Source organism: Sciurus carolinensis, chromosome 7 (genome assembly GCF_902686445.1).
Source record: "Sciurus carolinensis chromosome 7, mSciCar1.2, whole genome shotgun sequence".
Lineage (NCBI taxonomy): Eukaryota > Metazoa > Chordata > Mammalia > Rodentia > Sciuridae > Sciurus > Sciurus carolinensis.
The window spans coordinates 121,875,617-121,947,705 of NC_062219.1; the positions used below are offsets into that span (position 1 = coordinate 121,875,617).

Here is a 72,089-nt window from a genome sequence, read left to right on the forward strand (position 1 = left end):
TATTGAGATAATCATATGATTATTGTCTTTAAATCTATAGGTGTGATGAATTGTTTTGATTTCTTTATGTTGAACCAACCTTGCATCCCTGGGATGAACCCCACTTGGACATGGTGTGATATCTTTTTAACAGGTTTTTGTATGCAATTTGCCAGATTTCTATGAGAATTTTTGCATCTATGTTCATCAGGAATATTAGTCTGAAGTTTTCTTTCCTTAATGTGTCTTTGTCTGGTTTTGGTATCAGGGAGATACCACCTTCATAAACTGAGTTTTGAAGAGTTCCTTCCTTTCCTATTTCGGAGTAATTTGAGGACAAATGGTGTTAATTCTTCCTTGAAGGTCTTGTAGAAATCAGTTGAGAATCGATCTGGTCCTGGGCTTTTCTTGTTTGGTGGGCTTTTGATGCTGTCTTGTATTTCATTGCTTGAAATTGATCTGTTTAAATTATGCATGTCTTCCTGATTCAGTTTGGGTAGGTCATCTCTAGAAATTTGTTGATGCCTTTGAGATTTTCCATTTTATTGGAGTATAAATGTTCAGAATAGTTTCTGATTATCTTCTGTATTTGGGTAATGTCCATCATGATATTTCCTTTTCATCACATATTTTAGTGGTGGATCCCAGACTGGGGAGGGAGTCAGGGACCAGGCTGGTGCAGGACCAGTGAATTGCCAGTCCATGTGGGCCCGGAAACTGGTGGGTGCTGGATGGTGGACTGGGCAAGCTAGGAGCTCTGGGGCCCTTGTCTTTGGAGAAGTCTTAACTCTTTGTCTTAAATAAAACTTGCTTTCTAAACTTGCCTCAGCTTTTCTTGGGTGTTTAATCTTCAACACCAGAGAACCAGGACCTTTTCCTAATCTCCAAGAACAGTATCAGCAATAAAGTGAAAGTGAGGTAAAAACAAAGTAAGAGCAAAGTTAAGGGTCAAGCAGAGAGCACTCTGAAAAGAGAGGGAGTGAGCTCTCCATGCAGAGAACCACAAAGGAGATAATGCTGTCTCCACATATATTATGGTCTGATGTTTGCAGGAGAACTGGGGTCCTCCTTCAGCAATCTTCACAATCAGGTGTTCAATTCCTCCTTCGCAGGGGGCAATGGAGATTCTGACCTTAGTTTGTCCTCTTTGAAACTATCATGGTGGCCATCCTTTTTAAGGGGGCTTAATTTACAAGTCAATAGCTTGTTAATGTGGACATTGGTATTGGGGTCAGTAGCCAGTCAGAAATTATTTTAGTTCACCTGAGCTACTAAAGATATCTTCCTTCCCAGACCAATGAGAATATCTGTAGCCATAATTCCTAGCTTTGCACCAACCTCAATGTTCCAGTCAAGAGTTAGTTGCATTAATCCTTTTCTTCTGATATTTGAAGTATTTCTTATTAGCTTCTTTGCTTCTGTTTATTTTCTACATTACCTACCACTCTGCTTTCTTAGCTACTTCCAAAGGAGTTTAAAGAAGACTCTAAAGTAATTTAAAGAACACTGTGACCTTGCCATGCATTTCACTGTTCATTGCTAGCAACTACCTCACAGCAATTTGGAAAAATCTCATCCCTTAAAAAAAACCTGATATAATTTCTCCCAAATTTGGAAGGGGGTCACATAATACTCATTCAAAAAAAAAAAAAAAAAAAACCCACAAAATTCTTAGCTCAGGGGCCGGAGGTTCAGCCTTTTGGAGTATGTGCTGTGTGTCTGTGGAGGGCTGTGGGGACATTTTTCTTTTTGCAGTAGGGACTACCACAGCAGATACTGAATCAAGAGAGAATATTGGTGTGACAGTAGACCTCTGACCAGAGGATGAAGGGATGAACATGATTGACACAGACAAAAGGCTTCTTCTGGGTTTGAAAAATCCAGCATTTGGGAAGGTGCCCTTGGGGACAAGCACCCATTTGAGATGCTTAGAGTATCCACAGGAGGCATTCTTTTCTTTAGTAAATAAACTAGATAAGTAAGGCAGCAGAAAAAGTTAGACTACCTTCTAAACACGAAGGTGAATCTCCTTTGTTTTGTTTACTGGAACTGGAGTGATTTAACCTCGCTGGGGTGATGCCGGGAGATGGAATTCCAGGAAGCCTGCAGTTGCAAAAGCATGATGTTCTTAGAGGATTCCAAAGTGAAGAGAGCAGTTAGTGTACAAAAAAAGGAAGTTTTTTTTCTGTCCCTTAACTGTCAAAAACCAGGATAGGTCAAGTTCTCAGTTTCTGTAATTGGTTTTGAATAGAAGAATAGGAAGACAATCTAAAAATATCTTGGGTTATAGATAACAGAAATATCCATTCAAAGTGAAAAGGAAATCCTGTTAATGATTGTTAGATAAGGTAAAGTTGTTGCCTAAATTGTTCAATATTGTAGCAGATAAATATCTATTACTCTTTTTCAATGTAATTGACTTGCACTGTGCAGGTATTCTATGTTATAAAAAGGTGCATAAATATAGATATATATTGCATATGACAAACTTAGAAGTTTTGTTTAGAGCAGTTAACATCTGAAAAGTCTAACACATTAATGGTTTTGTAAGGTACTAAGTACTTAATTTATGGGAATCACTTTTGCGTGACCCTTAGGCTTACCATATGCACTAAATAGTTCTTTCGTCTATGAATCCAAAGTGAAAACCACTAACTGGCCCTTGAAATATGCACGTACTTGACATTTTCTATGGTTGTAACTTTGCATGTAATTGTTTTCTTGTATAAAACATTTACAAATGTTTATTATCTGAAGAAACAACTTCTTGGATGTTTTCTTCATGCCAATGGTGCATGGATGCTTCTCTTTTGAGTTTCAGTATATCTTTCTTTTTCTGTATCCCAAAATTTTATCTCAGTATCTCGAGACATACCTGTACCTTTTCCTTATCAGTCACATTTGACAAATGAATTTGCCATTAACACTTTTTTTTTAAAGATGTGATTTCCTGAGCTTTCTGGATTTTTGGAAAGATAAGGATTTGTAGACCTGTCATGATCATGATTTTATTCTCCTCAAACCCTTTACATAGTACACATCCAAAATCCTGACATCCACCACAGGTGTTCTAGTGTCCAGCTCCCCACAATTTCTCCAGTCTCTCTGTTACCCTCCCTGCCTCCCATTTGTGCTTTGGTACCCTGTTTTCTTCTGTTCCTGAAGAAATTCATCAATTCTTTCAGCCTTTATCACAGGATAGTACTTTTACCTGAAAGGTGCTTCTCTTTCCCCAAAATATTCCTACCCCAGACTTCCTCTAGCTCACATCAGTTTAAACTTTCATGGCATAATTTAAATAAATAGGCGGTACCCTGTTGCCATTTTGCTATTCCTGCCATTCTGTCAATAACTCCACACTTGTGACATTTCTCATTCCTGCATGATTTCTGGTGTGTTGTTTTTGTCCCTCATTTTCATTAATTGATGATCCAGTAATATATGATGGTAGCAGTGGTGGGTGGATGTCAGTTATCCCACTTTGGATTTCCAAGAGCATCAGAGTCCTGGCCTAAGGTCAGCACTAAGGGGGAATTGACAGAATGTTCTAGATGGGTCTTGTTTAAGGAAAAGGTGAGAGCTGTGGAGATGAGAGTTGGGAGCAGAGAGTGCCTTTGGGTGGAAGTTCCCAACAGGAGGTGGCACAGGCTGCCACGAGGGCAAATCCTGCCTTTCGGTCACCAGTTCTCCACCTGAGGGTAACCAGGTCCTGAATGTTGTGGAACAGATGGGTTTCCCTGTTCCCTGCCTTACTGGGCTCCCTGCGCTTCAGGCAGATGAAAGTAGAAGGCCCAGTGTCTGGGGTGGGGGAAGTAGTCAGGAATGTCTTAATGTTATCCTCAGGGAGTCCATTTGGAGTCCAGGTCCTTGGTGTCCTGAACAAAGAATTGAGGAAGACACAAGTCACAGGCAAAGTACAGATTTATTAAAGGTGGAAGCAGTACTCCATAAGGTAGAGTGGAGTGGGCCAGGGAAGAGAGAGGCTCAAGACCCTGCAGTCTGGAAATTAGTGTCTTACATGCTGAACTGTGAGGTGTTCACTTCCTCAGATGAACCTGACTGAAGACCTACCCCATTTGCCCCCATTGGTTACCTTATGATAAACGTAGTTTTCTCCATTGGCTACGAAAGAACACCTAATTAGACTACTGCCCGCTGTACCCACTTTGGACATTTTAAAATACCAAACCTGTGGTGGGATGTCTTCAGTGGCAGGAGTTGTCATGGCAACGTGAAACAAGGGCATGACTTAGTCCTGTCCCTCTCTTGTCCTCCAGGGGCATCCTTCACATACCCTGCCAACACCATCTTGGTGTCCCCCAACATCTCCACCCTACCCAGATGCTCCCTGTGTGGACGTCAGTCTCCTCCCAGGGGCTGCCTGTGTGAGAGGATTGTTCCTGTCCCCAGAACACGTTTCTTGAGTCTATCTTCACAAGCATGTCATTTCTCCAAGGGTACGGAGCAGAGCGGGTATGGTGTGTGGATGGAAAATTGTACAACTGGGTGGAGTATGTGCACTTAAACAGCTACGTGGGGGATTACCGAGTGAGAGAGCTGGGGAGGCAGACAGCCCAGTACTGGAGCAGCCAGGAGGACCTCCTGGAGCAGAAGCGGGCTGCGGGGGAGACATTCTGCAGACACAGCTAAGGGGTTGGCAAGAGCTTCACTGTGGGGTAGAGAGGTGAGTGGGGGCTGGGCGGCCAGGGAAAGAGGGAGGTGTGTGTGTGTGTGTGTGTGTGTGTGTGTGTGTGTGAGAGAGAGAGAGAAAGAGAGGAGAGAGAGAGAGAGAGAGGTGAGAAGTTAAGGGTGCTTTGGGGAGCGGCCTTGAGGTCCACCATGTTGTGTCAGTGCTGGGCTGGAGCTGGGAGCCAGTGCTGTGGTGGGGGCTGTGGAACTGAGGGAATCCTGACCCCAGAGTGAGGGCGGGGCTGGAAGAGGAGCAGTGAGGTTCCAGGTAGGGGGTGTCACGTAGTCCTGGTGGCCCCCATGGAGAGTGGAGGTGGGAGATGGCAGTGGGCTGTGCAGGGCTGGTCATGAAGGGAGCTTGCTTGGAGGTAATGGCAGGCACTAGGAGAAGAGCCAGAGGTTGGGTGAAGGTTTAGGGAGGAGACAGAGAAATGACTGTGGATGATGTGGGGAGGCTGGTCACACACTGTCCTGGGCATAAACTTTCTTAAATTCAGGAGGCCCTGAAATCAAAGAGTGCTTGGCTCTGTTTCCATGTTTGTGTGAGGTGACCTCTGACCTCACTGAAGCTTAGTTTACTTCTGAATTTCCTAATGTCTTTTGACTTGTTCCTTTGCTTTCCTAGGATGTGGACATTTACCTAGTTGAAATGATGGTAAAATTGCCTTTTGAGTTATAGTTTTGTTACTTAACATAATGATGTTACTATGTTTATATTTCAAGTGGTTGAATATTAAGTCTTTGTGTGGTCGTAATTAAATGACCTCACATTTCTCTTTATTAGACTTTTTTCAAAACTGCCAAACACAGTCTTCCCTTGGTGTGTTAGTTTTCTGTTACAAACACCTGCCATAAACAACTTAGAAGGAGGAAAATTTATTTTGTCCTGTAGTCTCAGAGTTTTCAGTCCTTGTTCCCTTGTCTACCTTGCTTTGGGACTGTGGCTACACAGTTCATCCAGGCAGAAGGACATGGGGGAGGAGGCTACCTACTTCATGGTACCTACAAACCAAAAGGGGACTAGGGACCAGTGTCCCAATATCACCTTCAAGGACCCCCCCCCCCAATGATGTAACTTCCTTCCACTAGGCCCTACCTCCTAAAGACTCCACTATCTCCTAGTGGTGCCCCAGACTAGTGACAAGGCCTTAGCACATGGACATTTGGGGGCATTTAGTACAAATCATAACATCAGACATGGTGGAGAGGTAATTTGGTTTTAGGATCCCAGTGGATACAGAAATATGTGAATGTCCAAGTCCTTTACAAAATGTACTAGTAACTGCTTATAAACTATGCACATCTTCCTGTGTACTGAAATAATCTCTGGATTACTCATAATACCTAATGTTATATAAATGCTTGGTAAAGAGTTGTAATACTGTATTGCATAGGGAATAAAGATGAGGAAAAAATCTTGTCTATAGTTATACAGCAAACACAGTGTTTTCCTGTTCTGTTTAGTGACCTGCATTTTGACCCCCTGGATGCAGAAGCTGCTGATACCAAGGGCCTACTGTACTCCAAAAGTTTATATTTTAAAACTTTTTTTTTCTCTTCCTTGGATTTCACAGGTTCTCAAACATTTTTCACATTTATTTGCCAAATGTTATCACCATGTGAAGAATTATCTTTTATCTCTGGATTTCTCAGTGTTTTTGAAGGGATTTTATGGGTTCTCTGGATACTAGGATTCTGAAACCTCGTCGATATAGTTTGTTTTATTTTGCTTCCATTCATTACTTTCCATGTTAAGAATTTGAGCATTTTATGTAACAAAATATGCTGCAATATTTTTAGTAACAATTTAGCATCAATATTAAACTGTGCTTTGGTGGTATCGTAAAAATGTTTTCCCTCAGGCACTCTTGCTTCTTTTTTTAAAGCGCTTGTTCAAGTGGTTTTTTTTCCTCCCAATTCTAGCAAGAAATTTGTTTCATATACACCTCATACACATAGCCTGATGGTCATTTTGTATAATGTTTTAGATGTACCTGTTTTTATAAATTTTTATTTATTCTTTTTGTGTTTGTTCTATTTAGTTATACATGACAGCAGAATGCATTTTGATTCGTGGTACACAAATGGAGTACAACTTTTCATTTTTCTGGTTGTACACAATGTAGAGTCACATCATTCGTGTAATATACATGGACATAGGGTAATGATGTTTGTCTTGCTCCATTCTCTTTGCTTCCCCCCACCCTTTCCCTCCCCTCATTTCCCTCTACACAATCCAGTGTTCCTCCATTCTTCCCTTACCCCTCTCCTATTATGTATCAGCATCCACTTATCAGAGAAAACATTCAGCCTTTGATTTTTTGGGGATTGGCTTATTTCACTTAGCTTGATATTCTCCAACTTCATCCATTTACCTACAAATGCCATAATTTTATTCTTTATGGCTGAGTAATATTTCATTGTGTATATACCACATTTTCTTTATCCATTCATCTGTTGAAGGGCTTCTAGTTTGGTTCCATACTTTAGCTACTGTGAATTGAGCTGCTATAAATATTGTTGTGTCTGCATTACTGTAGTATGCTGATTTCAAGTTCTTTGGGTATAGGCCAAGGAGTGGGATAGCTGGGTCAAATGGTGGATCCATTCCAAGTTTTCTAAGGACTCTCAATACTGCTTTCCACACTGGCTGCACCAATTTGTAAACCTACCAGCAATGTATAAGTATATCTTTTTCCCCACATCCTCGTCATCACCTATTGTTGCTTGTATTCTTGATAATAGCCATTCTAATTGAGGTGAGATGAAATGTTAGGGTAGTTTTGATTTGCATAGACCAGAGACCCTGCACCAAATAGAAGAAAAAGTAGGCCCAAATCTTCATTGTGTCGGCTTAGAAGAAGACTTCCTTAACAAGATTACCAAAGCACAAGAAATAAAAACAAGAATCAATACATGGGATGAACTCAAACTAAAAAGCTTTTTCTCAGTAAAGGAAATAATCAACAATGTGAAGAGCAAGCCTACAGAGTGGGAGAAAATCCTTACCACATGCACTTCAGATAGAGCACTAACTCCAAAATTTATAAAGAACTCAAAAAATTGACACCCAAAATACAAAGAACCCAATCAATAAATGGCTAAGGGATTGGGCATACACTTCACAGAAGAGGATATACAAGTGATCAACAGATATATGAAAAAAATGTTCAACATCTCTTTTGTTTCTTTTCTTTCTTTGAATTGGGAATGGAACCCAGGGCCTTGTGCATACCGGGAAAGCACTTGACCAATGAACTACATGCTGAACTTCTTTCTTGTTTTTTGATAATAGTCACTCTAACAGGTATGAGTGATATTTCATAGTGGGTTTAATTTGCATTTCCCTAATAATTAGTGAAATTGAGTATTTTTTCATATACCTTTTGACCATTTGTATGTCTTCTTTTGAAAAATGTCTATTCAGGTCCTTTGCCCATTTTTAAGTTAGGTTATTTGTTGGTTTGCTGTTGACTTTGAGTTCTTTATATATTTGGAATACTCCCTTCTCTACTATTTGCAAATATTTCTTCCTATTCCATAGGTTGACTTTGTATTTGGTTAATTGTTTCCTTTACTGTATAGAAGCTTTGTACTTTGATGTAATCTATTTGATTAATTTTGCTTTTGTTACCTGAGGTTTCTGGGTATGACACCAAAAGATCATTGTCTGGATTAGTATCATGTACTCTGATATTTCCTTTTGGTATTTCTTTAATATCAGGTCTTATGTTTAAGTCTTTAATCCATTTTGCATTGATTCTTATTTATGTGTGATAAAAAGGGTTTAGTTTTATTCTTCTGCATGAAAATATTCTACTTTCCTAAGATTCTTTATTGAAAAAACTCTTCCTTTGGTCACTTTGTTGAAAATGAACTGGACATGAATGGATGAGTTCATATCTGGGATCTCTATTCTGTTTCCTTGCTGGATGTTTGTTTTAATACTAATTCCATGCTGCTCCAATTATAATAACTTTGTAATATAGTTTGAAATCAGTGTAATGCCTCTAACTTTGTTCTTTTGCTTAAGATTGCTTTGGTTAGACAGGGTTTTTTGTGGTTCCATAAGAATTTTAAGATTTTTTTCCTATTTCTATGAAAAATAACATTGGAGTTTGACACAGATAGCTCTGTATCTCTAGGTTGCTTTGAGTAGTATGTACCTTTTAAATATTGATTCTTGCAACCCATGAACATGGTATATCTTTCCATTTATTTGTGTATTTTTTCAACATCTCTCATCAATATTTTGTGGTTTTCAATGTAGAGATCTCTCACTTCTTTGGTCAAAAGTATTTCATTTTTTTTTTTCATAGCAGTTGTGAGTGGGATTGCTTTCATGATTTCTTTTACAAATGGTTTTGTTAGTATATAGAAATGTTATTGATTTTTGTATTTTGATTTGTATCCTGAAACTAATGTATTCACTTATTAGTTCTAAATTAATTTTTGTGAAGTCTTTAATGTTTTCTATATGTAATAAACATTTTCTTAAGCACATTCGAAACTTTCCAGGATAGGTTATATATTAAGTCACAAACAAGTCTGAACAAATTTTAATGTGTACAATATCATTTTATTATCATCAAGAATTATGTGATATAGCAGACCTCCAGAACTTATTCACTTAGCATAGTTTACATGTTACAGATTTTGAATGACATATCTCATTTTTTCTACACCCTTGAGTTCCTGATAGCCATTATTATACCCTCTGCTTCTATGAGTTTGACTATTTTGGACATTTCATATGTGGAATCATATGAAATATTTTTACTTTTCCATCTGGCTTATCTCACTTAACATGTATCAAACTAAAAATCTTCTGCACAGCAAAGGAGACAATAAAATAAAAAGGAAACATTCAGAATGGGAGAAAACATTTGCAAAACATATATCTGATAAGATGTTAATTGTCAAACTATATAAGGAATTCTTTGAACTCAAGAGCAGGAAAAAACAAACATAACAAAAGAAAAACTTCCCAAAAAAGCAGAACAACCACTACAAACCAAACAAAACCCTGATTTAAAATAGGCAAGACCAGCTGCCTGCTGCTGCCTGGAAGTTCACTGTTACCGTACCTGCAGGTTTGATTACACGTGGCTGCCACCATTTTGAGACAACAGCCAGGCCCGTAGGACCCCTGGCCGGACTGACTGAGCCCCGTCTCCAGGATCCCTCAGCCCGACTGATCACTCCCTGCCTCTGTGGCCCTCACATCAACTGACTGCTCCCTGCCTTCAGGACCCCCAGACCGACTGACTGCACCCTATCACCGGAACCCCAGACTGACTGATTGCACCCGGCCTCCAGGATCCCACAACTACACAACTACACCAAACACACCAGACTTCCAGGACCCCTGCCGGACCAACTGCATTCCATCTTCAGGACGACCAGCTGACCACGTCCACACCCCTGAGTTGCAGTGTCCCATTTACCAACACATTTTGAAGCCAGAGCAGCCATCATGGATAATCCTGGCAGCTGTAGCTCTGATCTTTGGTGGGGCAAATCCCATCCTGAGACGCCTGCTGGAGACTGGAAGCTCATTGTCAGGTACCTCTCATGCATCAGGCTACTGAACACTGGGAGGTTTCATTAGTATATGATTGTTATACAGTAGATTTCTTTTTTTCTCCTTTTTAAAAAAATTTAAGTTTTTATTTCTTTACCTTTCTTGCTTTCTTTTCCTTTCGTTTACCTGTTCTCTTAGTCTCTTTCTCCCTGTTTTGCATGTTAACATCCGATTTCTTTTGATTACAATCTCACTCTTTCTATTTTCTAGAACTTCTGTATAATCTTTTCTTATCCCATTAACAGCCACATTCTACATCCCTCTGCATCCTCTTTGTCCTCCATTAGAAACGGCAGACCTTATAGCAAACCTGTTTGTTATACCGAAGATAATATTTCAACTCATTTTGTTTATTATGACAATTTTGTTATTGTCCCCATAGGGACTATTTGGTCTAGGACTGCATAGTGTCTGATTTGGGCACTGCTAATATTGATCTCCCCTTAAAGAAAGGGTTTTGGAAACCTATAGGGCCACTATAAGCCTATAGGGGAAATCTGCAATACCCCAGATCTGTACCACTAGAGGGGAAGATACATGAACAACATGAAAAAACAAGGGAAGAAAATGATCCAATAAAACTAGATTCTATAGTAATAGAATCCAGTGACAGTATGTTAGAAGAAATGTCAAAAAAACTTCAGATTATACATGATTAAGATGATTCGCAAAGCAAAGAATGAGATAAGAGAGCAATTCAGGCAATGATGAATACCAATAAGCTTAAAGAGCACCTGCAGAAAGCAAAAGATCATTTCAACAAAGAGATAGAGATTCTCAAAACAAACAAAACAAAACAAAACAAAACGGAAATCCTTGAAATGAAGGAGACAATAAACCAAATAAAAAACTCAATGGAAAGCATCACCAACAGACTAGAACACTTGGAAGACAGAACCTCAGACAATGAAGACAAAATATTTAATCCTGAAAATGAAGTTGTCCAAACAGAGAAGATGGTAAGAAATAATGAACAGAATCTCCAATAACTATGGGACACCATGAAAAGACCAAATTTAAGAATTATTGGGATTGAGGAAGGCACAGAGTTACAAACCAAAGGAATGAAAACCCTATTCAATGAAATAATATCAGAAAATTTTCCAAACCTGAAGAATGAAATGGAAAATCAAATACAAGAGGCTTACAGAACACCAAAAGCACAGAATCACAACAGATCCATACCAAGGCAATTTATAATGAAAATGCCTAACATTCAAAATAAAGATAGGATTTTGAAGGCCGTGAGAGAAAAGCATCAGATTACATATAGGGGAGACCAATATGGATAGCAGCCGACTTCTCAACTCAGACTCTAAAAGCTAGAAGGGCCTGGACCATCATATTTCAAGCTCAGAAAGAACATGGTTGCTAACCAAGAATCCTATACCCAGCAAAACTAACCTTCAGATTAGAAGATGAAATAAAATCCTTCCATGACAAACAAAAGTTAAAAGAATTTACAAATAGAAAGCCTGCACTACAGAATGTTCTCAAGAAAATATTCCATGAGGAGGAAATGAAAAACAACAATGGAGGTCAGCAAATGGAGGAACTACCTTAGAGAAAAACCTCTCAAAGGAGAAACCAAGCCAACTTAAAAAACAAAAATAAGCCAAATGACTGGGAATACAAATCATTTCACAATAATAACCCTGAACATTAATGGCCTAAACTCATCAATCAAAGACATAGACTGGCAGAATGGATTAAAAAAAAAAGACCCAACAATATACTGCCTGCAAGAGACTCATCTCATAGAAAAAGACATCCACAGACTAAAGGTGAAAGGATGGGAAAAAACTTACCATGCACATGGACTCAGTAAAAAAGCGGGGGTTTCCATCCTATATCAGATAAAGTGGACTTCAAGTCAAAGTTAGTCAGAAGGGATAAAGAAGGACATTTCATACTGCTTAAGGGAACCATAAATCAGGAAGATAGTAAATATTTATGCCCAAAACACGGTGCATCCCTGTACAGCAAACAAATCCTTCTCAATTTCAAGAATCACATAGGACCACAACACAATAATTCTGGGCAACTTTAACGCACCGCTGTCACCACTAGATAGATCTTCCAAACAAAATCCAGACAAAGAAACCATAGAACTCAATAACACAATCAATAACCTAGACTTAATAGACATATGTAGAATATTTCATCCATCAACGAGAGGACACACTTTCTTCTCAGCAGCACATGGAACCTTCTCGAAAATAGACCATGTGTTATTCCACAAAGCAGCCCTTAGGAAATGCAAAACAATAGAGATACTGCCTTGTGTTCTATCAGATCATAATGGAAGGAGAGTAGAAGTCATGACAAAGTAAAAAACAGAAATTACTCCAACACTTAGAGACTAAATAATATGCTATTGAATGAAACATGGATAACAAAAAACATCAGGGAGGAGATTAAAAAATCTTAGAGGTCAATGAGAATGATAATACAACATATCAAAATCTCTGGGACACTATGAAAGCGGTACTACGAGGGAAAATTCATTGCAAGGAGCGCATTCCAGAAAAGAATGAAAAGTCCACAACTAAATGACCTAACATTACAGCACAAAGCCCTAGAAAAAAGAAGCAGAATAACAGCAAAATTAGTAGAAGACAGGAAATAATTAAAATCAGAGCTGAAATCAATGAAATTGAACAAAAGAAACTATTCAAAAATTGACAAAACAAAAAGTTGGTTCTTTGAAAAAGTAAACAAAATAGGCAAACCCTTAGCCACACTAACAAGAGAAGGAGAGAGAAGAATCAAATACTAAAATACATGATGCAAAGGAAATATCACAACAGACACCACTGAGATAGAGAACAAAATGAGAAGCTACTTTGAAAATCTGTATTCCAACAAAATAGAAACTATCAAAGACATTGACAAATTTCTAGAGACATATGCTCCTCCAAACTGAACCAGGAGGACATACACAATTTAAACAGATCAATATCAAGCAATGAAATAGAAGAAGCCATTAAAATCTACCATCCAAGAAAAGCCCAGGACCCACACGGATTCCCAGCGGAGTTCTACAAGACCTTCAGAGAGAACTCATTCCAATACTTCTCAAAGTATTCCAGGAAATAAAAAAGGAGGGTACCCTAGCGAACTCATTCTATGAAGCTAATATCACCCTCATACCCAAAGCAGGAAAGACACATCAAGGAAGAAATTTTAGACCATGTCCTTGATAAATATAGATGCAAAAATCCTTAACAAAATATTGGCAAACCGTATCAAAAAACATATTAAGAAAATTGTGCACCACAATCAAGTGGGGTTCATTCCTGGAATGCAAGGATGGTTCAACATTCGTAAATCATAAACGTAATCCATCATGTCAATAGACTTAAGGATAAAAATCATATCGTCTTTTGAATTGACGCAGAAAAAGCGTTTGACAAAATACAACACCCCTTCATGCTCAAAACACTAGAAAAAATAGGGATAGTAGGAACATACCTGAACATTGTAAAGGCTATTTATGCTAAGCCCATGGCCAACATCATTCTTAATGGAGAAAAACTGAAAGCATACCGTTTAAAAATGGGAACAAGACAGGGATGTCCTCTTTCACCACTTCTATTCAACATTGTCCTCGAACTCTAGCCAGAGCAATTAGGCAGACTAAAGAAATTAAAGGGATATGAATAGGGAAAAGAGGAACTTAGCTGTCACTATTTGCTGATGACATGATTCTATATTTAGAGGATCCAAAAACCTCCTCCAGAAAACTTCTAGACCTCATCAATGAATTCAGCAAAATAGCAGGCTATAAAATCAACACACATAAATCTATATCATTTTTATATGCAAGTGACGAAACAGTTGAAAGGGAAATGAGGAAAACAACTCCATTTGCAATAGCCTCAAAAAAATAAATACTTTGGCATCAATCTAACCAAAGAGGTAAAAGATCTCTACAATGAAAACTACAAAACATTGAAGAAAGAAATTAAGGAAGACCTTAGAAGATGGAAAGATCTCCCATGTTCTTGGATAGGCAGAATTATATTGTCAAATGGCCATACTACCAAAGTGCTATACAGATTCAATGCAATTCCAATTAAAATCACACTGATGTACCTCACAGAAATAGAGCAAGCAATCGTGAAATTCATCTGGAAGAATAAGAACCCAGAATAGCTAAAGCAATCCTTAGAAGGAAGAATGAAACAGGGGGTATCACAATACCAGAACTTCAACTATACTACAAAGCAATAGTAACAAAAACAGCATGGTATTGGCACCGGAAGAGATAGGTAGATCAATGGTACAGAATAGAGGACATGGACGCAAACCCAAATAAATACAATTTTCTCATACTAGACAAAGGTGCCAATAATATGCAATGGAGAAAAGATAGCCTCTTCAACACATGGTGCTGGGAAAACTGGAAATCCATATGCAGCAGAATGAAACTAAACCCCTATCTCTCACCCTGCACAAAACTCAACTCACAATGGATCAAGGACCTTGAAATCAGACCAGAGACCCTGCATCTTATAGAAGAAAAGTAGGTCCAAATCTTCACCTTGTTGGCTTAGGATCAGACTTCCTTAACAGGACACCCATAGCAGAAGAAATAAAAGCAAGAATCAACAACTGGGATAGATTCAAACTAAAAATCTTTTTCTCAGGAAAGGAAACTATCAGTGATGTGAAGAGGGAGCCTACAGTGTGGGAGAATATCTTTGCCACTCATACTTCAGATAGAGCACTAATTTTCAGAATATATAAAGAACTCAAAAAACTCTACACCAAGAATACAAATAACCCAATCAACAAACGGGCTAAGGATATGAACAAACACTTAACAGAAGAAGATCCCGAAGCAATCAACAAACATATGAAAAAATGTTCACCATCTTTAGTAATAAGAGAAATGCAAATCAAAACTACACTAAGATTCCATCTCACCCCAATTAGAATGGCGATTATCAAGAATACAAGCAACAATAGGTGTTGGAGAGGATGTGGGGAAAAAAGGTACACTCATACATTGTTGGTAGGACTGCAAATTAGTGCAGCCACTCTGGAAAGCAGCGTGGAGATTCCTTAGAATACTTGGAATGGACCCACCATTTGACCCAGCTATCCCACTCCTCGGCCTGTACCCAAAGGACTTAAAATCAGCATACTACAGAGATACAGCCATATCAATGTTCATAGCTGCACAATTCACAATAGCCAGACTATGGAACCAACCTAGATGCCCTTCAATTGATGAATGGATAAAGAAACTGTGGTATATATATACAATGGAATATTACTTAGCTATAAAGAATAATAAAATTATGGCATTTGCAGGCAAATGGATGAAATTGGAGAATATCATTTTAAGTGAGATAGGCCAATCTCAAAAATCCAAAAGAGGAATGATCTCACTGATAAGCAGATGATGACACGTAATGTGGGTGGGAGGGGGGCAAGAATGGAAGAAGGAGGGACTATATAGAGGGAAAAGAGAGATGGGAGGGGTGGGGGGAATGAAAAAATAACAGAATGAATCAAGCATCATTACTCTATGTAAATGTATGAATATGCAAATGGTATGCTGTTACTCCATGTACAAACAGAAAGAACATGTATCCCATTTGTTTACAATAAAATAAATTTAAAAAATAGGCAAGAAACTTGAACAGATAGATGTTATAGGTGAAAGTTTGTATCTTCTCCAAAATTCATATGTTAAATCCTATCCCCCAACAGGATGGCATTAGGAGATGAGGCCTTGAAGAAGGTTATGAAGATGGAGTAATCATGCATGGGATTAGTGCCCCAATGGAAGTTATCCCAGAGAGCTCCCTCAACCTTTCTATCATGTGAGGACACATTGAGAAGATTGTGGTCCCTTACCAGATGCCAACTCTTAGAGCCTTAATCTTTGACTTCCTAGACTCTAGAACTGTGAGAAATTTTATTGTGTTAGCAACCAGCCGATGGTATTTTGTTATGGCAGCGAACTAAGAAAAACTTCACAAATGACCAACCAGTATATGAAAGAATGCTCAACATCATTAATTAGCAGAGAAATATAATCAAAAGTATAATTTAATATCGTTTCATACCTAGTATGGCTATCATATTTTTAAAAAGATAAGTGTTGGCATGGTTGTGGAGAAATCAGAATGTTATATACTGTTGGTGGGAATGTTAAGTGATACAACAGCTATAAAAACACTAAAATTTAAATATAAAACTGCTATATGACTCAGTAGTCTTGCTTCTGGGTATATATCCAAAAGAGCTGAACTTATCATCTCAAAGAGATAACTACTCTCCTATGCTCATTGCAATACTGTTCACAATAGCTAAAATAGGAAAACAACTGAAGTGTTCACAAACAAGTGAATGGAGTAAGAAAAGTGTGGTACTGACGTGCAGTAGAATATTATTCAGTCTTTGAAAGAAGGAAATCATGCCATTTGTGACTGATTGATGAATATGGATGACATTTATAGGTGAAATAAGACATTTATAATTTTTGCCACACAATCCTTATCTATTTTACTATGTACATTTTGGGAAGGCTTTTTTTTTTTTCCTACAGAATTACTCTATTTTACCTAGACCAATATTTAATTGATTTTATCACTGGGGTAAAAGACCACACAGTTTACTGTATTTAATTTTGTGGTTGTTTATTTTTAACATTATGAAATATAAACACTAAATCCATATTATTTGATACAGGAAAAATAGTCTCTCAAGTATGAAAACAGATTAGAAGAAGGATTTTCCTACTTCCCCCCTCTTCTAAATATTTAATGTTATCAGGGTTCATATCCTTTGTCAGAAGGAATTTAATTCACCTGTTGATAAAGTAATTTCAGATATAATAATTGTATTTTGAATTTATGTATCTTAGCAAACATTTCACTTTTATCATATTAAGTAGATAACAATATACATGCAATGTGATGCCTAAATTAAAATAATGTACTTGATAAGTTTCATGATGAAAGAAAATTACACATTACCTCAGCTGGATAAATAGATCATTCTGTGAAATGTCTCCCTCAAATTACATATTCATTTCACACGTTACTCTTTCATCAAGGGACAATAAAAGAGGAGGCCATTTTTAAATGTTTCTATTACATCTAGAAAACAATTGTGTCATTCTTCAACATTTGTGTATATATTCTTCAACATTTGAGACCATAATATAGACCTATGAACATTTTAATTCCTTTGCTTTATTTTATGTGGTGCTGAGGGTCAAATTCAGTGCCTCACACATGCTAGGCAAGTGCTCTAACTCTGAGCTACAACCACAGTCCCTGGACCCATGAATATTTTCAATTAGTAGCATAAAAGTAAATACCTCTTAAAGAACTAATATGCCTCACTTGATAAGAGGAAGTTCATAATCCATCATACTTTCCCATTTTATTTGATCCCCAGAGTTTCAGAGAGTAAGGTAAGACACACACAGTAATTCTACTATCTTTTGTCTCCTTATGTCTATAGTTATTCAATCATAAAATCAATACATGTTCATTGAAATAATTTTTTTTTCTTTTTGGTGCTGGCAATTGAGCCCAGGGGTGCTTAACCACTGAGCCATATCCCCAGCCCCCACTTTGTTTTATTTTGAGACAAGGCATCACTAAATTACGTAGGGCCTCATTAAATTGCAGAGGCTGGCTTTGAACCTTTACGCCTTCTGCTTCAGCCTCCTCAGCCACTGGGATTACAGGTGTGTGCCGCTGCCCCACCACTACACCCAGCTGAGTTCATTGCTTGAAAGATGTTATCTAGGTTATATATTCTTTTCTTGTTTTCTGCTCATTTAGACCATGAGTTGCTGAGGTTCACTGCAATACTTTAAGCAGGTCAGGAATGTATGATTTCTAATCTGCATTTTCACAAGCAAGCATGGCTAATAGTAGGAGAGAATATTCTTTCAGATATTGTATACAATGCCCCTAAAACTCCTCCATCCAGCAGAAGTGTTCAAAAGGAAATTAAATCTTCAGCTTGACTTTTTCATAATCAAAGCAAATCATATTTTAATTTGTGGCACTTAGTAATGTTTATGCTGCTTATTCATTTTGTAACATTGCTTTCATTCTACACTGTATGTAAAATTTATATTCCCATATTGCTTCCCATTCATGGACTTTTTTTCTATTTTTTACATTTGTTCTTTTTAGATATACATGACAGTAGAATGTATTTTGACATGTTATACAAAATATGGGGTATGACTTATTCTAATTAGGATCCTATTCTTGTGGTTTATATGATGTGGTGTTTTGCTGGTCATGTATTCATATATGAACATAGGAAATTTATGTCTGATTAATTCTACTGTATTGCCTGTTCCCAACCCCCTTCCTTCCCTTCATCTTCTCTGTCTATTCCAATGAACTTCTATTTCCTGACCCTCCCTATTGTGTGTTGCCATCTTCATATCAGAATGTGTTAGCATCTTCATTCCACCTTTGTTATTTTGGGATTTGGTTTATCTCATTTAGCATGATATTCAGATATTCTCCAGTTCCATCAATTTTCCAGCAAATGCCATAATTTCATTCTTATTTATGACTGAGTAATATTCCATTGTGTGTATATATATCACATTTTCTTTATCCATCCATCTGTGAAGGGCACCTAGGTTGGTTCCATACCTTAGCTATTGTACATTGAACTGCAATAAGCATTGATGTGGTTGCATCACTGTAGTATGTTGATTTTAAGTCCTTTGGTGGTATATGCTGAGGAGTGGGATAAAAGGGTCAAATGATTGTTCCATTCCCAGTTTCCTGAAGAATATCTGTAATTCTTTCCACAGTGTTTGCACCAATTTCATTCCCACCAGCAATGTATGCTACTCATAGACTTTTCTGACTCTTGTCTTTAACAAGCTCTTCATTAATAAGCTTAGCCTCTCCTGCCAGATTCTTTCAGCAGCCTCTGGCTTTCGGGCCCAATGTCTTTCTGCTTGTTTCTCTCAATTTCTAGTGCTGAAACCACAAACCTGATTTACCAGTACTCCAAGACATTTAGGGAAAGGGAAGGGGTGGAAGGTGAATGAAGATGATATTCTCCTTCAAAGACAGAGTTCCCAGGCTTCAGGGCAACTGGTCTGCAGGTGAAGATGTTTCAGCTGGCATTAGTAGAGACTGGTCAGGGATCAAGGGCCCTGCCTTTGATCTGTGAGACTCATAGGTTCATACAATTAAAGAAGTAACTTTAGGTTTCCACAATGTCGTAAATCACATTAATTAATACTAAAAGCTTCTGGGGAAAATGTTTTCTTATTTTCATAAAGAAAAGAAAGAATGTGATCAAGTTGTTTTAGCTGAGATTCATAAAGTATTATTTGCTATCAAGGAGTAAAAATTTGTTTATGAAATGACTTTTAAGTAGTTTTGGAAGGTATATTATTTGAGGAAGTAGAATCAACCATGAAAGGAAAGTTAATTTCTCCAAAAAAAACTTTAAATGGTTAATGAGTTTTTAACTTCAATTTTTTTTTTAATGAGTAGTTAGTACAAAATATTTTGGAAGTATTTTATGTTTTAATATTTTATTTCTAACAGCATCCTATCTTTTGATCCTCCAAACATCCCATCATGAATTATAATAGGGTATTAAACTTGTAAAATGCATATTTATTCTTTTTTTTTGAGGGTAGAGACACTTGGATAAAATTTTAAAAATGAAACACTAAGGGAAGTGTTAAATTGTAAGTTTCTGCCTGACAATTGATATTCAGATTGGTCAAAGTTGCTTGGCTTTTTTTCTCTGATAACATCTGGCATTAAAGGAGTGGTACAGAGAGGTGTAGATGCAGTCGGGAAATGCTGTAGCTGAGTGATGTAAGTATTTGCAATTCCTTCGTTTTTCCTTCCCCACGTTTGTGACTTATTTACTAGAAATAGCAACACAACATACTTAGACCCAAGTAGAATCAGTTTCTTACTCAACTTTTGAATAACACAAAGGTCTTAGAAAGCTTTAGCATCTTTTATATACACAATTTATATATTTTTGTTGTATGTTTAATTACATAGTATATCAAAACTCCACAGGATATTATTGATATTGTATTATAAGTTGATATACTTAAGATTTATCCCAACTAGTTATCACTTTGTTCTTAATTTCTCATCTTATCTCAGACTTTCTATCTGAGGTCACTTTTCTTTGGCTGAAAGTACATACTTGAGAAACTTCTCCATTAAAATCTGTTAGTGGGAATATAATTTGCCCCACTATTATGCAGTTGTATTATGCACTATTAAAAACTTTTGTTCTATCATATTTGTATAAGCACATAATATAATTTAGTCAATATAAAAAAACCCTTTTTTTAAATGACTAACCATAAAAATGCCTGTTACTGGCAAATGATCTGGATTGGTAGTTTTTGTTGTTGTTGTTGTGGTTGTTGTTGTTTTTGTTGATCTGAACACATTTTCCTCATTCTGAAAGAGGCAATCTTTGAATACAAAAATTCCATGTGAGCAGTGATTTTTTATTGATTATGTTGAAAATATCCCTGCATGACTTTTGATTTCCATTATTGCGGCTGAGAAGTTAGTAGTTAGTCTAACTTTCATTCTTTGAAAATAAGTGCCTTTCCGTTCCTGTGTTTGCTTTCTTTCAAGATAATTATTTTTGTCTTAGGTACTCTTGGTTCTATCAGGATATATCTCTTGTGTTTTCCTTTTTTATTTACATGGCTTTGAGTAGTTTGATCTTCTTTAATGAACAAATTGGTATTTCTTCAGTTCTGGAAGCTACTTTCAGAAGAGATAGGCAGTATATTCAGTGCTTATAAACCACTGTTAACTCTTCCATACCTGACACTAGCATCTGGGTGGATGCAGCTTCAGTTGTTACTAAAGGGACAATTGACCTCTTACCCACAGCTATCTTCCAGTGGATTATGCAACTTGCATTACATAATGATTAATGGTAACTAAATTGACTTTAATGACTGCTTATTTTCATATTTGTCACTTCCACCATTGGGAAAAGATCAGCACATTGTGACTAAGTTACTTTTGGGTCCCAGCTAATTTATAACAAACATTATCAAAATGTATGATCTCCAGAGCTCCATCTTGGAATGAGAAATCGAATTGAAGATGAGGCTAAAAGGCAACTCTCAACTTCTTATGTGCCTCAGGAGCTGGGACCAGATTCTGGAGACACTTACATGGAGTGTTCCTTTTTGCACAGTATTTCTGCTATAGGTGACCTTTCACTATTACTGTATTGTCAGTCTTACCAATTTTGGAGATGGAGATAATACTCAGACACAGGTAGGATGACGGTGTACCTGCTAAGGATATTTTTTGTTCCAGTGATCAGAGTATATGGAAAATTGATGCTTAGTCTCCTTTGAACCTATGCAGAAGGCACTTAAAGACACAACAACTGCCTGGTCTCTACTGGAGCTCGATATGTCCCAGAAGAAAGGTTACAGGGGCATGACGATGGTTGAGGTTTATCGTTTAAGCAGTATGTTCATTGAACTCTTTGGGCACTATAATGGTTTGCAATTCTGAGTTTTTACCTGGGTATAAATTTCAAATCTGAAGGTCCAATAGAGAGAAGATGATCAATTGGTGCCCCATAAAGCCAGCCTGCATGTTGCCAAATTTACTACATTGTCAGGAAAATTTGCACAGTCATGTTTCAAACACTACTGGATTGGGAAACCTGTGGTGAACTCAGGTATACCCCTCATTTTCCCAAGAAGTTTCATATTTGGACTTCATAGGTGGTGTTACAACAGTGATTTTCCAGAGTTGTGCCAAAGATTTCTACATGCCACAATTTTCTCCCAACATTTCATGGTCTAGTTGATCATTCTTTAACCCAGCTAGAATTTTACAACTCACTGTTTTCTTACTGTAGGCACCTTTGGAAGCTTACCAAGGTACACACACCAGTGCACTGCCCAGATGGGAACACAAGTTTGTCTCTGAGGTTCTTAAGTCACATAGCTATAAAACTTGAGTTGCAAACACCATGGCCAATATGAATGATATCACCATCAGTATAACCAATTGCACTGAAGGCAACTTTGACAAAGGAATTTACTGTTTTCTGTTCTTGAGGAACAAGAACCAATGCTGTTTTTGTTTGTTTGCTCATTTGGTTTTGCTCTATTTATTTATTTTTTTGGCCTAGATGAGGAATCAGTTGTCTTTAGGATTATTCTTATGCTTTTATTTTTAATAGCTTCAGAATTTGTAGAAGCAAATACTTCTGGAGAAGCCTAAATTTTCTGTCAGTCTTCATACTATCTCTGCTATGAGTATTAGAAAGCGATTTTTTCTCTAGTTAATAATGTAGCCATGGTTTAGGTCATTTTTAAGTTATTGTCACCTTTGTTCTTCTTTTAACATCTGACTAGACTCCTCTGAGCGTTTTCTTTTTAGGACCAGCCTCCCGGTCAGACCTGTTGATACTGACTTTTGCACCCAGATCATCTTTAGCATCTCTAGTTCAAAGAATTAGTCTACCAATTTTGCTGTTTTGTTGCTGTGTAACCAGTGGAATGAACATTTGACCAAAATAGGAAGGTTGGCAATAATCAGTGAAAGCTGTACTAATTTTCTGAGGATTACTCCACAAATTGTAAGAGTTTCTTTGGTTGATAGGCTATGTAGAAGGAGACATGAACCTTTCCCCTTCAGAAACTTTTGTAAACATTCAAGTTGATTTTATTTAGGCAAAATGTTGTTAATGTGAGAAAGTACTTGTAATTTTATGTTGTCAGCTCAGTGATGGTTGCCTTCTGAAAACCTCTGAGAATACTCTGAGAGCATCTGAACAAGTGAAAGATGTTCTGTGCTAAGTGTGGCCAACTGAACCAACTTTTTCAATGTGATTTTTATGTTTTTATTAATTAGTGCATTCTAGTAATATGTGATAGTGGGGTTCATTTTGACATGTTCATAGTGCACTCTACATAATATGCCCCATTTCAATTCCTAGCATGTCCCCTTTCCTTCTCCTCCCTCTCTCTGATCCCCTTCCTACAGTACTCATTCTTCCAGGGTCCATGCTTCTAATTTCACATTTGTTCCCAAGAGCATTGTGATATATATCATATAATCATAAAAACAAACATATTAAATACATACCATATGTTATAAATGGTTATATGATATATATGACATAGTAACACATATTTAATACATATTATATGTACTATTATATGATATGAATTATATACATATACATATAATACATGTTTCTATATATGTATATATTGTGCATATTAATGTAAACATATTATATATGTACTATATATGTATATATTATCTATATAACATATAACCATAAAAACAGACATATGTTTTCATGCATCAAGATAGAGAAAGTACTACTGATATCATAGAAAACTCAGGTACTTAAAACTAGTGAATTTTTTTTCAAAGAATTAGAGAAGTTTACAATTTCTTGTTCATGTTTGGAAATGCAGACACAATCAGTATGCAGGAAGCCTTAGTTTTAAAATCTAAAGCAATTTTTATCTTTCTACTAAAGAATATACAAAATCTATTGCAAAATGTACATGCAAAAGCAGCTACTTTATTGCAGATTACATTGTTGCACATGGAAATATGTTGATATTAAGCAACTGTGATTTTCATTTCTGTGTGATATAAGTAAAATTCTGTAAATTGTTCTTCCATACAGAATAGCCATATTCACTATTGTAATGCTAATAATAAATAATACCAATAATGTGAAAAAAAAAAGATAGAGAAAGTAGAAAGACATTGGTCGAAGAATACAAAATTTGAATCAGGTGGAATAAGTTTTTGAGATCTAATGAGCAGTAAGAGAGCTAATTAATAATAATGTTTCGATATTTAAAGTTGCAAAGAATTAATTTCAGATGTTTTCACTCCAAATAAATATGTGAGGAGATATTTATGTTAGTTTTAATCATTCCTTGTTATGCATATGTCAAAACATCACACAATATCCCATACACTTAAGAAGTAACTATATTTCAGTTAAAATTCAAAAACAAATGAAAATTAGAAAGCAATTTGAACAAAAGATAAAAGAATGAAGAACTTTGGTCCTGATAACCACTTTCTCCCAGAAACCAAATTAACTGCCTTTCCTCAGGATGGGAACTCTACTTAGAAATCTTCACACAGCAGCAGTTAGAACACTGCTTCTCTTCTTAATTCCAGGGAAGCAATTCAACCCAGAGATCACTGGTAGGATGGATGGTTTTGGTGACATTAGTCACCTTGTTTTACCCGAACTATTCTTATATTGAATTAATGTTGAAGACATGTGTGAGAGATATATTTAAAGGAGCACATACTGTTATTCCTATGTATATACAACAAACAGAATTTCATTCATAGAGGTTTGCCCATTCTTTCCAAAAATAAACTTGTATGACATGTAAATAGTTGGTCAAATTTATATGAACAAGATTTGATAGCACCTGCTTGTATAGTCATGTCAAAATGGATTCTACTGTTATGTATAACTAAAAACCATCAACAAAAATTTTGATAGGGTTCTCTTTAACTGTATGTTTGGATGTTATTAATATAGAATTAATACCTTTGCCATCCCTTTTATCCTAAGGTGAACCATAATACCAAGGTGAACCTTAGTGTGTCTTTCCTGGATTATCACACACCACAATCGATTTCTGAATAGTAGAGGCATCCCTGGATGCAGTTTCTTCTCATACGCACTACACCATATCATAGAGAATTCCACTCAACTCCTCCAAGGAACCTTGACCTTCCCACATTAATGGAAATGCATATTTCCAAAGTAAGCATGATACCATTTCCATTCTCTTCTGGGGTGATCAAATTTGCACAACATTATGCCTGAGAAGTCTGAGATAATGTTTGAGAGCAGTAGATCAGATTTAGGGGTTGAGGGAACTGTTATCTTTAAAAAGGTGAAGATTTGTGCAGGAGCCATGGGTGTCATTGCCTAAGACCAATGCAGATTTGGATCATGGTGGTGAAGAGGGGAATCTTTGGATGGAACTAGCATTGCTACACAGGATCCGTCTCAAAGCACATAAAATGTTGTAATTCATTAATAGATATCTTATTGTTACACATATCCATGAATTAAAGTGACAAGAATAATTTTAGTACAAGGGATATTATAGCCTCAGAAAGTAAATGTGAGGTATTATGCTGTAATGGCTGAGTTTATGGGGTTTGGAATCACATATAACTCAATTCAATCTGGAGTTACAATTTACCAGCCACAGTTCCTTACAAAAGGTAATTAATCCCCATCATTATATTCTCTCCATCTCTAGGGATGAAAGGGGAACTTATCTTACTAAAGTGGATTGGGTGATATTATTCATAAGGATTTGAAGTATAAAAGACCCTTAGGACAATTCTGAATCTGGAACAGTACAGTTATATTAATATAATATAAAATAATTTTCTAAAAAGTAGAAATATGTTTGAAATATATAATTACTTCAGATGATATAATCCATAATTTTTCCATAATATTCTATTTCCTGAACATTCTATAATATATTCCTTTGCAAGTCTTCTTACATCATTCCTTAGGTAAAGCAAATGAAGGATGTGGAGGGACACACCCTCGATAAAAGAAGGGGATCATATGGGAACCAAATTAAGGTACTGAATACTTTTTCCACCAAATAGTAATTATTTTTAAGCAGAGATGTTGTGTCAAATGCTGAGTCCTTTCCTGTCACCCTCTGCAGTCTTTGATTCAAACAGTGGCCTTATCATGCTGTCAGGGTGAGAGCTCTGCAGTTACTTTTAAAACCTTCATTCCACACAGATGATCTCCTCCAAGTCTCTTGCTTATATGTATTCTTTACATGTCCCTAAAATCAGTGACAGTATCAGGACAAAAACTTGAAAAACGTTTGTATTCATGTTAACTAATTGAGTAGTATTCTATTCCCTTTAGCTTCTCAGAGTCCCTAGTTGTAAAGAAGTGCAGATTATACTCTCCAATCAACAGCTCTAATTCTGTGATGTCATCAGTTACCAGGGGATGCTGCTACATGAGGTTTCCACAGGATCACAGCTTTAATGGCTTTAAATACATGAAAGATCTTTATACTTTCATTTCAGCTGGGACAGTTAAATAATTTACCCATATTTAAAATATAAAGTTATGGTATAAGAAGGACCAGATTCAAAGTCCTGACTTTTAGTCAACTTCCTTCCACCCCTTTTTCTCCAAAACACCTCCACACATACAGTTGTCCAAACATCTCTGTCTTCAAGTGGGAGATGAATGCTTTCACAAGGCTCATGCTGACAAGCACAGAGCCATATCATCATAGTGACCCAATTAAAATGTTTCAGATGCAACTGGATCTAAGATTTAAAACACTAAATAAAAATGAAACAACCTAGATGCCCTTCAATTGATGGTATATATGTACAATGGAATATTACTCAACCATAAAGAATGATAAAATTATGGCATTTGCAGGCAAATGGATGAAATTGGAGACTATCATGCTAAGTGAGATAAGCCAATCTCAAAAAACCGAAGGATGAATGATCTTGCTGATAAGTGGATGATGACACATAATGGGGAGTGGGAGGGGTTAGTGTTAGGGTTAGGGTTAGGGAGGGGGGCAAGAATGGAGGAAGGAAGGACTGTATAGAGGGAAAAGAGAGGGGGGAAAGGGAAAAAATAACAGAATGAATCAAACAACATTACCCTATGTACATTTATGATTACACAAATGGTATGCCTTTACTCTATGTACAAACAGAGAAACCACATGTACCCCATTTGTTTAAAATAAAAAAATGATCCTTTTAATCAAGGAAATTCTAAGTTTGAAAAGAGGACCTTCACACTGTGTCTCTGACCAGCAACTGATGATGCTGTTCATCTGTGATGCTAATTGGTCTTCAACACTGAGGTTCTCCAATCCAGCATCAAAGTAATGAATACCTTGGTTCTTATTATTTGGGATTTGGGTAGAGACAGGACATAGTTCTCACTACCTGAGACTTGTCTGCTCTTCCCTGACCCAGTCCTCTCCTGTTCTCCAGCATGGTGGGTCTGTGGCTCCGTGGAAGCTCCTGCATGGCAGGTCTGACATTGATACTGATGGCACTGAGCCTTCCCCTGGCTTTGGCCAGGGACACCAGACGTAAGTGCATGCTTCAGGCACAGAGGTGCCATGGGTGGGGGAAGGAAGGGAATGAACTTTCTCAATTTGTCCAGGCCATGCCCCTCAGAATTGTGACATTTTCTTCAGTGGCCAAATGCTTTTATCCTATGCATTCCAAACTCCTTCCTAAGAAATGGAGCAAGAGCCTTCTCTATGAGACTGTGTGAAAGGCCTCCATATATGAACCATTTCAAGCCTTTGCCAATAAAATCTCCAGTCTCAATTCATATTCTCTCAGGGCCTTGGAAGGATTAGAAATAATGTTAAATGAATTCCCCACCCAGCAGTTCCCTTTATTACCTCATTATGCCAGAATAAAAGGAGGTTTCTCTTACAAAATCTAAATTTATATGTATAGTTCTAGTCTTTAATACATGTTGCTTTGTTCCTCTTTTTAAATTAGAAAATAGTCAAATATTCAAGGAGTTGGAAGATTTGTTTGAAAATAGTAGTGAAGGTCAAAAGGAATTGGAAGGGTCTCCCCCAGAATATCCTGTGCTATGTCCTCAACAGGAAGTGAGAAGTTGCTGCCTCTATAAATGGTGAGGATGCTCCAGGAGGCATCCTCCTCTGTCTTCTCTTTCTCCCTGAACTGCACTTTTCTTGACCCTGGATCTCTGTGGGGCAGCTGCTCTTATGGAAGTGGGGATCCCTGTTCCTCTTTCTGCTGTGGTTAGCATCCTTTAGTTGAGGCAGAGATACTCTGTACTTGACAGGACACTATAGAAAATGAGCATCTGTGGGTTGTCCTTTGGTACCATAAAGTATGTAAGGCATCTTCTGAAAACCTGGCACAGTTTAGTGTTCATTTTATGAATCTGTTCTGAACCTTTCTACACAACCAGTTTTTCCTGCATATTATACATTCTGTGACTTGAGCCAATGGGGAATGAAAGAGTTTGAGTAAAATTGTATGAAGATCTAATTTTTTTCAGTCTAAAATGTTCAGCTATCAGCAATTTCATGTGCTTCAAAGTACGCAACCTAAGTGGGGTACAGTGAGAGTGTGAAGGTTGTTAATATCTCATGGGGCTGAAAACCAGTGAGCAAGTCAAGGGAAGCTGTTGGCTTCCTGGGGTCTTATTCCAGAGCTTGTAGATTTCTTCATTGTGCTCTTTACCCCTTATTAGCCATGTCTGGTGTCCTCTATCTCCACTTCATCCCTAGTTTTTAATTTTGTATTTTTATTTTTTAATCCAATGCAATTAATATTACTGAATATCCCTAAGCTTCACACAGATCCTAAGCTCTATAAGAGATCCATCAGAGTAGATGAAACTTAATGTAAATTTTCCTTTCTTTATATTGTCTTGTCTTTGCCTGTAATTGCCTTTATTGGGAGGAGAAAGAGGAAATATTTCTCAATTTCTCACAGATATTACAAGTGATATAATGTGCCATCAGACAACAGGAGTGTTGCAGTTTAATGGTCTTAATAATTGTCTGGATCCCACAGTGATCAATACCCAACCCCAGTAGCTTCATTTAGCCCATAGATATTTTTCTGTGTGGAGTACTACACACTGGGCTCTGTTCTAGGCTGCACGAATTAGATTTGATATGAGAGAAAGCTGCTACTCTCCTGGAACTTACCTAATGACAGAATGAAAGATAATGACACAATAATCATTTAACAAAAAAGAAAATGACAGAGAATAATAAGTGCTCAGAAAAAAAGAAAGGCATCTTCAGGGTGAGGGGCAGGGAGAATTGGGGACTCACCTCAATTCAGGTATGAGGCGTATCCCTGAGAAAGGGGCATTTAGGCGAGACAAGAATAAAGAGAAGGGAGTCAGGAAAAGACCTAAGGGAGAAGAGTTCCAGGGAGAGGGAACAGAGGAGAGGCCAAAGGTGGGAAGTTGTGTGCTGTGCTTAAGGGGCAGAAAGAAGTCTGGAGTGCCTGGCGCTGAGTGACTGAGGGAGTGGCTTGGAGCCCCAAAGGATGAGGTAGGTGGAGGGGAAGCCAGGGGTCTAATCAAGTAGGCTTGGAGAGCAAGGGTGAGAAATTCCAATGTTATTTAAACTGATGTCAGGAGCTACTGGAAAGTTGCAAGAAGAGTTGATTCATATTAAATTAGAAAAATAATTGTAGCTCCTACATGGAGATTGGATTGTTGAAGTTCACTTGTGGAGTTGGGAGACCAGTTGAGAGCACAGTAGAATTCTCCAAGGAAGATAAGCTAGTGGCTTCATTTAGTTTGGTCATGATGAAGAGAATGATGAAGATAAGGTGGATGGTATGGGCATATTTTTCATAGGTAGTTAATAGATTAAACTAAGAAGGGGTAGAAAAAATATGAGGATTTTGTCTTCATATTGAGGCAGATGATGGTGATACTATTGAGGCAGGTGAGACTGAGCTAGGACAAAATTTCAAGTAGGTGGTTAGAAATAACTTTTTAAAATTTAAATGTGAGGTAATTTTTTTTAAAAAAATGATGTGGCACCTTGGAGAGGTCAGTTGGACATGAGAGAGAGCAGTTCAGGGTGAAGACAAAGCTAGAGGAATATTTCCTGGCAGCATTGACACCATTCTGTGTTACATTCCACACAATTCAAAAAGATTACACAGGGAAAAAGATTGTGTGTAGAAAACAAGAAGAGGGACGGCACCATTTAAGGGGACTGGGACGGAGGACGCGGGATGTTGGAGGAACACCAAAGTTGTGGGGCACTCAAGTCAAGGAAGGAGACTTCTCCAAAGAGGAGGGCGTGGCCAGTGGTGGTGAGACACCAGGGCAGGTGAGGGAGAACAGGAGAGGAGTGGGCACTGGGTTCCCTGGACGTGACCTTTGCAGTCAGTGGAGTGTGCAGTTAGGAAACTGGATTGTGCTGAGAGAAGAGAGTGGGAGCTGCAGAGGGAAGGGTGGGTGGAGACGACTGTTGTGAGTGGCTGGCCTGATGGGAGGACCGTGCTCAGGGGGCCAGCTGGACCGAAAGTAACAGAACAAAGAGCCTGAAGAGAAGACAGCGGACTCAAGAACTAGACAGACGTGTTCAGTTATTAGCAAGGAAGCACCTGGAGCCCTGCTGGGCACAGTGCTGCCTGCCAATGCAAAAAGTCATCATTGAAACAGACAATATTTGCTAGTGACTTAGAAGATAGGGAGGAGAATAGAGTGATGGCCATATCAATCTGGCGTCTGACAGCATGGAGCACTGTAACAACACCACACCTGCTGCGTCTGGTGTCTGGAGGAGCTCAGAAAACTAGATCCATCAGGGTTGTTACTGTCATCTCCAGCAAGTCGAGTGGGCTTTTCATGGTTTCAGTGAATAAGATTCACAAAAGATGAAGCAGCACCCTCCAGGTTACCATTTAAACACTCCCTCCAGTGTCTGAGCAGAGACCCTCTAGGGAAATTCACTAAGGAAGCCACACTAATCTCTGACTCCGTGGTGAATGCACAGTGTTCAGGACACTGGTTAACTGATCCTGTGTTCTCCCATGTCATCTTCTGGGATCTTTCCCCCTGTGCTCCCAGGGTCCCCACTACAATTCCTACCAATTGGCTTGTGCCCATCAGGGCCTTCAATGACAATACTTAGTACTGTTAAAATTTCAGTATTCTACAACTTTTGAAGATTTTTATCTGATAAACTTTTATCATATTGAAACACTTGTGACTTACTCGTCATTAACCATGTGATGGCTTACACAATCTTCATCTGCCAGTTCACTTGCAAACATGAGCATGGCCTCACATCTGTGCCAAATATTTGTTAAGGTCAATGGCTTCATAGTAACCTCTATCAATTGACTTCTTTCAGAAAGCAGTGCATTTGAAGCCTCTTTAAACTGCAGTAAGCATAGAACTCTACAACTCTTTTTTCTTTTTTTAATAGTTTATTTATTTTGATTCATTGTAAACAAATGGGGTACAACTTGTTTCTCTGATTGTACATGAAGTAGACTCATACCATTTGTGCAATCATACATGTTGATAGGGTAATGACATTTGTCTCATTCTGTTATTTTTTCCTTCCCCCCGACCCCTCTTTTCCCACTATACAATCCATCCTTCCTTCATTCTTGCCCCCCTTCAACCCCCCCATTATGTATCACCATCAGCTTATCAGAGAAATCATTCGGTCTTTGGTTTTTTGAGATTGGCTTATCTCACTTAACATGATATTCTCAAAATTCATCCATTTGCCTGCAAATGCCATGATTTTATTCTTCTTTATGGCTGAGTAATATTCCATTGTGTATGTATACCACAGTTTCTTTTTTTTTTATTTATTTATTTTTTTTTTACATTTACATAGGGTAATGATGTTTATTTTATTTTTCCCCTCCCCCCCACCCCTCCCACCCCTCTTTTCCCTCTACACAGTCCTTCTTTCCTTCATTCTTACTGCTCTCCTTTGCCTAACTCTAAATCTAACCCTAAACCTAATGCTAGCCCCTCCAACCCCCCATTATATGTCCTCATCCGCTTATCAGCGAGATCATTCGTCCTTTAGTTTTTTGAGATTGGCTTATCTCACTTAGCATGATATTCTCTAATTTCGACCATTTGCCTACAAATGTCATAATTTTATCATTCTTCATTGCGGAGTAATATTCCATTGTATAAATATGCCACAGTTTCTTTATCCATTCATCTATTGAAGGGCGTCTAGGTTGGTTCCACAACCTAGCTATTGTGACTTGAGCAGCTATGAACATTGATGTGGCTGCATCACTGTAGTATACTGATTTTCAGTCCTTTGGGAATAGGTCAAGAGTGGAATAGCTGGGTCAAATGGTGGTTCCATTCCAAGTTTTCTAAATAATCTCCACACTGTGTTCCTGAGTGGCTGCACTAATTTGCAACCCCACCAGCAATGTATGAGTGTACCTTTTCCCCACATCTTCACCAACACCTATTGTTGCTTGTATTCTTGATAATTGCCATTCTAACTGGGGCCAGATGAAATCTTAGGGTAGTTTTGATTTGCATTTCTCTTATTACTAGGGATGTTGAACATTTTTTCATATATCTGATGATTGCTTGTAGAAATTCTTCTGTGAAGTGTCTGCTCATTTCCTCAATCCATTTGTTGATTGGGCTATATGTATTCTTGGTGTAAAGTTTTTGAGTTCTTTATAGATTCTGGAGATTAGTGCTCTATCTGAAGTATGTGTGGAAAAGATTTTCTCCCACTCTGTAGACTCTCTCTCCACATTCCTGATAGTTTACTTTGCTGAGAAAAAGTTTTTTAGTTTGAATTTATCCCAATTATTGATTCCTGCTTTTATTTCTTGTGCTATGGGGGTCACGTTAAGGAAGTCTGATCCTAAGTCAACATGATGAAGATTTGGACCTACTTTTTCTTCCATAAGGTGCAGGGTCTCTGGTCTGATTCCGAGGTCCTTGATCCATTTTGAGTTGATTTTTGTGCAGGGTGAGAGATAGGGGTTTAGTTTCCTTCTGCTGCATATGGATTTCCAGTTTTCCCAGCACCATTTGTTGAAGAGTCTATCTTTCTCCATTGTATGTTTTTGGCACCTTTGTCTAGTATGAGAAAACTGTATTTATATGGGTTTGTGTCCATGTTCTCTATTCTGCACCATTGATCTACCTGTCTATTTTGGTGCCAATGCCATTTGTTACTATTGTTCTTAGTATAGTTGAAGTTCTGGTATTGTGATACCCCTGCTATACTCTTCCTGCTAAGGTTGCTTTAGCTATTCTAGGTTTCTTATTCTTCCAGAAGAATTTCATGATTGCTTTTCTATTTCTATGAGGTAAATCATTGGGATTTTAATTGGAATTGCATTGAATTTGTATAGCAATTTTGGTAGTATGGCCATTTTGACAATATTAATTCTGCCTATCCAAGGACAATGGAGATCTTTCCATCTTCTGAGGTTTTCTTTAATTTTTTTCTTTATCGTTCTATAGTTCTCATTGTAGAGGTCTTTCATCTCTTTAATTAGATTGATTCCCAAGTATTTTTTTTTTTTGAGGGTATTGTGAATGGGGGTAGATTTCCTAATTTCTTTCAGAGGATTCATCACTTATGAAGAAAAATGCATTAGACTTATGAGCATTGATTTTATATCCTGCTACTTTATTGAATTCATTTATGAGTTCAAGAAGTTTTCAGGTGGAAATTTTCGGTTCCTCAAAATATAGAATTATGTCATCAGCAAATAGAGATAGTTTGAGTTCTTCTTTTCCTTTTCGTTTCCCTTTAATTTCTTTTGTCTGTCTAATTGCTCTGCCTAGAGTTTCAAGGACGATGTTGAATAGAAGTGAAGAAAGAGGGCATCCCTGCCTTGTTCCAGTTTTTAGGGGGAATGCTTTCAGTTTTTCTCCAATAAGAATGATGTTGGCTGTGGGCTTAGCACAGATAGCCTTTACAATGTTGAGGTATGTTGCTACTATCCCTAGTTTTTCTAGTGTTTTGAGCATGAAGGGGTGCTGTATTTTATCAAGTGCTTTTTCTGCATCTACTGAAATAATCAAGTGATTGTTAACTTTAAGTCTGTTGATATGGTGAATTACATTTATTGATTTCCAGATGTTGAACCAACCTTGCATCCCAGGATAAAACCCACTTGATCATGTTGCACTATCTTGTTAATATGTTTTTGAATGTGATTTGCTAAAATTTTGTTAAGAACTTTTGCATCTATGTTCATTAGGGATTTGGGTCTGAAATTTCCTTTCCTCGATGTGTCTGTGTCTGGTTTTGGTATCAGGGTGATATTAGCTTCATAGAATGAGTTTGGAAGGGTCCCCTTCTCTTCTATTTCATGGAATACCTTCAGAAATATTGGAATGAACTCTTCTTTGAAGGTCTTGTTGAACTCTGCTAAGAATTCATCAGGTCCCGGATTTTTTTTTTGTTGGTAGGCTTTTGATGACTTCTTCTAGTTCATTGCTTGAAATTGATCTATTTAAATTGTGTATGTCCTCCTGATTCGATTCGTGTGGATCATATGTCTCTAGAAACCTGTTGATGTCTTCTAGATTTTCTATTTTGTTGGAGTATAGATATTCAAAATAACTTCTAATCATGTTTTGTATTTCAATAGTGTCTGTCGTGTTTCCTTTATCATCCCCAATTTTAGTAATTTGAGTTTTCTCTCTACTTCTCTTTGTTAGTGTGGCTAAGGATTTACCAATTTTGTTATTTTTTCAAAGAACTAATTCTTTATTTTGTCAATTTTTCGATTGTTTCTTTTGTTTCAATTTCATTGATTTCAGCTCTGAGTTTAACTATTTCCTGTCTTCTACTACTTTTGGTGTTGGTCTGTTCTTCTCCTTTTGGGGCTTTTTACCTGTTCTTCATGAAACATGATTTTGTGGTTAAAACATTTCAACACAGATGTCATCCTGGCGGCATTAACAGCCCAAACTTCACTTTTGACAAGCTGCAATCCCACGTGGTGTGTGGAGAGTTGTACCTGGACAATGGAATTTGTAGGTTTATCACAACTCAGTTTGCTGGCAACAAATTTAAGCTACTGATACAAAATCATTATAGAATAGTCTAAAATACATGTCTAATTGTTCATACTTTCTTTTTTGAGAAATTATGCACAATAAAATACAACTTTCATAAATTGTGGATTGGGCTTACTCCAGTTGCTTCCCTGGCAGGGGAGTTTGCTAAATTATCTGATCCAAAATATCTATAGTGCTGAGGTTGGAAACATTGACTTACTTTGTGCTGCTTCTGAAAAATCTAGGCTCACATGTACAAATTCTTGCCTTCTATTTCGGTTCTTTTTGGTTTTATTTTTTTAGTTCATTACAGTATAAAACAAACAAAAAATCTAAAATTAGGCAGTTTTGGAGATGCGTTACTTTCTTGCTGAAACCATTCAATGAACGTATTTCAAGACCTCCATTCTTAATTTTTAAAAATGAGAACTTTCTAGTTCACACAGTATTTGGGTTCACTCCTCCAACATCATATATGCATGGAATTTGATTTCAGTTCATAAATCCCTCTTTTCCCTCCCGACCCCCTTGCCAGTCTCCTTCCTCTGTTCTCTTGGTCTTCCTTTCACTCATGTTTTTATTTATTTTTTATTGTTTATTCGTTCTTATATATAAAGGTGAAATTCAATGTCATATATTTATATATGGACATCACCTGAGTTTTTTTAAATTTATTTTTATTGTAAACAAATGGGACACATGTTGTTTCTGTTTGTACATGGAGTAACAGCATACCATTTGCGTAATCATACATGTACATAGGGTAATGGTGTTTGATTCATTCTGTTATTGTTTCCTTCTCCCCCACCCCTCCCACCCCTCTTTCCCCTCTATACAGTCCCTCCTTCCTCCATTCTTGCCCCCCCTCCAACCCCCCATTATGTGTCATCATTCGCTTATCAGTGAGAGCATTCATCCTTTGGATTTTTGAGATTGGCTTATCTCACTTAGCATGATATTCTCCAATTTCATCCATTTGCCTGCAAATGCCATAATTTTATTCTTCTTTATAGCTGAGTAATATTCCATTGTATATATATACCACAGTTTCTTTATCCATTCATCAGTTGAAGGGCATCTAGGTTGGTTCCACACTCTGGCTATTGTGAATTGAGCAACTATGAACATTGATGTGGCTGCATCACTGTAGTATGCTGATTTTAAGTCCTTTGGGTATAGGCCGAGGAGTGGGACAGCTGGGTCAAATGGTGAATCCATTCCAAGTTTTCTAAGGAATCTCCATACTGCTTTCCAGAGTGGCTGCACTAATTTGCAGCCCCACCAGCAATGTATGAGTGTACCTTTCTCCCCACATCCTGTCCAACACCTATTGTTGTTTGTATTCTTGATAATCACCATTCTAATTGGGGTGAGATGGAATCTTAGGGTAGTTTTGATTGGCATTTCTCTTGTTACTAAAGATGGTGAACATTTTTTCATGTTTGTTGATTGCTTGTAGATCTTCTTCTGTGACGTGTCTGTTCATTTCCTTAGCCCTTTTGTTGATTGGGTTATTTGTATTCTTGGTGTAGAGTTTTTTGAGTTCTTTATAGATTCTGGAAATTAGTGCTCTATCTGAAGTACGAGTGGCAAAGATATTCTCCCACTCTGTAGGCTCTCTCTTCACTTTGCTGTTAGTTTCCTTTGCTGAGAGAAAGCTTTTTAGTTTGACTCTATCCCAGTTATTGATTCTTGCTTTTATTTCTTGTGCTATGGGAGTCCTGTTAAGGGAGTCTGATCCTAAGTCAACAAGTTGAAGATTTGAACCTACTTTTTCTTGTATTAGATGCAGGGTATCTTCACCTGAGTTTTTGAGAGATCATTCCAAATTTCCTTCTTTCACGTCCCTCCTCTTCCTTCTCGATTTTCTTCTTCTACTCTACCGATCATCTCTATATCTTTTTGATATCCTATCCTCCCCTCCTTCTTTCCTTTATATAACTCTAACTTCCACATATGAGAAAAATATTCAACCTTTGAATTTCTGAATATGGCTTATTTCACTTAACATAATGTTCTCCATTTCCATCCATTTACCAGGAAGTGCCATAATTTCATACTTTTTCTGACTGAGTTAAAAAATATGTGTATCTTACCATCTCTCTTAACTTTCGGGAACTTGCTCTCATAAGTTATTGTGTTAGTAAGGTTTTTTTTTGTTTTCACTGTGAACAAAATACTCGCATGATCAATTTAGAGGAGGAAAGTTTTATTTGGGGGTCACTGTTTCACAAGCTTAGTCCATGATTAGTCAAATCTATTGCTCTGGGGTTGAGGTGAGTCAGAAACATTGTGGTTGAAGGGCTTCATGGAGGAAAGTTGCTAAGCTAATGGCAGTCAAGAAGCTGAAAGAGACAGAGAGAGAGAGAGAGAGAGAGAGAGAGAGAGAGAGAGAAAGGAGCCAGGGACAAGATATAATCCAAGACCACACTCCCAATGACCTTCTTCCTTCTTGGTAGAGCTACACCTTACTTTTCTATAGTCATGACCCATTAGTTATTCAAATCAAATTGATTAGTGTAGTGATGAGGTTACATCTTTCATAATTTAATCATTTCACCTGTGCACATTCCTGCATTGCCTTACCTGAGCTTTAGGGGGGAATACCTCATATCCAAACTATACAAGTCATAAATATTGATGACAACCTCAAGTATTTTTTGTTAAATGCTTCAGATTTCTGTGATAAGACTCTTGTGCTATTGATAAATTCAGATTCTCCCATTCACTTTACTCCTTTTTAATCACCATTTTTAGAATCCTTTTTTGAAATTTCAGAGAAATCCAGCAGAGAAACAGTAAAAATATTTGATATTGTCACTGGAGTCCTAGGCCAGACTCCTGACTCTGAGGACCCAACCAATCATGACTGGCTATTTCCCCCCAAAATCAAACAGAAAAATAATGGTGAAAGTATGAAAGGAATGTTAATCAGTGTAGCCCACCTGGAAGATAACGGACCCATGTCCTTAGCCCTGTATTCAAGGATCTGACAATAACTTTGAGGTTTTTCAGAAATGAAATGAGGGCAAAGGATGGGGGTTTTGCCTAGCTGGAGGCTTTTCACAGCTGGAAAATCAGGTGATGTGGATCATCAGTTGACATGGTCCATTGTATCTCAGGATTGGTCAGTGATAAGAAAGTGCTATTGGGGGAGATGCAGGAAGGGCATCATTTTGACTCATCCTAAGATGTTTATTGGATCAGACCTTGTTCCTGAAATTCAAGGTGATTCAGAGTAAAGAAGATGGATGCAAAATGGAGGCAGATTTGCCAAGTTTTTCACCCCACTTTTAGCCACCCATCACACAATCACCCCTTGGTGTGAGGTTTAATATTTATAGAGGGACAGTCTCTAGGGCTGGACTAGTGATGGAGTCAGGGTGGAGTTGTGTGATTTTGAGTCATTTCCCCCTTGACTTGTGCGTTGCCCCATGTTAATTTTGTGGCAAGGACAAGGGCTGAGAGCAAGGGTTAAGAATGGGCCAGCTGCTGACAAGTTGTTTGCTGTGCATGTCAAAGCTTCATGGGTGGCCCTGCTTCATGGGTGGTGCTCTGCCCCAGTTGCTGAGAACTGCCTCTGTGCTGAGAGCTGCTCTTCCTTAGGAGGACTCCTGAATATATTTCAAACTGAGAAACTTCAGTCAAGGTGAAGGATTCTGTCTTCCCAGAGGGACCAGACCAGTGGAGATCAGTCATCAGAGTGAGACTTAACTACTGGCTGCTGGTGATTTACTATCAACAATTTTTAAAGATGGGGTTTGTTGAGCTTTCTAGACTAGGAAAGTCAGATAAGGGATTGTAGACCTGTGTTTGATGGTGATCTTAATCTCCCCAAACCTCTTTACATAGTATAAATTCAAAATCCTGACATCTACCACAGGCATTCAAGTGTCCTACTCCCTATGATTTCTTTCCTGACTGTGCTTTGGTGCCCCATTGTTTCTGTTTCTTGGAAAAGTTCATCGATTCTTTCAACTTTATCACAGGATATTACTTTTTCCTGAATGTGCCTTCCTTTCCCCCAAATATATACATACCCCACACTTCCTCTAGCTCACATCAGTTTAACCTTCCATGGCATATTTTAAATGTCACCCCTCAATGTCATTCTTTGCACCCTATTGTCGTTTAGCTGTTCCTGTTGTTCTCTGTTAATAGAACCCCACACTTGTGACCTTTCTCTTTCCTGCATGACCTCTGGTGTGCTTGTCTTAGGTCCCTCAGTTTTACTAATTGATGTTCCAGGAATATGTGGACGGTGGTGGTGGTGGTGGTGGTCCTCATACAGACCTACTGTAGACCTCACCCAGTCTGCCCCCATTGGTTACCTTGTGATACCTGATTAATGTTGTCCAATTTCCCCCCACTGGTTACTTTAGAAGACCTAACTAGAATACTGTCCACTCTACCTCCATTGGTCGTTTTAAAACATGGAACCTGTGGTGGAGTGGTCATGGTGACGAGTTCGCGGTGGAGGGAGTTGCCATGGTAATGAGGGACCTAGGGACAGACCTGTCCCTGGCTGGTCCTCCAGAGGCATCCTTCTTATCCCTGCCTCCTTCACCTCGGCGTCCCGACATCTCACCCGCCCAGTGCCCCCTGTGTGGACGTCAGTGTCCTCCCAGGGCCGCCTGTGTGAGAGGGTCCTTCCTGTCCCCACAGCTCGCTTCTTGGAGCAGTCTACAAGTGAGTGCCATTTCTACAACGGGACGCAGCGGGTGCGGTTCCTGGACAGATACTTCTACAACCGGGAGGAGTATGTGCGCTTCGACAGCGACGTGGGGGAGCACCGCGCGGTGAACGAGCTGGGGCGGCGGTCAGCCGAGTACTGGAACAGCCAGGAGGACCTCCTGGAGCGGGCTCGGGCCGCGGTGGACACCTTCTGCAGACACAACTACGGGGTTTTCCAGAGCTTCACTGTGGAGCGGAGAGGTGAGCAGGGGCTGGGCGGCCAGGGAGAGAGGGAGGGTGTGTGTGTGTGTGTGTGTGTGTGTGAGAAAGAATGTGTGTGTGGGTGTGTGTGTGTGTGAGAAAGAATGTGTGTGTGAGTGTGTGTGTGTGAGAAAGAATGTGTGTGTGGGTGTGTGTGAATATTTGTGAGAGAGAATGTGTGTGAGTGTGTTTGTGAAAGAGTGTGTGTTGAGAGTGTGTTTGATAGAGTGTGTGTGTGTGAGAGTGTGAGAGAGAGAATGTGTTTGTGAGAAAGAGTGTTGAGAGAGTGTGTGTGATATAGAGTGTGTGAGGGAGACTGTGTGAAAGAGTGTGAGAGAGAATGTGTATGTGAGAGATGGTGTGAGAGAGAGTGAGTGTGTGTGAGAGTGTGTGTGTGTGTAAGACAGTGTGTGTGAGAGAGAAAATGTGTGTGAGAGAGAATGTGTACATGTGAGAGAGAATGTGTTTGTGTGTGTGGTGTGAGAGACAAAGAGACAGAGAGAGAAAGAGAGGTGAGAAGTTAAAGTGCCTGAGGGAGCAGCCTTGAGGTCCACCATGTTGTGTCAGTGTGCTGGGCTGGAGCTGGGGAGCCAGTGCTGTGGTGGAGCTGCTGAGGTGAGGGAATCCTGACCCCAGAGTCACAGCTGGGCTGGGACAGGAGCAGTGAGGTCCCAGGGAGGGGGTGTGTCACTTAGCCCTGGTGGCCCCCATGGAGAGGTGAGATGGGAGATGGGAGATGGGAGATGGTAGTGAGTGGCTCTGCAGGGCTGGCCATGGAGGGAGTTTGGCTGGGGGAATGGAGGCACATGGGGAAGGGGAACTTAGGAGTTTGTGGTTGGGTGTAGCTTTACATTTATTTGCCAAATGTTATTACCATGCTAAGAAGTACATCTTATCTCTGGGGTTCTCACTGTTTTTGAAGTGATTTTAAGGGTTCTCAGGATAGTGATTCTGAAAACACTGTTGATCTATTTTGTGTATATTATGCTTCCATTTATTACTTTCCATGAGAATTTTAGCACTGTATTTATGAAACATGCTCCAATATTGTTAGTGATGATTTAGCATCAATTTTAACTCAATCCTTTAGTGGTATTGTGACAATGTTTTCCATCAAGCGTTCCTTGAGGAGAGAGGGAAATGGTGGTGGATGATGTGAGGAGGCTGGTCACACACTGTCCTTGGCATACACCGTTTTTAATCCAGTAGGCCCTGAGGTCACAGTGTGCTGGACTTGTTTCCACAGCATGTCATTGAAAGTCAAATATCAGACTCTTTAGTGTGGGGGAGTGTGGGATTACCTTTGACCTTTTTGAGACTTAGTTTACTTCTAAATTTCCTACTGTTTCTTGGCTTGTTCTTTTGCTTTCCTAGGACATGGGTTTTTACCTAGTTGAAATGGTGCTGAAACTGCACTTTGAATTACAATTTTGTTACTTAACATAAATATATTACTGTTTTTATATTTTATGTGATTGAATATTAAATCTTTGTGTAGTTGTAACAAAATTTACCTCCATTTTTCTTTGTTAGATCTTGTTTCAAAACTGTCAAATACAGGCCTCCCTTGGTGTGTTGGCTCTCTGTCACAATGACAAAGCACCTGCCAAAGACAACTTAAAAGGAGGAAAGTTATTTTGTCCCATGTCTCAGAGGTTTCAGTCCTTATTCCCTTAGCTACACAGTTCATCCAGGTAGAAGGACATGGGAGAGGAGACTACTTACTTCATGGTTCCTACAAATCAAACAGGAGGAGGGACCAGTGTCCCAATATCATCTTCAAGGACATACCCCACCAATGATGTAACTTCCTTTGCTAAGCCCTACTTCCTAAAGAGTCCACTGCCTCCCAGTAGTGCCCCTGACTAGTGACAAGGCCTTAGCACATGACCTTTTGGGGGCATTTAGTACAAATCATAGTATCAGGTATGGGGCAGAGGGTAATTTAGTTCTAGGATCCCAGTGGATACAGAAATATGTGAATGTTGAAGTCCTTTATACAAAACCTTCTAGGAACTACTCATAACTTATGCACATCTTCCTGTGTACTTGACAGAATCTCAGGATTACTTGTAATACCAAATGTAAATGTTTGGTGAATAGTTGTAATTCTGTATTGCTTATGGAATAATAATGAGGAAAAAAAGTCTCTACAGATAAGGAACAAATACAGTTTTTTCCTGCTGTGTTTAGTTATCTAAAGTTAGTTGAATACTGGGATGCAGAAGCTGCTGATACAAGGGTCTATTGTAGTTCAAAAGTTGATATTCTAAAATTTTATTTTCTCTTTCTTTGATTTCTAAGGTTCTCAAACTTTTTTTCACATTTATTTGCCAAATGTTGCTACCATGCTAAGAATTATCTTTAATCTCTGGAATGCCCACATTTTAAAATAATTTATTTATTTTGATTCATTGTAAACAAATGGGGTACAACTTGTTTCTCTGGTTGTACATGAAGTAGACTCATACCATTTGTGTAATCATACATATACATAAGGTAATGATGTTTGTCTCATTCTGTTATTTTTCCTTCCTTGCACTAGTCCCACCCCTCTTTTTCCTCTATACAATCCATCCTTCCTCCATTCTTGCTTCCCTCCCAACCCCCGTTTTGTATAACCATCCACTTATCAGAGAGATCATTCGTCCTTTGGTTTTTTGGGATTGGTTTATCTCACTTAGCATGATATTCTCCAACTTCACCCATTTGCCTGCAAAAAACCATAATTTTATTCTTCTTTATGGCTGAGTAATATTCCATTGTATATATATACCACAGCTTCTTTATCCATTCATCTATTGAAGGGCATCTAGGTTGGTTCCACTATCTGGCTATTGTGAATTGAGCAGCTATGGACATTGATGTGGCTGCATCACTGTAGTACGATGACTTTAAGTCCTTTGGGTATAGGCCAAGGAGTGGGATAGCTGGGTCAAATGGTAGTTTCATTCCAAGTTTTCTAAGGAATCTCCACACTGCTTTACAGAGTGGCTGTACTAATTTGCAACCCTACCAGCAAGGTTTGAGTGTACCTTTTTCTCCACATCCTCGTCAGCACCTATTGTTGCCTGTATTCTTGATAATTGTCATTCTAATTAGGGAGAGATGGAATGTTAGGGTAGATTTTATTTGTATTTCTCTTATTACTAGAGATGTTGAACATTTTTTCAGATATCTGTTGATTGCTTGTGTCTGCTCATTTCCTTTGCCCATTTGTTGATTGGGTTATTTGTATTCTTGGTGTAAAGTTTTTTAACTTCTTTATAGATTCTGGAGATTAGTGCTCTATCTGAAGTATGTGTGTAAAAGATTTTCTCCCACTCTGTAGGCTCTCTCTTCACGTTGTTGATAGTTTCCTTTGCTGAGAAAAAGCTTTTTAGTTTGAATCTAACCCAATTATTGATTCCCACTTTTATTTCTTGTGCTTTGGGAGTACTGTTAAGGAAGTCTGGTCCTAAACTGCCATGATGAAGATTTGGACCTAATTTTTCTTCTATAAGGTGCAGGGTCTCTGGTTTGATTCCAAGGTCCTTGATCCATTTTGAGTTCAGTTTTGTGCAGGGCGAGAGATAGGGATTTAGTTTCATTCTGCTGCATATGGATTTCCAGTTTTCCCAGCACCATTTGTCGACAAGGCTATCTGTTCTCCATTGTATGTTTTTGGCACCTTTGTGTAGTACGAGAAAACTGTATTAATGTGGGTTTGTCTCTGTGTCCTCTATTCTGTACCAATGATCTATGTGTCTATTTTGGTGCCAATACCATGCTGTTTTTGTTACTATTGCTTTGTAGTATAGTTGAAGGTCTGGTTTTGTGATAACCCCAGCTTCACTCTTCCTGCTAAGGATTGATTTAACTCTTCTGGGTCTCTTATTCTTCCAAATGAATTTCATGATTGCTTGGTCTATTTCTATGAGGTAGGTCATTGGGATTTTAATTGGAATTGCATTGAATCTGTGTAGCACTTTTGGTAGTATGGCCATTTTGACAATATTAATTCTGCCTATCCAAGAACATGGGAGATCTTTCCATCTTCTCAGGCTTTCTTTAATTTCTTTAGTGTTCTGTAGTTCTCATTGTAGAGGTCTTTCACCTCTTTTTTTATTTTTATTGTAAACAAATGGGATACATGTTGTTTCTCTGTTTGTACATGGCGTAAAGGCATACCATTTGTGTAATCATAAATTTACATAGGGTAATGTTGTTTGATTCATTCTGTTATTTTTCCCTTTCCCCCTACCCTTCCCACCCCTCTTTTCCCTCTATACAGTCCTTTCTTCCTCCATTCTTGCCCCCCTCCCTAACCCTAACTCTAACCCTAACACTAACTCCTCCCACCCCCCATTATTTGTCACCATCCACTTATTAGCGATATCATTCGTCCTTTGGTTTTTTGAGATTGGTTTATCTCACTTAGCATGATATTCTCCAATTTCATCCATTTGCCTGCAAATGCCATAATTTTATCATTCTTTATGGCTGAGTAATATTCCATTGTGTATATATATATATATATATATACATATATATATATACCACAGTTTCTTTATCCATTCATCAATTGAAGGGCATCTATGTTGGTTCCACAATCTGGCTATTGTGAACTGAGCAGCTATGAACTTTGATGTGGCTGTATCTCTGTAATATGCTCAATTTAAGTCCTTTGGGTATAGGCCAAGGAGTGGGATAGCTGGGTCAAATGGTGGTTCTATTCCAAGTTTTCTAAGGAGTCTCCACACTGCTTTCCAGAGTGGCTGCACTAATTTGCAACCCCACCAGCAATGTATGAGTGTACCTTTCTCCCCACATCCTCGCCAACACCTGTTGTTGCTTGTATTCTTGATAATCGCCATTCTAATTGGGGTGAGATGGAATCTTAGGGTGGTTTTGATTTGCATTTCTCTTATTACTAGAGATGTTGAACATTTTTCCATATGTTTGTTGATTGCTTGTAGATCTTCTTCTGTGAAGTGTCTATTCATTTCCTTAGCCCATTTGTCGATTATTTGCATTCTTGGTGTTGAGTTTTTTGAGTTCTCTATAGATTCTGGAGATTAGTGCTCTATCTGAAGTATGATTGGCAAAGATTTTCTCCCACTCTGTAGGCTCTTTCTTTGCATTGCTGATAGTTTCCTTTGCTGAGAGAAAGCTTTTTAGTTTGAATCTATCCCAGTTATTGATTCTTGGCTTTTATTTCTTGTGCTATGGGAGTCCTGTTGAGGAAATCTGGTCCTAAGCCGACATGTTGAAGCTCCGGACCTACTTTTTCTTCTATAAGATGCAAGGTCTCTGGTCTGATTCCGAGGTCCTTAATCCATTTTGAGTTTAGTTTCGTGCATGGTGAGAGATATGGGTTTAGTTTCATTCTGTTTCATATGGATTTCCAATTCTCCCAGCACCATTTGTTGAAGAGGCTATCTTTCTCCATTGCATATTTTTGGCCCCTTTGTGTAGTATGAGAAAATTGTATTTATTTGGGTTTGTGTCCGTGTCCTCTATTCTGTACCATTGATCCACCTTTCTATTTTGGTACCAATACCATGCCGTTTTTGTTACTATTGCTTTGTAGTAGAGTCGAAGATCTGGTATTGCTATACCCCCTGGTTCTTTCACCTCTTTTGTTAGATTGATTCCCAAGTACTTTATTTTATTTTTTTGAAGCTATTGTGAATAGGGTAGTTTTCCTAATTTCTCTTTCAGAGGATTCATCACTTATGAAGAAAAATGCATTAGATTTATGTGCATTGATTTTATATCCTGCTACTTTACTGAATTCACATATGAGTTCTACAAGTTTTCTGGTGGAGTTTTTTGGATCCTCTAAATATAGAATAATGTCATCAGCAATAGGGATAGTTTGAGTTCTTCTTTTCCAATTCGTATCCCTTTAATTTCTTTGGTTTGTCTAATTGCTCTGGCTGGAGTTTCAAGAACGATGTTGAATAGAAGTGGTGAAAGAGGGCATCCCTGCCTTGTTCCAGTTTTTAAGGGGAATGCTTTCAGTTTTTCTCCATTAAGAATGATATTGGCCATGGGCTTAGCATAGATAGCCTTTACAATGTTGAGGAATGTTCCTACTATTCCTATTTTTTCTAGTGTTTTAAGCATGAAGTGATGCTGTATTTTATCAAATGCTTTTTTTGCATCTATTGAAATAATCATGTGATTCTTAACTTTAAGTCTGTTGATATGGTGAATGACATTTATTGATTTCCGAATGTTGAACCAACCTTGCATCCCTGGGATAAAACCCACTTGATCTTGTTGTACTGTTTTTTTAACATGTTTTTGTGTGCAATTTGCTAAAATTTTAAAAAAATATTTGCATCTATGTTCAGTAGGGTTATTTGTCTGTAATTTTCTTTCCTCGATGTGTCTCTGTCTGGTTTTGGTATCAGGGTTATATTAGCTTCATAGAATGAGTTTGGAAGGGTCCCCTTCTCTTCTATTTCATGGAATACTTTGAGCAGTATTGGAATGAACTCCTCTTGAAGGTCTTGTAAAATTCGGCTGAGAATCCATCTGGTCTCAGACTTTTCTTTGTTGGTAGGCTTTTGATGACTTCTTCTAGTCCATTGCTTGAAATTTATCTATTTAAATTGTGTATGTCCTCCTGATTCACTTTGTGTGGATCATATGTCTCCAGAAACCTGTTGATATCTTAGATATTTTCTATTTTGTTGGAGTATAGATTTTCAAAATAACTTTTAATTATGTTTTGTATTTCAATAGTGTCTGTTGTGATATTTCCTTTTTCATCCTGAATTTTAGTAATTGAATTTTCTCTCTTTGTTAGTGTGGCTAAGGTTTTATCAATTTTGTTTATTTTTCCAAAGAACCAACTTTTGTTTTGTCAGTTTTTTCAATTGTTTCTTTTGTTTCAATTTCATTGATTTCAGCTCTGATTTTAACTATTTACTTCTTCTAATTTTGGTGTTGATCTATTCTTCTTTTTCTATGCCTTTGAGCTGTAATGTTAGGTCGTTTATTTGTTGACTTTTTCTTCTTTTATTGAATGTGCTCCATGAAATGAATTCACCTCTTAGTACTGCTTTCATAGTTTCCCAGAGAATTTGATATGTTGTATCTTTTTTCTCGTTTACCTCTAAGAATTTTTTTATTTTCCCCCCCCGATGTCTTCTGTTATGCATGCATCATTCAATAGAGTATTATTTAATCTCCAGGTGTTGGAGTAATTTCTGTTTTTTATTTTTTCATTGATTTCTAATTTCATTCCATTATGATCTGTTAGAATACAAAGTAGTATCTCTATCTTTTTGTATTTGCTAACAGTAGCTTTGTGGCATAATATATGGTCTGTTTTAGAGAAGGATCCATGTGCTGCTGAGAAGAAAGTGTGTTCGTTTCTTGATGGATGGAATGTTCTATATATGTCTGTTAAGTTTAAATTATCTATTGTGTTATTGAGATCTATGGTTTCTTTGTTCAATTTTTGTTTGGAAGATCTGTCCAATGGTGAGAGAGGTGTGTTAAAGTCACATAGTATTATAGTGTTGTGGTCTATTTGATTTGTGGAATTGAGAAGGATTTTTTTGACATATATGAATGAGCCACTGTTTGGGGCATAGATATTTATGATTGTTATGTCTTGCTGATTTATGCTTCCCTTAAGCAGTATGAAATGTCCTTCTTTATCCCATCTGACTACCTTTGGCTTGAAGTCCACATTATCTGATATGAAGATGAATACTCCAGCTTTTTTTGCTGTGTCCATGTGCATGGTATGTATTTTCCCATCCTTTCACCTTTAGTCTGTGGGTATCTGTTCCTATGAGATGAGTCTCTTGAAGGCAGTATATTGTTAGGTCTTTCTTTTTAATCCAATCTGCCAGTCTATGTCTTTTGATTGATGAGTTCAGGGATTAACATTCAGGATTATTATTGAGATATGATTTGTATTCCCAGTCATTTTGGCTTATTTTTGGTTTTTAACATGACTTGGTTTCTCCTTTATTTGGCTGTTCCTTTAAGGTAGTTCATCCCTTTGCTGACTTATCATTGTTTTTCATGTCTTCCTAATGGAATATTTTGCTGAGAATGTTCTGTAGTGCTGGCTTTCTAGTCATAAATTCTTTTAGCTTTTGTTTATCACGGAAGGATTTTATTTCTTCATCAAATCTGAAGGTAATTTTTTTTTGGGTATAAGATTCTTGATTGGCATCCATTTTCTTTCAGAGCTTGAAAAATGCTGTTCCAAGCCCTTCTATCTTTTAGAGTCTGGGTTGAGAAATCTGCTGATATTCGTATTGGATTCTCCCTGAATATAATTTGATTTTTTTCTCTTGCAGCCTTTAAAATTCTATCTTTACTTTGTAAGTTAGGAATTTTTATTATAATGTGACTTGGTGTGAAACTGTTGTAATTTTGTGTATTTGGAGTCCTATAAGCCTCTTGTACTTGATTTTCCATTTCATTCTTCAGTTTTGGGAAATTTTCTGATTTTATTTCATTGACTATTTTGTTCATTCCTTTGGTTTGTTTCTCTGTGCCTTCCTCAATCCCAATAATTCTTAAATTTGTTTTTTTCAGGATATCCCATAATTCTTGGTGATTCTGTTCATGATTTCTTACCATCTTCTCTGTTTGGTCAACTTTGTATTCAAGATTAAATATTTTTTCTTCAATGTCTGAGTTTCTGTCTCTAGGTGTTATACCCTATTGGTTATGCTTTCTATGGAGTTTTTAATTTGGTTTATTGTTTCCTTCATTTCAAGAATTTCTTTTTTTTTTTCAGAATCTCTCTTTATTGAAAAGATCCTTTGCTTCCTGCATTTGCTCTTTTAACTGTTGATTGGTGCGATCATTCAATGTCTGCATTTGCTCTCTTATCTCATCGGTTGCTTCTCTGATCATTTTAATTATGTACATTCTGAACTCCCTTTCAGACATTTCTTCTGCCATGCTGTCATTGAATTTTATTGATGTAGCATCTAGGTTTGTTTGGGACACTTTCTTCCCTTGTTTTCTCATATTGCTCAGGTATCTTCCCCTCTAGGAGTGCAAATCTGAGGTGTTGCGGTTTTCCCCCTATTGATTTATGGTGTCTCTGCAGGTTTCCAATAACTCACCTCCTAGGCTTCAGTAGCCTGAAATCTTGAAGGATCTTGATAACGTAGTGATCCACAAAGGAGCTGCCCCTCTAGTGATGGTGGCCTCCAGGTGGGGTAGGTTCCCTGCTAGTGGGCAGAGGTAATGCCACGTGTTGATAGATGGTCAACCGCAAGGGCACGAGAATGTGGGCTGGGGCTCAGCTGGTCTGGACCTGGGTCTGAGTCTCTGGTCCTAACCCCCCCAGCAGGAAGTCTCACCCAGTGGCTCATGCCCACTGTTTTTGATGTGATTTTATATATATCTGGTATAGGATTCTGAATACTTTGTCAACATATTTTGTTCATATTTTGCTTCCATTTATTACTTTCTATATTAAGAATTTTCTCCATTTTATTTAATGAAATATGCTCCAATATTGTTAGTAATGACTTAGCATCAATATTAAATCAATCCTTTAGTGTTACTGTGAAAATGTTTTGCCTGTCTCTTTTACTTAATCCATTTGTTGCAGTGGGTGTTGTGAGGTATTGTGCTATACATGAAGTTCACACGTTATGAAAGCCAGACTCTATCATGACCACAGATATCAGTTTACAAAGAGAGACAGTCAGAATATGATAATAATCCTAATAATAGATATGCATGTTACATAAAGGGAGAGGGATCCTCAGCTGAGTGTAAACATAAGGTCTTTGAAGATCGGACTTTCCTCCCTGCCTTCCCTCTCCTCAGGCCTCCTGCACTTCCTGCATTTCAGCCTTAGAGGATCACCTGTCTGTCCTGCTTCCCAGGGTGGAGCTCCTTCTGACACTGGAAGATGAGGGCTAACATAGGAGCATTCCCAAGATTCCATCTCCCCTGTGGCTCTTCTCTTGGTCCCAGGTTATCCATACAACTTCGACTCATATTCTCTCAGAGAAATCATTAAGAATAAATTGGTGAAATACATTGAAGCCTAAGCTACTTTATATACATGTATAGGTGCATGAATCCTCCTGTAACAGTGAAAGATAAGTCAGTATTATCCCCCTTATGGTGAGAAAGCAGAGACACAAAAAGGAGTAAGAACCTTTCCCAGGATCAACCAGTAAGAGGCAGAGCCTGGATTTGAACCAAGAAGATCTGCATCCAAAAATCATACTTTTCATTAAGATCCTGTGTGCTTTGCAAAAAATTGTGAAAACTTTACCTCAGTAATGAATATTTATTTCAAGCTTTGAAACAAACATAGAAAGAAACAAGCAAAACAATTTCCCTCCACATCTCTCAGCTCTAATGTGTCATGCTGTAGGCCTGTGGGGCCCATGGCCAATCATGAGCAGGACTGCCAAACTTGAGCCTGGGAACAGAGAGAGGCAGAACTGGAGCCAGCCACGGAGGACACCTCAGCCTTCCTGACTTTTTCTCTCCGCCTTTTCTGCCCTAGTTAAGCCGAAGGTGACTGTGTATCCCACAAAGACGCAGCCCCTGCAGCACCACAACCTCCTGGTCTGCGCTGTGAGTGGCTTCTACCCAGGTCACATTGAAGTCAGGTGGTTCCGGAATGGCCAGGAGGAGGAGGCTGGGGTCGTGTCCACAGGCCTGATCCAGAATGGAGACTGGACCTTCCAGATCCTGGTGATGCTGGAAGCAGTTCCTCAGAGTGGAGAGGTTTACAGCTGCCAGGTGGAGCACCCAAGCCTGATGAGTCCTGTCACAGTGGAATGGAGTGAGTGAGAAGCCTCCTGACCTTACCAACTCCTGCCCATCAGGAAGGGGACAGAGTTTCCCTGAGTGCCAGGTTACCCCTCTCCCTGACCTGTGTTTTCATGTACTGAGTCATGGGGGTAGCCTTGCGATAGCTCCTAACACCTGTACCCCCTAGGAACAATGACAAAAGAGAAACTGTCCCTCCTTTGTACCTTCCCATGCTGTCTTGGGGCATGGTCAGCCTGATTGCTCTGCCTCTCTGGTCTGCACTTATGTGTCTAGGCTGAATCTCTGGGTTGTTCCTTGCAGGATCTGGGAAGAAGAGCAACATAAAGGCCTTGCTGACATCCAGGAGCCCGATCTTTCTTTAGCTTCCTCATCCTAGACAAGCTACTTAAGACATTTCATACATCATGTGTTATTCAGGGCTGTGATATTTTAATGAATTAAATGCATGAGCAAATTAATTTTCTTGGAATGGCCAGTTCTAGTATTTGTAGTTCAGGTCTCAAAGCTCTGAATCTGTGTCTCAATGCAGAAATTTGGTTTTAGGGAAAAATTACAAATTCTGCCTCAGAATTTGTACATGTACAGAGAAACAAGATGTATCCCATTTGTTTACAATAAAAATAAATTTAAAATAATTCTGACTTCTTTTTTTCAGGGGCACAGTCTGGATCTGCACAAAGTAAGATGCTGAGTGGAGTAGGGGGCTTTGTGCTGGGTCTGCTCTTCCTTGTGCTGGGGATGTTCATCTACCACAGGAATCAGAAGGGTAAGGAGCCTGCTGGAGCTGAGAGTCTGTATAGCTTCCCTGGGAGAAGAAATAGGGCCTTGGTAAAGTCAGTTCTCATTATGTCAGTGGTGATGTCTGAAGCCTTTCTTTCCTCAGGGGACCTCAGATATCCTGGAAATTCAAAATTTAATGTCTGTGGTCACTATGTGAAAAGCTAGAGGGTTGTGGCTTATATGGATATGGAAAGGCTAACCAGTCTAGAGATATGGGTCAAGGACCTGGAGCAAATGAAGGAAAAGCTACTTCACATTGCATTTGTGTTGCAGAAGCTTCCTGGCCACCTGCTCTCAGTTTGTGCTCCCCTCTTTGCCTAGGCTGGTGTGGGCTGTGGTGTTGAAGAAGTGGAAGGTGGCAGATTGGAGGCTGGGCATATGATTGTTGGGGTCAGATTTGCTTCCAGGTCTTTAAGTATCCATCTCCTCTCTCTTCCCTAGGACACTCTGGACTTCAGCCAACAGGTGAGGTCCTTTAATCCTCTCTCAGAGACAGATTTGTTTTCCCTACAGCAGAAAGTAGTGGTGTTAAGTCCTGAGACAGAACTGCTGAGAAACATTTTAGATCCAAACTTCTGATCAGGCAGTGTGTGCTGTACCTTCTTTCCACTTAATGGAAGGCCTGTGCTCTGAAGTCGCTTTGGCTCAGGGAGAATTGATAATTTTGTTTTCTTCTACTGAAATGCTGTGATGGTAGACCCTGAGAGGGGAAAGAAGCCATTTGCAAAGTTGAGACTGAAACACCACTGTCCTCTGCCTTCTGCAGGACTCCTGAGCTGAAGAGAAGGTGACAACACGGCAGGAAGGACCCCATGTCCTACCTCTCCATGTCATGGAAAGGCTTCCTGCCTGCTCTCCTTCTTCCACAGAGACAGTGCTTTCTCAGCACTTGGTCACTCCTGGTTCAGTGACCCCGCAGAACTTGTCCTCTCTGCTGGCTTCCTGAGACCCTGTGCCTGACCTGGAAGCCCCAGTACAGACAGCAGTCTGACCTTGTCTTCATTCTCTCCTGACCCCATTGTCTTCACACCTTCCTGCTTCCCATGAGTCTGAAATCCCTTTGTGCCACATTGCTTTATTACATCTTTTTTTTTTTTTAAAATAAACATGGGGTGACAAATCCTCTGCTTCACAGAATTTCTTGTTTGTTTGATTGGGGTACTGGGGCTTGACTGCAGGCCACTCTAGCACTGAGCTACATATCTAGTCATTTTATTTTATATTTTTCATACCTGATCTTGCTGAGGGAAAAAAACTGCAATCCTCCTGGCTCAGCCTCCCAAGTCACTGGGATTACAGGTATGCACCCCTATTCCCAGCTGCTTTATGCAGTTTTAAGTGTCAAGAAATAGACAGAAAAGAGAACGGGATGGTTACTTCACCATACAATTATATTTTCAATCATGTGTTATATGCATGTGTGGTAATACTTAATTTTAATTTGGTTGATTTAGGTATTTCCCAATATATACATAAATCAAACATCGGGCTATGCACCATAAATAGGATTTTAACTTAACATTATAAAACTTGGATCAAAAACTTAAAAAGGCAATGCCTAAAATTTCAGCATAGACTAAACAATTGAAACAAATGTAACAGTGGGAAACAAGCTAGAAAACTAAATCAAAACTTTTAAAAAATATTTTGCTTATACCTAAAACAGTATAATTGCATATCAGTGTAGGAATATATTCATAGACTTCATTTATATACTATTATAAAAGAGGTGGATTGGCTTCTGAGAAAGGTTTTTAATTGGTGGAAAAGTTGGGGGTTTCTGCTCTCATGTGTCATCTGAAGAGTCAGTTTCAAATGTAAGTCAAGTCACAATGCAAATAATCAGTTCATAAATTTATTTCAAAATAATAATCATTTGGACACAATTTCTCCACTGTCAGAAACACCTCTTATTTCCAAGCAAATTCAAAATTTATATGATGTATATCTGATTTTAAGTTCTATTGCATAATATTCATGCAAGGCAGATTTTACTATGAGAGTTTGCTGAGTTGATAATGATGTCTGTTTTATTTGATCCCAGGACTGCAACTTTACTCTTACTGTGTTTCCTTAAATGAAGATATGATTTGTCTCATTCTGTTTGAGGTGTGAAATGTGAATTATAAGGTAGAATTAAAATGTATCACACATACACATTTCAATGACAGTTCTTTGTACTGAGAGTAGCAGGAAACCCCATGTGCTTGGTTGTATTTTTCTTTAACTCATGACCACGGAAGGCAGCTGGGTCCCAGCAGGGGCATCTCCAGGGCTGCTCCATTCAGGGGGCCAGTGGCATCTGCAGTCATCCTGGAACTTCTTCCCAGTGTCACAGCATGTCAGCCCTCCTGAGTTGATAGGAGGGCACCTGCTGCAGCTTAGGCTTCCTCTTCTCTCACCACAGCTTCTAAAGACGTGACACAGAAACTGTTTCCTCCTGTGTGCTCTTGTCTGGAGCAGCTGCACCTCTCCCAGACTTCTCAGACCCTTCCTCACACATGGGAGGCCACGTGACCACAGTGGACAGTCCAGACGACCCATAGTTCAGTCTTTGTGGAGTGGGCCTGATGCTCGTGTTCAACGAAAAAACTGTTGGGATGGGTAGGAAAGAGTGATTTTAGGGCAGGGAAGTGACAGTTTCTGATACCATTACTTTGCTAGTGTTTTTAGTTAATTTTCTCATGAAGACCAGTTGATTACTGTAGGTATTCTGAATGTGTGGTTGTTGTTTGTTTAGGCTTATTTTTGGCACTTGAGGACTGACCAGGGACTTTTTGACCAGTGACCTCATCTCCAGAAGTTTTTATGGTTTTTTTGTTTTGTGACATGAACTCAGTAATTTTTTGAAACTGGCCTTAAGCTTGTGATCCCTCTGCCTCAGCCTCCCAAGTAACTGAGGAATTTTAGATGTGTGCACTATGCTGGTTCTTGAATGGATTTGAGTGGAACTTCGTGGAGTAGAGTTGCCCAGTGAGATTCCCCCGCTGGAGCCGTGAACTCGGACAACCCGGAGCACTGTAGAGCAGGCCTGCCCAGTGAGATGCTTTGGCACAGAGTGAGGGTCCCAGGCCTGGGCGGCAGTACTGCATACAGGCAGCTTCTTGGAGGAGGGACGCTCAGCAAAAGACTTCGGTGCAGGGCCAGACTTCCCAGCCCAAGCAGTAGGTCAGGACGCCAGGGAACGTCCTAGAGGAGGGCTGCCCAGCGAGGGACTCACTTACAGGGTGAGGTTTCCTGGCCCAGGAGGTAGGTCCGAACCCCTGGGAACATCACAGAGGAGAACTGCCAAGTCCAGGCTATAGTTCTGGACTGAAGGGAACTTCTTGGAGGAGAGATGCCCAGTGAAACTTCCCCTCCATATAAGTCTTCCCTGCTGGGCGAGGATTTCCCACCAGGGCAGTAGAACCTAGAGACATAGGCCCAGACCAGCCATGCCCCAGTCTGCAGGCTAGTCCCCCTTTGGCTGACCATTGGTCAACAAGTGGAGGCGCCTCTGCCCACTATCAGGGAATATACCCCACCTGAAGGCCACCACCTCTAGAGAGGCAGATTCCTCGTAGAACACTACATTATCAAGTTCCTCTAAGACTTCAGGTTGCTGAAGGCTAGGAGGTGAGTTATTGGAAATCTAAGGGACACTATAAGTCAATAGAGAGAATCTACAATATCTCAGAGTTTCACCACTAGAGGGGTAGATACCTGACAAATATGAGAAAACAAGGGAAGAAAATGTCCCAAACAAACCTAGATGCTACATCAATAAAATCCAATGAAAGCATGGTAGAAGAAATGTCAGAAAGGGAGTTCAGAATGTACATAATTAAAATGATTAGAGAAAACAAACAATGAGATGAAAGAGCAAATGCAGGCTTTGAATGATCACACCAATCAACAGTTAAAAGAGCACATATGGGAAGCAACATATCATTTCAATAAAGAGTTAGAGACACTGAAAAAAAAACCAAACAGAAATCTTAAAATGAAGGGAACAATAAACCAAATTAAAAGCTCCATAGAGAGCATAACCAATAGGATAGAATACCTGGAATACAGAACCTCAGACACTGAAAACAAAATATTTAATCCTGAAAACAGAGTTGACCAAACAGAGAAGACAGTAAGAAATCATGAACAGAATCTACAAGAATTATGGGATATCATGAAAAGGCCAAATTTAAGAATTATTGGGATTGAGGCAGGCACAGAGAAACAAACCAAAGGAATAAACAATCTATTCAATGAAATAATATCAGAAAATTTCCCAAATCTGAAGAATGAAATGGAAAATCAAGTACAAGAGGCTTATAGGACTTCCAAATATACAAAATTACAATAGACCCACACCAAGGCACATTATAATGAAAATACCTAACATACAAAATAAAGACAGAATTTTAAAGGCTGTGAGAGAAAAGAATCAAATTATATTCAGGTGGAAACCAATACGGATATCAGCAGATTTTTCAATCCAGACCCTAAAACATAGAGGGGCCTGGAACAACATTTTTCAAGCTCTGAAAGAAAACGGATGCCAACCAAGAATCTTATACCCAGCAAAACTTACCTTTGGTTGATGGGAAATGAAATCTGTCCAGGATAACCAAAAGCTAAAAGAATTTACAAAAAGAAAGCTGGAATTATAGAACATTCTCAGCAAAGTATTCCATGAGGAAGACATGAAAAACAACAATGAAAATCAGCAAAGGGAGGAACTACTCTAAAGGAACAGCCAAATAAAGGAGAAATCAAGTCATGTCATAAAACAAAAATGAGCCAAATGACCGGGAATACAAATCTTATCTCAATAATAACCCTGAATGTTAATGGCATGAACTCATCAATCAAAAGACATACACTGACAGAGTGGATTAAAAAGAAAGATCCAACAATATGCTGCCTGCAAGAGACTCATCTCATAGAAAGAGATGCCCACAGACTAACAGGTGAAAGGATGGGGAAAAACATACCATGCACATGGACTCACCAAATAGCCAGCGTATCCATTCTCATATCAGATAATGTGGACTTCAAGCCAAAGGTGATCAGAAGGGATAAAGAAGGACATTGCATACTGCTTAAGGGAAGCATAAATCAGCAAGATATAACAATCATAAATATCTATGCCCCAAACAGTGGCTCATCCATATATGTCAAACAAATCCTTCTCAATTCCAAAAATCAAATAGACCACAACACAATAATACTAGGTGACTTTAACACACCTCTTTCCCCACTGGACAGATCTTCCAAACAAAAATTGAACAAAGAAACCATACATCTCAATAACACAATCAATAATTTAGACTTAATGAACATATATAGAATATATCATCCAACAAAGAGCGAATTACACTTTCTTCTCAGCAGCACATGGATCCTTCTCTAAAATAGACCATATTCTATGCCACAAAGCTAATGTTAGCAAATACAAGAAGATAGAGATTCTTGTATTCTATCAGATCATAATGGATTGAAATTAGAAATAAATGACAGAATAAAAACAGAAATTACTCCACCACCCAGATATTAAATAATACACTATTGAAAGATGAATGGATAACAGAAGACATCAGGAGGGAAATAAAAAATTCCTAGAGGTAAATGAGAACAAATATACATCATATCAAAATCTCTGGGACACTATGAAAGCAGTACTTAGAGGAAAATTTATTTCATGGAGCATATTCAATAAAAGAAGAAAAAAATCAACAAATAACAACCTAACACTATGGCTCAAAGCCCTAGAAAAAGAAGAACAGACCAACACCAAAAGTAGTAGAAGACAGGAAATCGGTAAAATCAGAGCTCAAATCAACAAAATTGAAACAAGAGAAACAATAGAAATAATTGACAAAATAAATAGTTGGTTCTTTGGAAAAAAAATTGATAAACCCTTAGCCACACTAACAAAGAGAAGGAGAGAGAAAACTCAAATTACTAAAATTTGGAATGAACAAGAAATATCACAACAGACATGATTGAAATACAAAACATAATTAGAAGCTATTTTGAAAATCTATACTCCAACAAAATAGAAAATCTCAAAGACATCAACAGATTTCTAGAGACATATGAATTACCTAAACTGAACCAGGAGGACATACACAATTTAAATAGATCAATTTCAAGTAACGAAATAGAAGAAGTCATCAAAAGTATACCAACAGGGCTTCGGGAAATAGCTTAGTCGGTAGAGTGCTTGCCTGGCAAGCACAAGGCCCTGAGTTCGATCCCCAGTACTGCAAAAAAAAAAAAAAAGAAAAGAAAAGCCTACCAACAAAGAAAAGTCTGGGACCAGATGGGTTCTCAGTCGAGTTCTACAAAACCTTTAAAGAAGAGCTCATTCCAATACTCCTCAAAGTATTCCATAAAGTAGAAGAGGAGGAAACCCTCTCAAACTCATTCTATGAAGCCAATATCACCCTGATACCTAAACCGGACAGAGAAACATTGAGGAAAGAAAATTTCAGACCAATATCCTTAATGAACATCATCAACACAAAAATTCTCAACAAAATTTTCGCAAATCACATACAAAAATATATTAAAAAGATAGTGCACCACAAAGTGGGTTTTATCCCAGAGACGCAAGGTTGGTTCAACATTCAGAAATCAATAAATGTAATTCACCATATCAACAGACTTAAAGTCAAGAATCACATGATTATTTCAATAAATGCAGAAAAAGCATTTGATAAAATACAACATCTCTTCATGCTCAAAACACCAGAAAAAATAGGGATAGTGGGAACATTCCTTAACATTGTAAAGGCCATCAATGCTAAGACCAAGGCTAATATCATTCTAAATGGTGAAAAACTGAAAGCATTCCCCCTAAAAACTGGAACAAGGCAGGGATGCCCTCTTTCACCACATTTTCCTTAAAACTCTAGCCATAGCAATTAGATAGACCAAAGAAATTAAAGGGATACAAAAGGAAAAGAAGAGGGCTGGGGATATAGCTCAGTTGGTAGAGTGCTGGTCTCACAAGCACAAGGCCCTGGGTTCAAACCCCAGCACCGCAAAAAAAAAACAAAACAAATGTACCAAAAGGAAAAGAAGAACTCAAACTATCCCTGTTCGCTGATGACATGATTATATATTTAAAGGAGCGGAAAATTTACCAGAAAACTTTTAGAACTCATAAGTGAATTCAGTAAAGTAGCAGGATATACGATCAATGGTCAAAAATCCAATGCATTTTTATACTAAGTGATGAAACTTCAGAAAGAGAAGTTAGGAAAACTACGGCATTCACAATAGCCTCAAAAAAAGTAAAATACTTGGGAATCAATCTCACAAAAGAGGTGAAAGACCTCTACAATGAGAACTACAGAACACTAAAAAAGAAATTAAAGAAAGCCTTAGAAGATGGAAAGATCTCCCATGTTCTTGGATAGGCAGAATTAATACTGTCAAGATGGCCATACTACCAAAGTGCTATACAGATTCAATGCAATTCCAATTAAAATCCCAATGATGTACCTTGCAGAAATAGAGCAAGCAATCATGAAATTCATCTGGAAGAATAAGAAACCCAGAATTGCTAAAGCAATCCTTAGAAGAAAGAATGAAGCAGGGGGTATCACAATACCGGAACTTCAACTATACTACAAAGCAATAGTAACAAAAATGGCATGGTATTGGCACCAAAATAGACAAGTAGATCAATGGTACAGAATAGAGGACATGGACACAAAACCAAATGAATACAATTTTCTCATATTAGACAAAGGGGCCAAAAATATGCAATGGAGAAAAGATAGCCTCTTCAACAAATGGTGCTGGGAAAACTGGAAATCCATATGCAACAGAATGAAACTAAACCCCTAGCTCTCACCCTGCACAAAAATCAACTCAAAATGGATCAAGGACCTTGAAATCAGACCAGCAACCCTGCATCTTATAGAAGAAAAAGTAGGTCCAAATCTTCAACTTGTTGGTTTAGGATTAGACTTCCTTAACAGGACTCCCATAGCACAAGAAATAAAAGCAAGAATCAATAACTGGGACAGATTCAAACTAAACAGCTTTCTCTCAGCAAAGGAAACTATCAGCAATGCAAAGAGAGAGCCTACAGAGTGGGAGAAAATCTTTGCCACTCATACTTCAGATAGAGCACTAATTTCCAGAACCTATAAAGAACTTGAAAAACTCTACATCAAGAATACAAATAACCCAATCAATAAATGAGCTAAGAAAATGAACAGACACTTCACAGAAGTTCTACAAGCAATCAACAGATATATGAAAAAATGTTCAACATCTCTAGTAATAAGAGAAATGCAAATCAAAACTACCCTAAGATTCCATCTCACTCCAATTAGAATGGCAATTATCAAGAATACAAGCAACAATAGGTGTTGGTTAGGATCTAGGGGAAAAGGTACACTCATACATTGCTGGTGGGGTTGCAAATTAGTGCACCACTCTGGAAAGCAGTGTGGAGAATCCTTAGAAAACTTGAATGGAACCAGCTATCCCACTCCTTGGTCTATACCCAAAGGACTTAAAATCAGCATAGTACAGAGATGCAGCCACAACAATGTTCATAGCTGCTCAATTCACAATAGCCAGATTGTGGGACCAAGCTAGATACCCCTCAATTAATGAATGGATAAAGAAACAGTGATATATATATATGTAAATGGAATATTACTCAGCCATAAAGAATAATAAAATTATGGCATCTGCAGGTAAATGGATGAAATTGGAGAATATCGTGCTAAATGAGATAAGTCAAACTCAAAAAACCGAAGGATGAATGATCTCACTGATAAGCAGATGATGATACATAATGGGTGGTGGGAGGGAGGCAAGAATGTAGGAAGGAGGGAAGAGAGGGGAGGAAGGGGTGGGGGGGGGAGAAAAAATAGCAGAATGAATCAAACACCATTACCCTATTTAGATTTATGATTACACGTATGGTATGCCTCTACTTGTACAAACAGAGAAAAAAGTTACACACCATTTGTTTTCAATAAAAAAATTTTTGAAAAATGGTGTATTTCATGTCAACTGAATATACTCCAAACTCTTTAACAAAATGAATCCCTGGTGTATAAAAATTGAAACAAACATGGAAAGTACAAAAATTTTAAAAACATGTTATCATTCCTATTATCTTCTTCATAATAGTAAATGTGATTGAAGGTAAAAAGTCCTTCTAATGCCTTTTAATGCTTTGCTGGTAGGAGTGGATAATGTTATAACTGCCTTGGTAAAAAAAAAGGCCAGTTCATAAAGTTAAACACCTGTTTGCCACATGATCCAGTAAGTCCACTACTTTGAATTCACCTAAGAGAAATCGAAACACATCCTCATATAAAGATAGGTGTGCCAATGAGAGCAGAATTAGAAATACTACCCCCAAATGATAAAATATCCAAATACCTGACAACCTGTAAAGGAATGGTCAAAATGGGTCTAATTCTCATTAATTATCTTCATTAAATGTCTAATACATCACTAAATGGGAATCAAAACAGAATAAAATATAGCAAAATAGCAAAATGACACGTATCTATACTAATATTGAATGTAAATGATCTCAACAACCTAATTAAAAGCTATAGATTAGCAGAATGGGTAAAAGAATAATAGAATATTTCACAATCTCTGGGACAGTACTAAAGGACTTCTAAGAGGAAAATTTATAGAACTGAGTTCCTACATTAAAAAAAAAATCTCAGATAAATAAGCTCCATCTCAAGGCCCTAGAAAAGGAAGAACAAACTAATTCCAAATTCAGTAGAAGACAGGAAATAATTAAGATCACAGCTGAAATTTAGAATAAAGGAACAATACACAGGATCATGCTACAAAGCGTTTTTCTTTGAAAAGATAAAGAAGATTGAAAAAAACCTTTTCTAAAACTAACCAAACAAAAGAGAGAGGAGATCCAAATAATAAAATTGGAGATGAAAAAGAAGATATCATCATAGACACTGATGAAATCCAGAAAATTATTAGAAACATTGTGAAAATTTATATTCCAAAAAACTGGAAAACCTAGGGGATATTGACAAATTTCTAGACACATATGACCAACACAAATGGAACCAGGAAGATACAAAATCCTAAACAGACCAAAGCCAAGTAGTGAAATTGAAACTGCAATTAAAAGTCTTCCCACCAGGGTTCTGTTCCTTCCCAGGACCAGATGGACTCTCAGTTGAGCTCCATGAGACCTTGAAAAGAGAACTAATACCAGTCTTTCTCAAGTTATTCCATAAAATTAAAAGGGAAGGAATGAAACCAGTGTAACCCTGACACCAAAACCAGATAAGGACATATCAAGGAAAGAAAACTACAGGCCAATATCCCTGATGAACATACATGCAAAGATCCTTAATAAAATATTAGCCAATTGCATTCAGAAACAAATCAAGAAGATGATACATCATGATCAAGTGCATTTCATCCCAGGGATGCAAGGTTGGTTCAACATACACAAGTCAATAAATGTAATTCACTACTGAAACAGAAGTAGGGACAAGAGTTACAGGATCATCTCGATAGACGCAGATAAGGCTTTTGATAAATCCAGTGCTCATTCCTATTAAAAAGGCTGAAGAAGCAGGGACAGAAATTTACCTCAACATCATGAAGGTTATTTATGACAAACCCAAAGCCAACATCCCTTTGAATGGAGAAAAATTGAAAACATTGTCTCAAAATCAGGAACAAGGCAAGGATGTTCACTCTCACCATTTCTATTCAATATAGAAGTCTCAAGACTCTAGCCAGAGCAATTCACAAAGAGAAGGAAGTTAAAGGGACATAAATAGGAACAGAAGAAGTCAAACTATCTCTGTTTGCTGATGACATGATTCTATATCTAGAGGACCTGAAAAACTCCACCAGAAGACTTCTATAAATGAGTTGAGTGAAGTAGCAGGACATGACATCAACACCCATAAATGAATAGTTTTCCTACACTCCAAACTGGTTCTGCTGGGGAAGATATCACCAAACCAACCCATTCACAATAAACTCAAAAACAAATTTGGAAATTAATCTAACCAAGGAGGTGAAAGATCTCTATAATGAACATTATAGAACACTGAAAAAGACTGAAGAAGACTTTAGAAGATGGAAAAAAGCCTGTGCCATGTTCTTGGACAGGTCGAGTTAATATTGTCAGAATGGCTATACTACAAAAAGTATTTTACAGATTCAATGCAATCTCCATCAAAATACCAATGACATTCTTGACAGAATCAGGAAAAAACTACCCTTAAATCCATTTGACAGAATAAGAGACCCAGAATAGTCAAAGCAATACTGAGTGGGAAGAGTGATGCTGGAGGTTCACAACATCTCATCTCAAATCTTCCTAGAGAGCTGTAGTTACAAAACAGCACAGCATTGGCATTGAAATAGGCGTGAAGACTAAGGAACAGAATAGAAGACACAGAGACAAACCCACTCGCTTACAGCTGTGTGATACTTGTCAAAGGTGCCAAAAACGTATGAGGGAGAAATGGCAGTCTTTTTAAGAAATGGTCGTGGGAAAACTGGATAGCCATATGTAGAAGAATGCAGCTAGGTCCTTACCTCCCACTGTGCACAACAGTCTAATCAAAATGGATCAAAGACATAAGAATTAGACCAGATACTTTGCATCTGTTAGAAGAAAACAGGATCAACACTCCATCATATTGGTTCTGACACCAACTTCCTCAACAAGACCCCTAAAAGCTGAAGACATAAAACCAAGAATCAATAGGTATTAATCAATAAGCCATTAAATTTAAAAGTGTCTGCACAGCAAAGGAAATAATTATGAGTATGAAGAGTGAGCCTACACAATGAGAGAAAGTTTAGCCAGCTGCTTCTCTGACAGAGGATTAATGTCTGCAATACATGAAGAACTCAAGAAAAGTAACACCAAACAACAACAACAAACCAACCAACCAAATAACTCAGTCAATAAGTGGGCAAAAGAACCAAAGAAGAAACAAAATGGTCAACAAATATATGAAGAAATGTTCAATATCTCTAGCTACCAGGGAAATGCAAATTGAAGCCACACTAAGATTTTATCTCACTCCAGCCAGAATGGCAATTATTACACACACACAATAATAAATGCTGGTGAGGATATGGGGGGAAAGGTACACTTGTACATCGCTGGTGAGACTACAGACTAGTTCTTCCTCCCTGGGAAGCAGTATGGGGATTCCACAAAAAGTAGGGGGTAAAAAAGAAAAGGGGAGGGAAAGTCCTGATTACATAAAGGGAAGAACAGTAATGAGAAGAAGCTGATCAAGAGACAGAGTGGAGGTATGATAAGAGGAGGTGATGCAGAATGAATTCTTTAAAAATCATGTTATGTGCATATAAAAACATATGACAGGGAACTTTACCTTAGTAAATAGTAAAAGAACCAATGAAACATAAGTTAATAGATAAAGGAAGTAGAGCAGAGTAGAGGAAGGAGAACAGGGGAGGAGAAGGAGGGTGGGTGGGAAAAGCGGGAGAGAAAAGGTGGAATCTTGACATAGAATTCCATGTATGTCAGGATGAACCCAATTATGCCGTATAACTATAAAATTCTACTAAAAAAAAGTAGGAAAGGAAGTACCATATGACCCAGCTGTCTGACTCCTTAATATTAGTCCCAAAGCATTTAAGTCAGCATACTATAGCAATTCAGCCATCTCAACAGTTCCAGCAGCAGAATTCACAATTGCTAAATTAAGGAATCAACCCAGAAGCCTGTCAATAGATGAACCAATGAAGATATTGAGGCACATATCCACAATGGAGTTTTACTCACTATAAAGAAGAATGAAATTATGATATTATGGTAAATGGATGGAAATGGAGAACATCATGCCAAGTGAAATAAGTCCATCTCAGAAAATCAAGGACCAGATGTTCTGTATCATACGTGGAAGCTAGAGCAAAATAAAGGAATGGACAAGGGGTGGAGAATGTATCATAAAGATATAGGGAAGATCAGCAGAGTAGAAGGGGATTGAGAGGGAAAAAGAAAGGATGGGAAAGGGGAGGAAAGGAGGAATGACTTTTAAAAAGCATGTTATGTGGAAGCTAGAGAAGAAAAAGGAAAACAGAGGTGTGGTGGATCTCAAAGGGAGTTCAGTAGAGCCAGGGGACCAGAGAGTTGGAGGGAAGGTGAGAGGGGAAAATGCTAGGGAGTGATGTTGGCCCAATGATATTGTGTGCATGTACGAATGTGTAACAACAAATGCCATTGATATGTACAACCATAATGCACCAATAAAAATGAAAAAAACTTGCTGTGTGCATATATAAAAATATACCACAGGGAATTTCACTTTTATGTAGAAGTAGAAAGAACCAATCAGAAACAAGAAACAGATGAGTGAAAGGAAGAGACATAGAGTAGAGGAAGGAAAAGGCAGAAAGAAGGAGGGGAGGGAAAAGGCAGAGAATATGAACGGAAATCAAACACCTCATATGTATGATTTTCTTGGGTTGAAACCAACTACCATGCATCACGATCATGCTCTACAACAAAGTAAAAACAAACAACTGAAAAAAGAGATGACTTGCATATTTGTTTATTTAGTACTACATCTGGTAAAGAAATTATTTTCTCAAAGTTGTCCTTTAAAAGCAATTAAAAAGGAAATTTGCTTCAGTATTCAAGTCTAGCACATACTTTCAATTCATCTGGAATTGGTTTTTACTGATTATTTGATTAACTGCCATCACACAATTTTCATGGATATTCAAACAGTCTGGCAGTACTTATTGAAAAACGACCTCTTGTCCGGGTCTCTGCAAGGCGACCAGAGACCAGAACATTGTGGTTGGAGGGGTGTGTATATGAAGTTCTGTCTTGTTCTGTTTTCTAGACAATACACTGTGCTAATATAATTGTATGCTGGGTTTTCTTATATTGTATAGAATTTTATACAGTTATGCTGTCATTTTCAAAAATTTCCTTGATTCTCCTAAGACATTAGAATTCACATATGAGTTTTAAATACAGACTGATGATTCCTATGTTTCCCTGAAAGAAAACATAAAAAACAAAAAGAAATAAAAGAAGAACATTAAACCTTTCCGTGAATCTCAGTGTGATTTTCTGAATACAGATTAATTTAGAGACTGGCATGATAGACTTACTTGCATTTGGACATTTTCTAAATTTACAATGCACCTTTCATTCCTCCCAATTAAGTTTTACTGTTTTCAGTATAGAAGCCTATTATTGTATATTATTTTATATCCTGAGTTACTGTAAATAGAAAACAGTGAGCATTTTATGTACTTTGCAATTCGTTTTCTTTCCATTTTCCAATTCCTGACACTTCTGGTACTCTAGGCAGCAAAGGGTAAGTTTTTTGTTCTTTTTTTTTTTTTTATTAAATTAAATTTTAAAAAATTTTACAGACTGTATTTTTTAATTTTTATTTTCATTTTATTTATTTCGATCCTTTGTACACAAATGGGATACAACTGTTGTTTTTCTGGTTGTACACAAATAGAGTCACAATTTGCATAATCATACATGTACATGATATTTGTCTCATTTTATTATTTTTCCTTCCCCCCACCATCTCCCCACCCCTATTTTTCCTCTATACACTGCATCCTTCCTCCATTCTTGCCTCCCTCCCCCTGTTATGTATTTTCATCCTCTTTTCAGGGAGATCATTCATCCTTTGGTTTTTTTGGGATTGGCTTATCTGACTTATGATATTCTCCAACTGCACCCTTTTACCAGAAAATGCCATATGACTGAGAAATATTCCATTGTATATATATATACCACAGTTTCTTTATCCATTCATCAACTGAAGGGCATCTAGATTGGTTCCACAATCTAGCTATTGTGAATTGAGCAGCTATGAACATTGATATAACTACATCACTGTAGTATTCTGATTTTAAGTCCTTTGGTATAGGCCAAGGAGTGAGATAGCTGAGTCAAATGGTGGTTCCATTCCAAGTTTTCTAAGGAATCTCCACACTGCTTTCCAGTGCAACTCCACCAGCAATGTATGAGTGTACCTTTTCCCCCACATCCTTGCCAACACCTATTGTTGCTTGTGTTCTCCAAAATAGTCATTCTAATTGGGGTCAGATGGAATCTTAGGGTAGTTTTGATTTGCATTTCTCTTATTATTAGAGATGTTGAACATTTTTCATGTATCTGTTGAACGCTTGTTGATCTTCTTCCATGAAGTGTCTGCTCATTTCCTTAGTCCATTTACTGATTGGGTTATTTGTATTCTTGGTGTAGAGTTTTTTGAGTTCTTTATAGATTCTGGAGATTAGTGCTCTATCTGAAGTATGTGTAGAAAAGATTTTCTCCCACTCTGTAGGCTGTCTCTTCACATTGTTGATAGTTTCCTTTGCTGAGAAAAAGCTTTTTAGTTTGAATTTAACCCAATTATTGATTCCAACTTTTATTTCTTGTGTTTTGGGAGTCATGTTAAGGAAGTTTGGTCCTAAGTCAACATGATGAAGATTTGGACCTACTTTTTCTTCTAATAGGTGCAGGGTCTCTGGTCTGATTCCAAGGTCCTTGATCCATTTTGAGTTGAGTTTTGTTCAGGGTGAGAGATAGGGGTTTAGTTTCATTCTGCTACATATGTATTTCCAGTTTTGATAGCAGCATTTGTTGAAGAGGCTATCTTTCTCCATTGTATGTTTTTGGCACCTTTGTCTAGAATGAGAAAACTGTATTAATGTGGGTTTGTCTCTGTGTCCTCTATTCTGTACCAATGATCTCTCTGTCTATTTTGGTACCAATACCAGGCTGTTTCTGTTACTATTGCTCTGCAGTAGAGTTAAAGGTCTGGTACTGTGATACCCCCTACTTCCCTCTTCTTACTAAAGATTGCTTTAGCTCTTCTGGGTTTCTTATTCTTCCAAATGAATTTCATGATTGCTTGGTCTATTTCTATGAGGTATATCATTGGGATTCTAATTGGAATTGCACTGAATCGGTATAGCACTTTTGGTAGTATGGCCATTTTGACAAAATTAATTCTGCCTATCCAAGAACATGGGAGATCTTTCCAACTTCTAGGGATTTCTTTAATTTCTTTCTTTAGTGTTTTCTGTAGTTCTCATTGTAGAGGTCTTTCACCTCTTTTGTTAGAATGATTCCCAAGTATTTTATTTTTTTCGAGGCTATATTAATGGGGTGGTTTTCCTAACTTCTCTTTCTGAGGATTCATCACTAATTAATAAAAAAGCATTAGATTTGTGAGCATTTATTTTATATCCTGCTACTTTACTGAATTCACTTATGAGTTCTAAAAATTTTCTGGTGGAATTTCCCAATTCTTCTAAATATATAATCATGTCATCAGCAAATATGGATAGTTTGAGTTCTTCTTTTCCTATTTGTTTCCCTTTAATTTCTTTCATCTGTATAATTGCTCTGGCTAGAGTTTCAAGGAAAATGTTAAATAGAAGTGGTGAAAGAGGGCATCCCTGCCTTGTTCCAGTTTTTAGGGGGAATGCTTTCAGTTTTTCACCATTTACAATGATATTGGCCATGGCCTTAGCATAGATGGCCTTTACAATGTTAAGGAATGTTCCCACTATCACTATTTTTTCTAGTGTTTTGAGCATGAAGAGATGTTGTATTTTATCAAATGCTTTTTCTGCATCTATCGAAATAATCATGTGATTCTTGACTTTAAGTCTGTTGATATGTGAATTACATTTATTGATCTCTGAATGTTGAACCAACCTTGCATCCCTGGGATAAAACCCACTTGATGGTGGTGCACTATCTTTTTAATATATTTTTGTATGCGATTTGCTAAAATTTTGTTGAGAATTTTTGCGTCGATGTTCATTAAGGATTTTGATCTGAAATTTTCTTTCCTCAATGTTTCTCTGTCTGGTGATATTGGCTTCATAGAATGAGTTTAGAAGGGTCCCCTCCTCTTCTATTTTATGGAACACTTTGAGAAGTATTGGAATGAGCTCTTTAAAGGTTTTGTAGAACTCGGCTGAGAACCCATCTGGTCCCGGACTTTTCTTTGTTAGTAGGCTTTTGATGACTTCTTCTATTTCGTTACTTGAAATTGATCTATTTAAATTGTGTATGTCCTCCTGGTTCAGTTTAGGTAATTCATATGTCTCTAGAAACCTGTTGATGTCTTTGAGATTTTCTATTTTGTTGGAGTATAGATTTTCAAAATAGCTTCTAATTATGTTTTGTATTTCAATCATGTCTGTTGTGATATTTCCTTATTCATTCTGAATTTTAGCAATTTGAGTTTTCTCTCTCCTTCTCTTTGTTAGTGTGGCTAAGGGTTTATCATTTTTCAAAGAATCAACTGTTTATTTTGTCAATTATTTCTATTATTTCTTTGTTTCAATTTCATTGATTTCAGCTCTGATTTTACCTATTTCCTGTCTTCTACTACTTTTGGTGTTGATCTGTTCTTCTTTTTCTAGGGCTTTGAGCCATAGTGTTAGGTCGTTTATTTGTTGACTTTTTCTTCTTTTATTGAATGTGTTCCATGAAATAAATTTTCCTCTAAGTACTGCTTTCATAGTGTCCCAGAGATTTTGATATGATATATCTTTGTTCTCATTTACCTCTAGGAATTTTTCAATTTCCCTCCTGATGTCTTCTGTTATCCATTCATCATACAATAGCATATTATTTAATCTCCGGGTGGTGGAGTAATTTCTGTTTTTAATCTGTCATTTATTTCTAATTTCAATCCATTATGATCTGATAGAATACAAGAATCTCTATCTTCTTGTATTTGCTAACATTAGCTTTGTGACATAGAATATGGTCTATTTTAGAGAAGGATCTGTGTGCTGCTGAGAAGAAAGTGTAATTCGCTCTTTGTTGGATGATATATTCTATATATATTCATTAAGTCTAAATTATTGATTGTGTTATTGAGATGTATGGTTTCTTTGTTCAATTTTTGTTTGGAAGATCTGTCCAGTGGGGAGAGAGGTGTGTTAAAGTCACCTAGTATTATTGTGTTGTGGTCTATTTGATTTTTGGAATTGAGAAGGATTTGTTTGACATATATGGATGAGCCACTGTTTGGGGCATAGATGTTTATGATTGTTATATCTTGCTGATTTATGCTTCCCTCAAGCAGTATGCAATGTCCTTTTTTATCCCTTCTGGCCACCTTTGGCTTGAAGTCCACATTATCTGATATGAGGATGAATACTCGGCTATTTGGTGAGTCCATGTGCATGGTATATTTTTCCCCATCCTTTCACTGTTAGTCTGTGGGTATCTCTTTCTATGAGGTGAGTCTCTTGCAGGCAGCATATTGTTGGATCTTTCTTTTTAATCCAATCTGTCAGTGTATGTCTTTTGATTGATGAGTTCATGCCATTAACATTCAGGGTTATTACTGAGATATGATTTGTATTCCCGGTCATTTGGCTCATTTTTGTTTTATGACACGACTTGATTTCTCCTTTATTTGACTATTCCTTTAGGGTAGTTCCTCCCTTTGCTGATTTTCATTGTTGTTTTTCATCTCTTCCTCATGAAATACTTTGCTGAGAATGTTCTATAATGCCAGCTTTCTTTTTGTAAATTCTTTTAGCTTTTGTTTATCATGGAAGGATTTTATTTTGTCATCAAATCTGAAGGTAAATTTTGCTGGGTATAAGATTCTTGATTGGCTTCCATTTTCTTTTCGAGCTTGAAAAATGTTTTTCCAGACCCTTCTATCTTTTAGGGTCTGGTTTGAATAATCTGCTGATATCTGTATTGGTTTCCCCCTCAATGTAATTTGATTCTTTTCTCTCGCAGCCTTTAAAATTCTGTCTTTATTTTGTATGTTAGGTATTTTCATTTTAATGTGCCTTGGTGTGGATCTACTGTAATTTTGTGTATTTGGAGTCCTATAAGCCTCTTGTACTTGATTTTCCATTTCATTCTTCAGATTTGTGAAATTTTCTGATATTATTTCATTGAATAGATTATTCATTCCTTTGGTTTGTTTCTCTAAGCATTCCTCAATCCCAATAATTCTTAAATTTGGCCTTTTCATGATATCCCATAATTCTTGTAGATTCTGTTCATGATTTCTTACCATCTTTTCTGTTTGGTCAACTTTCTTTTCAAAGTTAAATATTTTGTCATCATTGCCTGAGGTTCTGTCTTCCAGGTGTTCTATCCTATTGGTTATGCTCTCTATGGAGTTTTTAATTTGGTTTATTGTTTCCTTCATTTCAAGGATTTCTGTGTTTTTTTTTTCAGTGTCTCTAACTCTTTATTGAAATGGTATTTTGCTTCCTGCATGTGCTCTTTTAACTGTTGAGTGGTGCGATCATTCAAAGCCTGCATTTTCTCTTCATCTCATTGTTTGCTTCTCTGATCATTTTAATTATGTACATTCTGAACTCCCTTTCTGACATTTCTTCTACCATGCTTTCATTGGATTTTATTGATGTAGCATCTAGGTTTGTTTGGGACATTTTCTTCCCTTGTTTTCTCATATTGGTCAGGTATCTACCCCTCTAGTAGTGAAACTCTATTGACTTATAGTGTCCCTGTAGATTCCCAGTAACTCGCCTCTTAGCCTTCAGTAGCCTGAAGTCTTGGAGGTACTTGATAATGCAGTGATACACAAGGAAGCTGCCCCTCTAGGGGTTTTATCCCTCAGGTGTGGTATACTTCCTGCTAGTGGGCAGAGGCACCTCCACTTGTTGACTGATGGTCAGTCAAAAGAGGGACTAAACTGTGGGCTGGGGCGTGGATGGTTTGGGCCTGTGTCTCTGGTTCTACTACCCTGGTGGGAAGGCCTTGCCCGGCAGGGAAGATTCATCCTGTGGGGACGTCTCTCTGGGCAGCTCTCTTCTGAGAAGTTCCCTTCAGTCCAGAACTACCACCTGGGCTGTGCAGCCCTCCTCTGGGATGTTCCTGGGGTCTGGACATAACTCCTGGGCCAGGGAGCCTTGCCCTGTGATTGAGACTCTCAATGGGCAGCCCTCCTCTGTGAAGTTTCCTGGGGCATGGAATTACCACCTCATCTGGGGTCCTGGCCCTGGGAGGGACTCTCTCTCTGAGCAGCCCTCCTCTACAATGTTGCCTGGGGACTGGACCTACTGCCCAGGCCTGGGACCCTCACTCTGCACTGAAGCCTCTGCTGGGCGGTCCTCCTCTACAATGCTCCCGGTTGTCTGGATTCATGGCTCCAGCAGGGGAGTCTCACTGGGCAACTCTACTCCATGAAGTTCACTGCATTCTGGGACTACTGACCCATCCAGGGAGCCTAGCCCAGTGGAAGAGACTCACCCCACTGCTCTGAGTTAGTCCTGAGTCTCTCAATACCTCCTCTTCTTGAATCCTGAGTTCTGTCAAAGGGCCTCCAGTCTCCTGTAGGTGTCTCAGGAAGGGAGCCGACCTTCCAATGATGATGGCCACGTCCTCAGGAATAATTCAAAATGCCTGCACCAGCCTCCAAAGAAGCTGGGGGGCCCCAGCTAGGGTGCGCTGAGATAGCACAGAGGCAAGTGCAGTGTCCCTCTGCAGTAGGGGGGCAGGCAGGCAGGCTCAGCGATGGCATCTGACCTCGATGTGAAGGTCAGGTGGGCCAACTAGCTCCGCGATGGCATCCTACTTCGGCTTGGGAGACAGGTGGGCCGGCTAGCTCCAACCCATGGCATCTGACTTTGGCTTGGGGGACAGGCGGGCAGATTTGCTCCACCTGATGGCGTCCAACGTCCTACCATCAATCTTAAATCTATTATTGTGTGATATTCTGAA

The 72,089-nt window shown here is 38.2% G+C and overlaps 1 protein-coding gene across 1 annotated transcript; it reads left to right on the top strand.

The window, feature by feature from the left end:
• Positions 1–27,214: 27,214 nt before the first annotated feature.
• Positions 27,215–52,464, top strand: LOC124988626 (HLA class II histocompatibility antigen, DRB1 beta chain-like). The gene is made up of 6 exons (XM_047558271.1): positions 27,215–27,410; positions 39,539–39,808; positions 50,310–50,591; positions 51,237–51,347; positions 51,803–51,826; positions 52,128–52,464. The coding sequence occupies exons 1-6, from the start codon at positions 27,311–27,313 to the stop codon at positions 52,139–52,141; spliced, it is 801 nt and encodes a 266-aa protein (XP_047414227.1). The 5' UTR covers positions 27,215–27,310; the 3' UTR covers positions 52,142–52,464.
• The last annotated feature ends 19,625 nt before the right edge of the window (positions 52,465–72,089 follow it).

Bases quoted from the DNA above. Each gene is read 5' to 3' on its own strand.
- LOC124988626 (XM_047558271.1), top strand. From the start codon at position 27,311: ATGGTGGGTCTGTGGCTCCGTGGAAGCTCCTGCATGGCAGGTCTGACA. The intron at 39,809-50,309 runs GTGAGCAGGGGC...TTTCTGCCCTAG, and splicing joins CTTCACTGTGGAGCGGAGAG to TTAAGCCGAAGGTGACTGTG. The intron at 50,592-51,236 runs GTGAGTGAGAAG...TCTTTTTTTCAG, and splicing joins TCCTGTCACAGTGGAATGGA to GGGCACAGTCTGGATCTGCA.